The 72,089-nt window shown below is 38.8% G+C and overlaps 1 protein-coding gene across 3 annotated transcripts; it reads right to left on the minus strand.

The window, feature by feature from the left end:
• Positions 1-4,881: 4,881 nt before the first annotated feature.
• Positions 4,882-55,662, minus strand: LOC306849574 (guanine nucleotide-binding protein G(I)/G(S)/G(T) subunit beta-1). Of its 3 annotated transcripts, none has more exons than XM_079384710.1 (11): positions 54,579-55,662; positions 22,549-22,661; positions 20,551-20,589; positions 20,332-20,438; positions 14,790-14,853; positions 14,014-14,176; positions 13,867-13,933; positions 11,765-11,966; positions 10,378-10,594; positions 8,958-9,073; positions 4,882-6,712 (listed from the first exon to the last, which is right to left on the minus strand). In XM_079384710.1, exons 2-10 carry the CDS (start codon positions 22,603-22,605, stop codon positions 8,967-8,969), a joined length of 1,023 nt encoding a protein of 340 aa, XP_079240836.1. In that variant the 5' UTR covers positions 22,606-22,661; positions 54,579-55,662; the 3' UTR covers positions 4,882-6,712; positions 8,958-8,966. The 3 variants fall into 3 exon arrangements, with proteins under 3 accessions (XP_079240836.1, XP_079240837.1, XP_079240838.1); XM_079384711.1 differs by lacking the exon at positions 54,579-55,662 and adding an exon at positions 27,184-27,605; XM_079384712.1 differs by lacking the exon at positions 54,579-55,662 and adding an exon at positions 26,634-26,786.
• Positions 55,663-72,089: the final 16,427 nt, after the last annotated feature.

Genomic DNA, 72,089 nt, shown 5'->3' on the forward strand with positions numbered 1-72,089 from the left:
GAAACTGCTGATGATCTGGACAAGCTCACAGAGATTGTAACATCATATATCAGTTTCTGTGAGGATATGTGCAGTCCTACCAGGACTCATCTAACTTATAACAACGACAAACCGTGGTTCACTGCAAAACTCAGACAGCTCCGTCAGGCCAAAGAAGATGCTCACAGGAATGGGGACAGAGTCTTGTATAAACAGGCCAAATACACACTGGAAAAGGAGATCAGGGTGAAAGAGGAATTATACCGATAAATTAAGGATCCAATTCTCTTCCAGTGACACGGCTTCAGTGTGGAAAGGTCTGAAAGACATCACCAATTACAAGACACCATCCCCCAGCACTGTGGAGAATCAACAACTGGCAGACGATCTTAATGAGTTCTATTGTAGGTTTGAAAAAACACCATTCACACCTCCTGCAACCCCCCTCTCCCCCACACCTGCACTGCAGATAAGAGAAACTTATCAGGTCTTCAAAAAGAACAAGAGAAGGAAGGCAGGCACCAGGCCCAGATGGTGTGACACCAGTCTGTCTGAAATCCTGTGCTGACCAGCTGGCCCCGTTCTTCACACAGATCTTCAACAGATCACTGGAGCTGTGTGAAGTCCCCTCATGCTTCAAATGCTCCACCATAATCCCCATCCCAAAGAAACCCAAGATTACAGGATTTAACGACTACAGACCTGTGGCTCTAACGTCTGTGGTCATGAAGTAATTTGAAAGACTGGTTTTGGCTTATCTGAAGGACATCACTGGACCCTTACTGGACCCCCTGCAGTTTGCCTACAGAGCAAACAGGTCTGTGGATGATGCAGTCAACATGGGACTGCACTTCATCCTGCAGCATCTGGACAGACCAGGGACTTATGTGAGGATCCTGTTTGTGGACTTCAGCTTGGCCTTTAACACTATCATTCCAGACCTCCTCCTGCCCAAACTAATTCAGCTCTTCGTGCCCACCTCCATCTGTCAGTGGATCAACAGCTTCCTGACCGACAGGCAGCAGCTAGTGAGGCTGGGAAAATACACATCCAGCACCCGCACCATCAGCACTGGAGCTCCTCAGGGCTGCGTTCTCTCCCCACTGCTCTTCTCCCTCTACACCAACGACTGCACATCTAAAGACCCCTCTGTCAAGCTCCTGAAGTTTGCAGATGACACCACACTGATTGGCCTCATTCAGGACGGTGACGAGTCTGCTTACAGACAGGAGGTTAAGGAGCTGGCTGTCTAGTTCAGTCTTAATAACCTCGAGCTCAACACGCTCAAAACAGTGGAGATGATCGTGGACTTCAGGAGAAACCCCCCTGCTCTCCCCCCACTCACCATCATGAATAGCACCGTGACTGCAGTGGAGTCATTCAGATTCCTGGGCACCACCATCTCTCAGGACCTGAAGTGGGACATTCACATTGACTCCATTGTAAAAAGGCCCAGCAGAGGTTATACTTTCTTCGCCAGCTGAGGAAGTTCAACCTGCCACAGGAGCTGCTGAAACAGTTCTACTCTGCCATCATTGAATCCATCCTCTGCACCTCAATAACTGTCTGGTTCAGCTCAGCTACCAAATCTGACCTCAGAAGACTACGGAGGATAGTCCGGACTGCTGAGCGAATTATTGGTACAACCCTCCACACTCTCCAAGAACTGTACTTATCCAGAGTGAGCAAAAGGGCTGGTAAAATCACTCTGGACCCCTCACACCCAGCACACTCCCTCTTTGAACTGTTACCGTCTGGTCGACCAGAACGACCAGACATAGGAACAGTTTCTTCCCTCAGGCAATCCATCTCATGAACATTTGAACTCTTAACAATAAACATGAAACACACAACACTATCATACTTTTTATTTTATTTTACACACATACTTATTACTTTTCAAATTTGTATCTAACATACCTGTACATACCGAATTGTCTATTTTGTATATTGTGTTTGTGCTATTTGGCACATTGTCCATTTTGTATATTTATAAATTATTTTATTTTTATTTTTTATTATCTGTGTCCTGTCCTGTTGCTGTAATTCTGTCGCACTGTGGAGCTACTGTCACTACAACAAATTCCTCGTATGTGCAAACATACCTGGCAATAAAGCTCATTCTGATTCTGATTATATTTATACATTCCCATATACAGTGGTGTGAAAATTGTTGGCCCCCTTCCTGATTTTTTATTTTTTTGCATGTTTGTCACACTTTAATGTTTCAGATCATCAAACAAATTTAAATATTAATAAAAGATAACACAAGTAAACACAACATGCAGTTTTTAAAATGAAGGGTTTTTTTTATGAAGGGAAAACAAAATCCAAACCCACATGGCCCTGTGTGAAAAAGTGTTTCTCAGTTAAGGTCAGTGTTCATGACTCCACCATAAGAAAGAGACGGGGCAAAAATGGGCTGCATGGCAGAGCTCCAAGACGAAAACCGCTGCTGAGCAAAAAGAACAAAGGCTCGTCTCAGTTTTGCCAGAAAACATCTTGATGATCCCCAAAACGTTTGGGAAAATACTCTGTGGACTGACGAGACAAAAGTTGAACTTTTTGGACGGTGTGTGTCCCATTACATCTGGCGTAAAAGTAACGCAGCATTTCAGAAAAAGAACATCATACCAACAGTAAAATATGGTGGTGGTAGTGTGATGGTCTGGGGCTGTTTTGCTGCTTCAGGACCTGGAAGACTTGCTGTGATAAATGAACCGTGAATTCAGCTGTCTACCAAAACATCCTGAAGGACAATGTCCGGCCATCTATTCGTGACCTCAAGCTGAAGCGAACTTGGGTTCTGCAGCAGGACAATGATCCAAAACACACCAGCAAATCCAAATCTGAATGGCTGAAGAAAAACAAAATGAAGACTTTGGAGTGGCCTAGTCAAAGTCCTGACCTGAATCCTATTGAGATGCTGTGGCATGACCTTAAAAAGGCGGTTCATGCTCAAACCCTCCAATGTGGCTGAATTAAAACAATTCTGCCAAGATGAGTGGGACAAAACTCCTCCACAGCGCTGTAACTGACTCATTGCAAGTTATCACAAACGCTTGATTGCAGTTGTTGCTGCTAAAGGTGGCCCAACCAGTTATTAGGTTTAGGGGGCAAGCACTTTTTCACACAGGGCCATGTGGGTTTGGATTTTGTTTTCCCTTCATAATAAAAAACTTCATTTAAAAACTGCATGTTGTGTTTACTTGTGGTATCTTTGATTCATATTTAAATTTGTTTGATGATCTGAAACATTAAAGTGTGATAAACATGCAAAAAAAAAAAAAAAAAAAAAAAAAAAATCAGGAAGGGGGCCAACACTTTTTCACACCACTGTATATATATATATATATAAATAAATAAATAAATGCAATAATAATATTTTTTTTTGTCTCTTAGAAATGCACATTTGACAATGAGTTGACAGTAATAGTTTGAGTTAGGATGCAGATGTAAATTTATGTTCATTATCAAAATCAGTAACATCTGTAAAAATTGCAACAACCTTTTTTATATGGTGAAATTTTATTTTTCTGACTGTTTGAGTTTTATTAAAATTAACCATTGTTCTTCCTAGTAGCATACATTTACATCATGATAACCAGAGTTAAAACCACACATATAGCACCTCAATACTGTGGTAAAAATACAACTATACGGTTTTACATATAAATAGGCTACCTAGAAACCGTAGTCTAAATTTATTATAAATGCACAAACGCTAGCCCCACATTTCTGCCACAGTAGCATGGTGTAGTGAGTGTTACTACAGTAAATCCATGGTAAAAGATGGTGATTTGTAGATTGAAAAGCCTTCTGACTGTATCGTTGCACACAGTGTTCTGCTGTTTTATCTGGATTTAAACTAGTTTATATCAGTTGAACCGAGAGGATGTGGTCCGTGTGTTTTGTTCCACTTTTCCAACATTGAATATTTATCGAAATTGTTTTTTGAGGAAAATTATATCACTATATAATTATAGTTATCGTTTTATCGCCCAGCCCTACCTCAAAGTATATCTGCTCCCGTGCCCCCGCTGTGAACTCTGGCGCCCCCTTTAGGGGGGAACCACCGCTCTATACTGTACCACAATGGTAACCCCCAAAAACACTAACATACCAGAACTCTTTTAAATACAAACATAAGAGCATTAAACATTAGGAAGTCTCCCAATTTAATCATCTTAATAAAAAAATGCCTAAAATAATATTTTATTTGAAGATTTTCTCTCCTTATCCAGCCTTGTGCAAAGCATGATGGGAAGGGGAAATCCAGTTCCTAGTTACACAAGTAAAATAATTGATGTACTCTCAACTCAAATTAATTAAGTGGTTGTAAATAATTGTGTTGGATTAACTAAGTAAATTGAACAAGCATCAAATGTTACTTTTGGCCAACTTAATTGAAACATTTTCTTTCAACAAAAAAAAAAAATTGAGTTGAAACGCAACTGTTTCAAGTCAGTTTAACACAATGCAATTGTTTAAATGGGAAACCTAACAATGGTGTTAAATAAATTATATATTTTTTTTTAAATAAATTGAACAGTGTTGGAGAATCTTTTTTTTGAGTATTTGTACAGTCACAGAAACATTTACAAGCTGTATTTCTTCTCAGTTTGGGGGGAAATAAAAAACACAGTGGCTGAATGTGTCAGAGTATTACTTACTGTTATACAACCTAAAAATACTGTGGTATGTTACTCTGTAAATGAGCAGGAGACCTACTCTTAAAGTTTGGTTATAGCACCACCTATAGACAAAAGTTGTTTTGTGCATAACTTTTTAAATTTGGCATAAAAATAAATGTTGCTTTCCTTCATGCTTAAAGTATACCATCTCTTTTCAGGCATGCTGAATATTCCAGTAGATCATTAAAAAAGAGAGAAACAACAAAATCGTCTCAAACTGCTTTTATTACATCTTAAATAACAGTACATTTTATATAGTTTCTATCTTGCATCCAGCTTTCTGTTGTACACGGACTTTAAAATTAAATACAAAAGATGGAGAAGGGTACAGTGGGAATGCAGAGCTGTAAGTTATTCGTATGGAGAGGGAGAAAGAAAAGCTCATTTAGTTCATTTTTAGTTTTTTTTTTTTTTTCTTGCCAACTCCAGGCCTAACGCACAACGACAGCACTTTTTTGTTTTGTTTTGTTTTTTGTACAGAATGTTGCAGAGAAATAACAGAATGGAAGAAATGCCACTACAGCTAAGGAAAGAGCGCTTTTCTTGATACAGGTCGAGAGGAAACAACAGAAAAGTTCTGCCACTCAAATGCTGCGTCTTTTTTTCCTTTTTTTTTTATTAAAGAACAAAAAACCTGTTTGTTACAAAATGTCTCTAGCACTGTCTTTGTATCTGAAATTTTTCTTTTGCTACAGAGAGAGATTTCTTTGTTCTAGTTATTTGAGTGTGTGTGTGTTTGTACAGGGTCAGTGTGTGTGTGTGTGTGTGTGTGTGTGGGATTCACAAACTCTCCAGGGACAGAACATCTCACCATTCGCCGTTGTGATCAACATGTTTGCTTCTCTTTAGTGCATAGCTTTGAAAGGTAAACTAAATTGTGTATGCACAGAGTAGCAAAAGAAAAAAAATAAATACTGTGATGATCTATTTAACAGGTTATTAAAAAAGAAAGAAAGAAAAAAGAAAAACATCAAGGACTTAGTTCCATATGCACCTCTTTTAAGCAATTCTACAGCATGCGGTTCTACGAGTTTCCCACCCATGGCAGACAACCAAAAGAAGATTTTTTTTTTTTTAGATTTTTTTTAACTTAAAAAGTTTTCAATATCATTATTTTCAAACATTGATTTATACAACATGTCATTCACAGAGCAGTAACTGTTTTCCAAGCACAAAACGGGCACCTCTGTTGAAACCAAAAAAATGAAGAACTGCCCACCCCTCCTTCAACATCCTCCACATTGAAGATAAGAAAAATATAAAATAAAATTATTAAAATGATTGGTTAATCTTCATTGAATTACTCTATATTTTTCAAAAAGCATGAGAAGTATGGTTAAAATTGACATGGTTTCGTCTTCGACAATCAAGCATTCGTCATCATGAACAGCACGTGCTTGGTTAGTTAACGTATTTGCAAAACTGTATAACTTGTGCAAACAAAAAAAAAGAAAGAACAACATTAATAATCAAATTTCCTGGGACTAAATATACCGGCCTGATAGCAGCTAGTGGACCCCTGACCGTTTACTGATGTGAAGAAGCTCTGTGACAGCTTGGAGAACGGCACGCTTGTTTTAATTCCTAACTATAAATTTGATCCTGAAACATTTAAAAAGTAGGAGACAAAAGCACGCCTGCGATCCTGACTGGGGGAGAGGTCCAAAAACGGCCCATAAAGCTATCGAGCTAGTTCTTTAGAAAAACCGCCTGTTTTGATGTTAAAGATAGATGACGTTAGCATAATGACAATAGCAGTGGAATGAGTGTCTTGTGTTCTCTCAATACAGTATCAGAAAATGGTCCCAGAAGGATGCACAATTATCAACTTTTATCCACTTACCAACTACAATCTAGCTGAGTGTAACAATTGTGCTCTTTTTTTTTTTTTTTCTTTCCCAAAGAAGAAATTTTTGCTCTTTTGTCGTTTATAGATGTTGGGGTCAGTTCTGTTGTGTTTGAGAAGAAGAGTGGGGAATAAAATCGAACATTTTCATTTTGGAATGGTCTTCCAGTCAACCTTAGAGTCTGGATGCGATCTGGAAAGAAAGGGAAAAAGAAAAGGTGAAGATGTTTCCGTGACCCAAGAAAGCCTATCCATGAGCAGCTGTGACCCAAAGCAACAGCAGGTGGCAGTAGAGATGCACTCCTCTGATGGAGACCGAGCAGCAGCTCATTACAGCGGGTTCTTTGCCAATCTGACATTGCTGGAAGCTTGGCATCAGAAAGCTGCTGAGGATGCAACTTAAACTATGATACGATCAAACAGACAATGTTTCTGATGCATTCGCTCTCATGCAGTCACAAGGTGCATCCCAAATCTCATACTGAAGGACTTTTCTATGATGTGTTGCAGTATAAATGGTGCGAGTAACAGTGTGTTCACACTGAACATGCCAAAAAGAAAAAGAGCCCTTTAAATACCCCGATGATGCACTTAACTCTTTCCCCGCCAGCATTTTTGAAACACATGCACATGGTCTGAGCAAGTAAACTAGCATTCTTTTGTTTTTAGACATTATAGCCAACATGAAGTACATTTTTTAAAGCCATTTTAATGCTATTCCTTGATAAACGTTCCTATTTTTTTTTACTTTTGTTTTTATATGTTGGCTAACTATGAAAATGAAGAATTCTGTCAGATATTGATTGATTTTCCATTTCGGCATTGCTCCAGCCGATCTGAATAAATAAGCTATGCACCGGTTTATGTTGAGTGTATGCTCTTTCTTTTTTTCTGTTTAACGACCGCCTAATATTAAATGATGATAACGCGAGGCAAGCATAATCATGACCTATTTTTAGCAGAATTCATTGAGGGATTTGACAGTGTGATTCAAAGTATTTCAAGTGTAGGCTGTTATATAGACACACACACACTTTTTTTTTCTTTTGCCATTTTTTGGGGGTTTCTAGCTTTTAGACTAGTCGGATACAAAACTTCCGTATAAACGACAGTCAAATTAGTCGTAGCGCACATCCCTAATGCCCACGCCATGACACCACCTCCACCATGCTTTACAGATGAGGCTGTATGCTTGGGATCATATTGCAGTTCCCTTTTTCTCCACATTAGTGCTTTTCCATTGTCTCATCGGTCCATAAACACAGTTCCAAAACTCTTCTGGCTCACCTTTGTGCTTTTTTGCAAACTCTAATCTTGCCTTTCTATGTTTGGAGCTGGTCAGAGGTCATCTTGCTGTGTAGCATCTGTAATTCTGTGTCAAAGTCTCCTGAGGACAGTAGATTGTCAGAGCATCACCCCAGCTTTCTGGAAGTTGTTGCTGATTTTACAGACAGTCTTTTAGGGTTCATTTTCACAGCTTTTATGGTTTGTCTGTCATCAACTACTGTTGTTTTCTCAGCCGATCAGGTTGTTGTTGGTTGCTGGTGGTTTCTAAACTCTTGATTTCTCCATGCCCTTTGTTTTTGCTAGAGCTCTAACTGACTTCCTCCTTTCTTTTAGCATCCAAATTGCTTGCTTTTCTCTCAAAGTCAGCTCCCTCGTCTTCATCCTGGTTTGTGTGTGTCATCATCGAATGCAGAAGTAATGGATATAACTGATACGACACATTCCCTGCTTTTAATATCTGAAGAATTAATGCAACAGGACACAGCTGATCACTTAGAAAGACCTGTGAGGAAACTGTCCCAATACTTATGCTCACATCAGATAGAGGGATGAACTCTAAAAGTGCTGAACTTCTTAGCTGCTAAAATCACCCAATAATAAAATGTGACATTCTGTAGTTTTGTCTCATATTCATCTTTTAATCATATTTGTAAATGTCTTGACTCCACAGCCAACAGAGCAATTTTGTCTTTACTGGTCCAATACTTTTGGAGGGCACTGTATGTGGTTAGTGTTGATCACATTATTTTTAATATGCACGTTTTCATATGAAATCACTTGTTTCTGCGTCTTCCTGGTCTGTGTTTTTGATCGAGTGATTCTAGACTCATTCAGGAGGTGTAATAGCGCCCCCTAGCGTATAACAGTGAAAACACGGAAAATTCTGTGTTTGGCAGGGAAAGAGTTAAATAATCGAACAAACAAAGTGTGGATGTTGGACACTTCATGCACTCAACTGTCGCAGCTTTAATGAATAATCTTATATAATTCATACACTAGTACATAGTGCATATTGTGCACAGTGTATAGTGCATCGTTTGGGATGCAGCTACAGTCTTAAGTCTTGAATATCAGCTGATGTCAGAATTGGTGTGACAAATCAATGCACTGCTGTCACCTGTTAAATGAGTAGCTAAAAATGAGCAGTTTACCTTACGGCTTTAATTCCAGATCTTAAGGAAACTATCCCAGGAGCCTGTAGCCACAGCCATCCCGTCGTCAGTGACACCCAAGCAGCTGACACGGTTATCGTGACCCGCTAAAACTCCTGCAAGCACACGACATGCACACGTCACTTTAAATTGAACCTCTTACAGTGACACACATCCCATGTTTCATCCCATCTGTTGATATTCGTTTGCAATAAAATTCATTTCATTCTTTTGAAATAAAAGGATGTTCATAGAATGCATACATATCATTTGCAAAAACAGAGCAAACGGGACATACAACAGACACACAATAAGGATGTGTGTGTGTGTGTGTGTGTGTGTGGTGATGGACTATTTTCTGTGAATGTGACATACTTCCTACATTAGTTACTATAGGTAAACAACTACAAGAATCGAAATGTTATCCCAGATCTTTAAATTACATTATCTGAAGTTTTCAAAATTCATATTAAACCTCTGGCTGTTACAGCTTTATTTGGTTGCCTTTCTCTATCGCCTAACATACCCAAATATAAGACGTGTGTTGAAGCTTTCGTAACACTACAGGTGAGACGTTTAATTTGACTTAATTGGAAATCTCCTGCAACCCTACTCATTCTTTATGGATTAAAGATTTTTTTTGTTAACGAGAGAATCAGACACACAATGAAAGGAACTTCTGGTAATTTCTATAAAACTTGGCTATATTGTTTAGGAAAGTGAAATGTTCTTAAATGTCTGAGTATATTTAAGACATTTGTTAGTCGCTTTGGTTAAAAGCATCTGCTACATGACTAAATGTATATTGCTCCTCCGGCAGTAACCCTTTCCCTCCCCCAAGGTATAGATTACTACATCATTTTCTTAAACCTGTGATGTTAATGTGCATGTTTATTTGGATGGCCAAGCTTTTTATGGCCTTCTATTTATTTATTTAACAGTGTATTTTAATATCATTATGTTGGTATATTGTTATTCACTACCCTTTTGTGTGCTTTTGTTTTTTTTGGATTCAGAGTTGCTGCTTATTTGTGCAGAATAAGTACATATACCGTATTGACCCGAATATAAGACGATGTTTCTTTCTTGGAAATGCATCTGAAAAACTTGGTCATCTTATATTCAGGGTCTAGACTTTGACATGTCAATAATACACCCACAACAATAGGTGGCGTCAAATACACGTAAAACGAGTGTGCCATGTTACAACAAAATGTTCTGCTTAAATGACTGGAAGTGGGCGACACCAGGAGCCTCGTCGCTCTTATGTTAAAGGACTATGGACTAAATGTAGACGTAGATTCATTTGTTCAGGTGTTTGATCACACCAAAGCGCCAGCTTGGTCAGTAAGTTGGGGTTTGTGAAATAAGTCACCCATTCATCAACATGACTGCAGAAGATCTCCTCTTTCACACTGACCTGCGCGGTCGGCTTTAAGAGCATCCCACACGTTGCAGTTGAAATCGTCGTAGCCGGCCAGCAGCAGGCGTCCGCTTTTGGAAAAGGCCACGGAGGTGATCCCACAGATGATGTTGTCGTGAGAATAAACCATCAGCTCCTGATCGGCACGCAGGTCAAACAGCCTGCAGGTGGCGTCGTCCGAGCCCGTGGCAAACGCATTTCCATTGGGGAAGAACTGAGACGAGACAGCCAGGTTACCATGTTATACATGCGATGCACACCTGTCATGTAGGGCTGCAAAATTAATCGAATGTGATCGTCATGTGCATCTCGTCAGTAAAGCCGGTTCTGTGATTAGTAGTAAATCTCCATCACCTGTTTTTAGATGGAGCAGCATTTACTACACAGAGCCGTAGATCACTGTCAAACAGCGCAAAAAAACAATCGCGCGATAATGAAATCAAAGAAATCGTTCTGCGATTATGAAAGCTGTTTGTGTAGCTTCCCAGTGAACTACGGCTCTGTGTAGAAAATGCTGCTTCATCTGAAAGCACGTAAAAAATACCACATTTAATAACATGTCTTTACTCCAAACTCACTTCATAACGTCAGTCGAGTGTTTGAAATAAATCCTTCTGTGAGATGATGTGGCTTCTTACTAGTGCTGTCAAACTATTAATCCCAAATAAAAGTCTTTGGTTACATAGTATATGTGTGCTCCAAAGATCCCAAATATATATATATATATATATATATATATATATATATATATATATATATATATATATATATATATAGAAATAAACACATTCAGTATATAAGAAAAACATGTTACGTTTATATATATATATATATATATATATATATATATATATATATATATATATACACACATGTAAATATTTTCAAAATATATACTGTATGTGCATGTCTTATAAATATAATGTACACGGTGCACACACGTATATTATGTAAACAAAAACTTTTATTTTGGATGCGATTAATAGTTTGACAGCACTACTTCTTACACAGAATAAGGCACGCAACATATTTCAAAGTATTCTAAGCAGTGATAAAGGCATTGCATTATTATATACCTTATTATAATGAAAATAATAATAATGAGAACTCAGATAAATTATATATTGTCATAGTCGTGTGTATTAGTCACGCTGGATCAATGAAAGCAGTTAAATCTGTTTATTCAGCTAGCTCTATAGGGATCTCTTGGTGTATTTGGAGTTTCTCTGGCCTTCAGTTGGAGATTTACTACTGATCACAGAACCCTGCTTCACTGACAAGATGCGCATCACAATCACAGCTTCTGCCTAATCACGATTGTGATTTCATTTTGATCTATCGTACAGCCCAAGTGTATGTCGGTGAGTGCGTGCGAGACGCTTACACAGATGGCGTTGATGTCGGACTCGTGGCCGGTGAAAGTTTGCCTGCACATGCCTTCTCTGACGTCCCACAGCTTGGCAGAGGCGTCACAGGCGCCCGATACGAACAGACGCGTATCCGGGGCCAGAGACAGTGACATTACATCACCGGTGTGACCTGCAAATGTGGTCGTCTGCTGCCCTGTCTCGATATCCCACAGAGCACTGTAACACAAACACACACTCAAAGTTACACTGTTCAAGTTATTATTACGGTGAACAAAAATGTTGTCAATTTTGTGAATTTAGATGGAAAAGAAGCATGTAATGTGAACGAGGCACTCTGAAAACACAGTATTATAAGCTGAGCCTGTGTAAGTGAACACAGTGCTGCTCTTCACTCTGATAAACAGCACAGCAGACTTTACATTTGATTATCACACTAAACCATATCGCATTCTCAGGTATTGTTACAATTAATATAAAGTTACTTAGAGTAACACCGTTTCTCAAAGTTTGGAGCTTTTCACACTGGCTGCATCTTAAGTCATAGATAAACCTCTGCAAAAATCTTTTTTTTAAGAAAATCAAAAGGTAGTAAAGACTAGGGATGCATAATATTATATGTCATAATATTCTGTGTTATTGTTGAGCCCTACGAAAGGCACAAAAACATTATAAAGCACCATAAAGTTTTCGTGCACTATATTTCAAGTGTTCTGAAGCTGTTCCATAGTTTAATCTGAGGTACAGATGAATATTTAAGTCTTTAAATTCAAGTTCAGGTAAACTCTTCTCTCCGCCGCGGCTGTCTGTCATCCATTCAGCGCTCAAACCGCGTCGCGTTCGGTTACTACAGTCAAACTCTCTTCAAGAGCGCAGTTACTGAGGCTTAAAACTGCTAAAAGAAAAGGCTTGATAAACTTACGCACAGATTTAATACACTACACATCAATATCTCTTCCCTTTGTACTTTGAACGTTTCTATGTGGACTCAGAGGGCTGCGCGCTGTGACTCCGTGCCGCTTCAAGCGCATCATTCTGCGCACGGGATTTCTGCTGCTCTATATTAGAGCCTTTTGCACAATGAAAGATTATTAACAGTCTTATCTATCATATGTTGTTAATAACCTATCATATATATGTTAATAATCATATTATTATCTGTCCTATCTATCATATGTTGCTGCCTTCATTACTGTGCTATAGATTTAAAAGAAATGCATTTTAATTTTATAGTAGCCTATATATTTATATATAAATGTATTTGCTTGTTTTTTCATGAATATGTATTATTTCACCAGATTTAGTCCTACACTTATTCACTTTTATTTGTAAATAAAAATGTTTCACTAGGTTTTATAAAATTATTGTGCACCCGTGATTTTTCTAGAGTATCTTTTGCTGTATTATAAACCAAGTTTATAATAGTATTTTTGTCATAGATTATGATTATATATTTTTTCATTTGTTATTTTTCATTCAAATGAAGTTATCGATATGTAGTAGATTGTGTTTAACACACAGACACACAGAAGTATAGAAATTCTACATAGATTAAAAAAAAAAAAAAACTGCGCTGCTATCGGATTGGATCGGTATCGGCAGAGACTCAGAATTTTCAGGATCGGATCGGATCAAATGGTATCGCTGCACCCTAGTAAAGACAGCTGACATTCTTTGTAATATCTCTCACAATTGGAACATTTACATTTCTGCATTTAGCGTACAAATCAGCTTAAAACATAGAAGAAAAAAAAACTGTCAGAGCCAACAATATTCTTAAGTGATACAGGTAGATTTTTTTTTACTACAATTGATATACCAGTAAAAATGTTCCTGTTTAGAGGTATAAATATAACAACCTGTATAAAAATTATCCTCTTCAAATATTCATTTCCATTTATTGTTACTTGGCCTGTTAACAGACCTGATCCAGTGCTCAAGGAAATGACTAAATGATACAACATTAAAAACAGCAGAGTTGTGCTCATTTAAAAACAAAGCCAAGTTCAAAAGTGAAATTTCACACAAAAAGAGTTTGAACCTATAGGCTAAGTGTGTGTTATCAGTGAGAACGTCATGGGAACGGAGTGGTTGGTTCTGAGGCAGTACCCAAACTCACCAGGTGGTGTCGCCGGAGCTAGTGATGATCTGGTTATCATCCACGAAGCGGCAGCAGGACAGATAGCCTGTGTGAAGACAGCAGTTAAACAGCAGCGTAACTCACTCCCACTCCCAAGAGAAAACATGGTTTTGTGAAAACCGTCACCTGTGTGTCCAGCCAGCTCACGGCTGACGCGCACGTTCCCCTCGCGGGTCTTCAGGTTGTAGATGGAGCAAATGTTATCCAAGCCTCCACAGGCCACATAGTTTCCAGACGGCGCATAGGCGCAAGTCATCACCCACGAGGAACGCAGAGGAATAGCATGCACCTACACATCAACACATCAAATGCATTTTAGTGTTCGTATGACGCATTCGCTACTGATGCTGAATCTCTATTAACGTGAAGCTTATACAGGTGACAGAATATAAAAACAGGTTTGCTGGCTCTACTTGTATCATTACACAGTTAATAATGAGATCAGATTTCAGACATACAGATATGTCTAATTCAATCAGAAGTCAAGTTAATGATTCTTTGAATGTGTTTCACAGGTGACGATGCAACAATTGGCCTTAACTATATACTGAAAACAAATCAATGTGGTAACATATTTCATCCATGCACTGTTATGAAACAAAGCTGATTACAATACTTAGATGCATCTTCCAACCATAATGATCATAATATGATCAAAACAAAAAAAAATAACTGTAAAAAAACTTTTTGCAGGAGTGCAGCGCTCAGTGAGCTTGCTCTGAACTGAAGTGATTGATGCTTTAGTGATTAGAAAGGGGGTGCTCTTTGCCCGCTATCAGTATGCAACTCATTCATAATTTGAATAAGATTTAATGCTACACACTGCAGAGCACCATAGGACATACCTCATTAAATTAATTGAGAGAATCCAGACAAATATGTTATTTAACATTCGCATTTACCTTGTTTGTAGTATAGCTGTCCCAGATAATTAGTTTTCCATCCTGGGAAGCACTAACGAGAAGCCTGCAAACACAGAGAGAGAGGGGGAAATAAAGAAACAGAACAATCAGGGCAATTTCAACTCTTTCTGAACATCTATGCGTTAAGAAAACAGTCTGAGAGAAGTCTGACGATTATAAAATCATATAAAACACGCCGTTTGAAGATGTAAGGCATGCTTGGCATAAAAACAAACTTTTGAGATTAAAGTAGTAAAATAATCAGAAAACAGTGTTCACATGATATCCATAAACGCTAGTTTGATAAGCATTACATTTTAAAACAATAAGGTACGGGAGATTGGCTAATGGTTGTTAGCTATGATGTACAGGTGCAGAAATATTTCAACCTCAAGAGACACGTTACTCTTACACAGAGGCGGACCGTAGGGAAGTATTTTTACTGTACTCTAGTCCATTTTAAAAGTATCTGTAGTTTATCAGCGTTTCTCTTTGGAAAACTTTACTTCACTACAATCCTAATGTCATACTTTCTACTGCACTACATTTGATAAATACATGTTGTTTGTTTTACCTTTAATACTTAGGAAACATTAAAAATGAAGTACTTTCTTGTACTCAAGTAAATCTTTGAATTACTTGTATTTGTGTAAAAAAAAGAAAGTAATACATTTCTAATGTAATTAAGTATTAAATGATATTTAATATGAATTAGTAAAAAGTACAATATTATGCTTTGGGATGTTGTGAAGTAATGTTTTCTAAAGAAAAACACTGATGTCACTGACGTCACTACTGTCCACCTCTGCTTTTACAACAGAGTTATTAAATATTAAATGATTGATGTCACCCTAGTGGTGACCCGTAAACTAAGCCATTAGTTGGTCTGTATGGGTGCTGCTAAGGTACAGATAAATTCATGATTACGGAGCACATTTTGCCAATATAATAGGGGATTTTAAATGATAATAGAAATGGCATGAAATGAGCATTAAAAGTGTCTGGGTGACCTGCACTGCGAGCAGCTAAGCCGCGTGTGAAGACTGAACTCTTCTGTTCTGGAGTGTCCTGATGATATGTGTTGAGCACGAGCATCTCTCTCAAGGACAAGCGTGTACAGTGAATGCACAGCGCTCCTGTTTCAACGCAACTGAACATGTGTGTAATTATAAATGCTCTTGGTAGTTACAGCTTCACACAAAGTTAAGTGAGACAGAAATAGCAGCAGCAGCTCATCTGTGGAGACAGAATGAAGATCACAGGCACTAAAATACAGTTTCCTTTGAGCCAAACAAAGACACTCGGGTTTAATCAGACCTCCTTGAAAAATGCACAGTATAATAATTAATTATAATATTCAATTTTACTAATATATTACACTATACATTTTCTTCAGAGCGATTTAACGGTGCAATTGAAGTAAAAATAACACGTTAAAACGATTAACATTTTATATTTTGTCTTATATTTAAATCATATAATATAGTTTAGCAATATCACGAGCAAGACCGGTCTTTTTTCCTTGAATCTCTGCGCAATTACAAATGTGGTATTGATTTTATACAACATTTCAAAAAGAAAGTTAATATTGTTACATTTTAGACAATGTCATTGTCTATCAGTTTTTGCTCAATTTGAGTTCCAATCAAAGCCCAGAAGAACTACCGTGCCTTTCTGAGCAACACACATCGCAGTTTCGTTCCTGAATAAATCCACGTTTTGAACGAATCAAGTGAGACAAATGATTCAGACCCATTCACTGAGACAGCGACTTGCTTTGATTCTGCTGTTCGAATGAATGACTGATTGAATTAATTACCCATTAAGACAGTGACTTGCTGCCACCCACTGGTGGTTTTAGTATCATATTTGGAGTATAAGTCTTATTAATGCATTAATGCGTTCATGGCACCTATATACAGTCTGTTATAGAGATATAACGATGTACCCGAGCCAGTTGAAAACTGATGAAATGTGTGTCGATTCAAGCAGGTTGGGATGTTAAACGAATCATGATACAGTTGGGGGTGGGGTTTATATGAATGCATCTCTTCAGATGACACTCTTCATCTTGTATATTGTGCACTTTTTTTGGAATGAGAGTGTAAATAATTTTCATTTTGGACTGTTGAACAAATGACAAAAAAGGGATTCGCATTGTATTCGTGGAGTAGTATCAGTGCTACTTTGTTTTCAGCGGTAACCAAAGAAGAGCATTAATTTGCATTCTCATTCAGTCTGCTGATTTGATTTACGCAGTTTAGTTTCACAAAGCTAAAGTCAGACCATTCTGTTGTTGCTTCAAATTTCAAAATTATACAATTTGAATCAAAAACTGCTCATGCATGTATGCAGCATCTTTGTTTGTATCATGGTTAAAATGCTCATTTTGAATGAAAAGAGCACAGGAAATCCTTATTTTGTTTATATGAAGAGATTTCTTTTGGGTTGGTTTTAAAATTAGTTATTTACGGTGGCCGAGAAGTGCAAAACAAATCAAAATTCTGAAAACAAAATAACAAATCTGTGTTTTTTAGATTTGCATTTGCGTTTGTAATTTGTTCATTTGTTTTCTGAATTGTTGTTGTGTTTTTTAGATTTGCGTTTGTAATTTGTTAATTTGTTTTCTGATTTGTTGTTGTGTTTTCAGAATCGTGATTTGTTTTGCACTTCTCGGCCACCGTAGTTATTTGATATTTTAATTTCACAAAGAAATGTGCAGCATTTTTTTCTGAGAAATGATAAAAGGACACCTTTTCATTTATAATTCTGAAGTCACACTTAAAAAAAAAAATGTGAGAAAATTGTGTCGTGAAATCAGTTGAGTGAATCGTAACATCCCTAGTTTATATGTAATACATTCTCTGGTAAATCTAAACATTTCTAAAGCTACTTTTCTGTAATGTTTATTCAATGCTACTTTTCATCATCATAATGACTTCAAATGATCTTTTGGGGGGTAATTTTGCATTGATGTATGATCAATTTGATTAATCTGCAAATCATGTGGTTCATTTGATTAAAACATGTAAACTGCATGCCCTAATTATATTATATTCAGGTTTTAAAATTAACACTCACCAACGGTGGGTAAAAACCCACCATGTCAAGACAACAACAACTAAATAGCCAATTTGGTGAGATATAATTCTTCAATGAATGTCTTCCAAACAAAAGCCTCTGACATTAGCAAAACAAAATGTGAAGAGGTTCGCACACTGGACAGGAAACTCTACATCTTTAAAATTCAAATGCATTGTTTTGTATGAGTGTACGCAAACCAGCAACACCACTCCACATCTGTTAGTGGCGCTCAACCACGACTGCCACGCCACTCATATAGATGTCTATTATATTAACAATGATTTGTGACAGTTTTATACATACTGGATCTGACTTCACTAGGTTGTAAGATAGGTTGTGCATTTTTCAGTAATAAGTTGCCTGTATACCAGTGATTAGATTTACTGTTTTGGATTGCTGCCTTTCTTGAACTTGAGACGGTGAGTACAGAACCGTCCCGTGTGTGATGCCTGCTTCACCAGTGTGCACCATAAGACCAGGCTAGTTTGTGTCTTTTTTATGGATGTCAAGGAGGAGTAGCTACACTGACTCTTGTGAGGAAAGAGCTGATCACTTTGTGAACTGTCAGCCTGTCAGCTAATCTTAACATGTTTGCAAACATTCATTTTGGAGTTATATTTAAAAATAATAGTTGGAAAAATGACTGAAGCTTCCGTTTTTCGAACACAACGTATGATAAAGGCCTATTATATTTTGCTTAAAGAAAATGATGGGTATTTTTATTACTTTCAAGACAATTAAGCACATTTACCTCCAATTTCCATTAGGGCTGTCAAATTGGCTGAAAAACTACATTTGAATTTTGTCCTAAAATATTATCAATATTCCAATTATATTCAAATTTAAAAGGCATAAGGGGGGACAAAAAGCTTTTGGCTTCTCTCCTGAAGCCACAAGAGGGCGCATCGAGCAAAATATTACTAATGCATGTTTCTTCAATGCAATAAAAAACAAGACTATCTTTGAAAAAATTGCATAATGTTTAAATTAATGTTTATAAACCATATACAATTAATTACATTGCTTAAACAATTAGAAACAACAAGCATCATGTAAGTATGTATAGTTTAATACAAAGGACTGAAAACCAATCACAAAGAGTAGCCGACTTTTTTCATTTGAAAACATGATGGAGTGGGATGCATAAAAAACCGCCATAAATTCTCGAGACATGTTTTTAAAAAGTTGAACTTACATTAATTTCACATGGATTTCTAAAAATGCAGCTCTTGTGCGAGACGTGAGTGCAGCGGTGATAAGATGTCCCTCTAGAAAATGCAATAAAATGCGTTCTGTGTGAACGGCTTGGTTTTGAGGTAAACAGCAACATCTCTCCGCATTGATGTTTTATTTTGCGCAAGGTTTTGAATGAGCAGCACCGCATCAAGTGGGTTCAGCTGGATTGTCAAAAAAAAAAAAGCATTAAAATGCAACGACACCTCCACATCGTCATCGCATCTTGTGTGCCACATTTAAGGCTGCCCGACACACATCTAAAATTCAAATGCAGCGTTTTTGCATTCGAATGTGGATTTTTATTTTAAATTCGACGAATATTTGAAATTCTAAATTTTTTTGACAGCCCTAATTTCCATTGCTGTATAGGGTGACCATAAGTCTTCTTTTTCTTGAACATGTCCTGGCCGGGGTTTCTAAATTACCCAACATGTCCAGGTTTTGGCTTGGTTTCTTATTGTTTTCATACTTGTTGAAGGTAATGACTGAAAAGTAGCTTAGTACTAGTAGCAGGCATTGTACATTATCAACCAATCATGGTTAAAAGCTGGACATTTCAGGCAATTTAGAAATCCCAGCCAGGGCATGTCCAGGGAAAAACAAAAACAACTCACATTACTGTGGTACAATAACCAAAATAAATACAGCTCTTAAAGCACAAATAATAAATCATGGTAACATATTTCCTATTGAAAACAGAAAAAAGTCAGCACACCAAGGCTCCAAAAATACACGTGACAGTCTATTATTAAAAGTTTTGTATTTTTGGAGCCGAGGTGTGTCACCTTTTTTCTGTTTTCATTATTAATATATTTTGTGGAACACCCTGTTTGATGTGTGTGCTTTTGTTTTGATTTTGATTTAGCATACTTCCTATTCCTATGAAAGTGACTTTAGGAGGAAAATGTATTTAACTGTCATGAACAAATGTCACAATGTCTTTAGACAAATAAATTTTTATTTTATGGGAAACGTTTTCTTTTGATTTTGCAGTAAGTGTGATCCAGACATGATTTTTTGTGATCGTCTCAGCAGACTCAGAGGCAAAGCAGTTGTGTAGCCCATAAAGTGGTCTCTGCTGAGCCAATCACATACTGCTTGTATGTAGCCGAAAATCATATTTGACCTGTTCATCAGCCTGCTGAAGTTCACAAAACTCCTCATCGGCACTATTAACACGGTGAACTGACACAGCGCTACTAGTTTACAGCACAGGGCTCACCTGGAGTCAGTGCCCCAGTGCATGGCGTAGATCTTCGCCAAGTGTCCCCTCAGCGTCCGTCTAGTGCGCATCTGAATCCGCCCCACAGGCTCAATATTGGCTGTGATCTGCCAGAAACACATGAGAAAAAATCTAGTTCAAAAGAGACCCAACTGAAACTCCATCCGAATACAACGACATGATTTGAGTGACAGAGGTTTGATGTTTAACGAGTCCTACCTGAGAGAGGGTGGCATCCGCACATGCTTTCCGTGCATCCTTGAGAAGAAAAACACAGATAAGACCACAAATACACACAGAATCGGTCTCACAGGACAGAAATGCAACAGAAGTGTCATAACCAGGCACCACATGACTGAAATAGTTCAGAGTGACTAGCAAAACGTCTTGTCCTTTGTCACAGTTAAGATAAAAACTAGCTCATCGGGCCTGGTTACGACACTGCACGTCATTTAGAGTAAAAACAGATCTGTGAGGGAGTATTCAATTCAATTCAATTCAAGTTTATTTGTATAGCGCTTTTTACCATACAAATCGTTGCAAAGCAGCTCTACAGGAATTTAAGTTTCCACAATATATTTATATATTGCAGAAACTTAATACGTTTAACTTATGGCAAAATTTGGTAATTCTGTATTTTGTCTGAGCATTGGCATCTTCTGAAGTCCTCTGAGGGGTTGGCATTATCTCTTCTCAGGTGTTCGGTCATCTCAGATCTCAGAGTATAATGAGTGAAGGTGCAGGGCTGTGCCGGTTCAATCAGATATGGCAATTCTTTTGTTGATATTATCGTATGAACACTTCAGAAAGTGGGTCTCAACTCGTAGGTTGCAGGTCTGTTCTGACAGCAGGGGAAAAACCTAATCGAATCCAACAAACCATGAAATCGAGCATGGTCAGGATAAAAAACAAAAGCCTTGTAAACTTTTCAAAAGGAGGAGAAAACACTTGTTAACATCACGGTCCAATCAACCTCAACAAATTGAGCCAAAACATGAGCTCAAATGGCGATAAAAACGCCAAGGCAATGCGTTCAATTAATGAACAGGTGAACTGCTTACAACGCAGGTTGCATTGAATGAAAGCGCTTGAATATAATTGGTCACTTTTCCTAGTTTTGTATACTGTTGGACTGATGCGGATGCACTGAGGGCAAAGAGAGCGCCACTATGTCCTTCTCATTCTGAATGACAGAGACCTTAAACTGGGAACTCAGTGTGCATGGCGAACCCTTCCCGAAGGGCCCTTAGAGACCACAAACCTGGAATAAGTATCTCGCAAACACTTCCATGGGCTTCCAGTGCCAGTTATCAAATTGTAGGGCCCTATGAAATCAGTTTTATTTTCTTCCAAATTCCGTTCTTTTGGGGGGGTTTTTAAAGCGTTTTTTGAACTTTTTTTAAATTGTTATAATGGTTACATTTTTATTAATCATAAAACATATCTAATTAATTGAAATTATGAAATTGAACAGCAATTTATTAAAAGTTTAACAAACATTAAATTAAGGCCCTATTAAATGAGTTTAATTTTTTCTTATATTCAGTTTTATTAATTTACCAAATTCTGTGTTTACATTACTTTTGTGGATTACATTTAAATGATTTAATTAAACTGTGATAATTAAAAGCATCTCTAATTAAAAGATTTTATAAAAAAAAAATATTTTAAAAATAATTTAATTAATAAATATTCTGGTAAATATTCCTTAATTTTGTTTTAATAATCATTATTAGTAGAAATACTATCATTACATTAAATTCATTCACACAGAGACACACAGAACATGCAGGATTCATATTTAAATAGTAATTTTGTGGCTTAATATTTCACAGACACTAGACCATATCGCGTTTTGATTTAACTGTTCTGACCTACTTTTGATTTCCCGTCCAAAATTTGGCAAATTCCATGACACGGTGTTATACTGTAAATTACGTTTTTATGACTGGATTCCATGTTTTCTGCACTGTGGAAATCACAGGGCCCTAAAATTGTGACGTGTGGCAGCATCTGCTGTGGTAATGTGTATCGAGTGTTTGTGTGTGTGTGTGTGTGTGTGGTGTGTGTGTGTGTGGTGTGTGTGTGGTGTGGGTGTGTGTGTGTGTGTGTGTGGTGTGTGTGTGTGTGGTGTGTGTGTGTGTGGTAATGTGTATCGAGTGTTTGTGTGTGTGTGTGTGTGTGTGTGTGTGTGGTGTGGTGTGTGCAACAACTGACTCTGATCTGGTTTTTCAGCTGTTCAGCCTCCTGACGTAACTGGTCGAGTTCGCTCATTTTCTTCTGCTAGGCGATGGGCTTCACTCCGTCCGCTCGCTGGCGCTCGCACTGATCTGAAAAACACAAATATCAACAAATAAAAACACTATTGGTTGCATATTATTAAATTGTACATTGTGTGGCATTTAAACAGGACACATTTAAAGATGCATCCTCCTGGAGTTGATGTCAATTTGCTGTACTGTCATCAAAACATATTAACAACACATTTCAAGACTTCTGTTGAACTGCTGGACAAACATCTGCTTTGAGCAGCATTGCCTTCATTGAAACAGCACCCACAACTCTGTATTTTGGGCAGAGTTTTGCGTTGGCCCAGAAAACACGATCGCCCCATTACAAACCTGTCTGATCAGAGTGTGGTGGACACAAAGTAAGCCTCATTATACAGCGCTTCTGACTGCTCGCTCAACCCACATCACTGTTGTGTGTGTATGCATGCACAAACACAGCTGACATCAGACAGAGCTATAGTTAGCGCGCCGTTACCACTGGACAACGAGAAAAGACATTTCCAACACTAATGAAGGGATTCGAGCACGTCTCTCTCTCCGCCTGTGTCCTTGCCAACCCGTGAAGCCGTCGCTTAGCAACAGTGTTGTGCAGCGAGCCTGTGCTAAACCTCACCATTACCGCAGCACAGCGCAACACATCACACGGCTACACAAACGCTTCACGCAACAGCCGAGAGCAGCTAATCACATCACAATAACAGAGTATACCACGCTTAATTAGATCTTAGTTTGATCGAATCTACTTCCAACTACAAATCAGCAATGACACGCTGAGTATTCGTGAGGACTCTGATGCTGATCTAAAACAAAGCAACATCAGGGGTTTCTATTTTCAGACACTAAAGTGTTGTTTGCGTTAAGCAATGTACTCTTTACCTCTGCATACGTGCAATTTGGTGGTGCTCTCACACACATCCACACTTGTTTAGCACGATAAACATTTGAAGATCTCTCGTCTTGTCCTTGTCTAACACTTAAGAGAGTCTCTCTGCACTATTCTACAAAACCGAAATTATGGATCTGATCAACTGGTCTCTTAACGCAATTGACACCATCTTCTCGAAGACATCTACCTATTCGGAACCATGATAACTGGGTTTCTGCTGATTGGATTAGGCTTTGTCCTGTTATCGGAGAATTCAGGAGACGGGAACAGCTGTCCAAAACCTCACAAGGCTGCCCGTCATGATTGAAGCAGTGGGCAGAGCGTTCGGCTCTGAGACAGAGACTATTAACCGCAATATGGATTCGATCACGGCTAAGCTCTCGGCTTTGGAAAGGAAAATTGATGGACAAGGAGACCAGAATGGACAATGAGAATAGCTGTGAAATTTGAAGGCAGCTGTTCGCCCAAAGACCAAACAATCTTATCTCTTTTCGGCTTCCCAAAACAACAGACAGCTTGGCAAGGTTGCTCTGGAATCTAACTCCCCGGATGAATGCTGCAGGGAGACGCTCTGTTTTCTTATTTTTTTCTCCTTTCTTTCCTCATGTTGTGCTGTATTCTTCTTCTCTGTTGCATTTCGTTGCCTTGTACCTACATGTGCAATGACAATAAATTGAATCCAATCCAATCCAATTTTAATGACCTGTTGCTAATCTGTTTACTCCATGATGATTTTTCTGCAATTTTTTTTGCAGAAAGGTGATTAGGGGTGGGCGATATACTGGTAGACACGAATAACCAGTAGACTTTCGTCTTTATCATGGTTATGCACTCACAGTTGTGCACTGCTGTATGCATGTTATTACCATTGGTGTGAACTAGGGATGTGCAAGACTAGTTGACTCAATGACACTGCTGCTGCTAGTTGACTTGGAAATACCAGCCATTTATTAATTTACTGTATTTAATCAATCTATAATTTGTTTTGCTTTATATTGTTACAAAGGCTCCATTTAAATTTTACATTTTAAAATTAATTTCAATCTACCTCAGCACTTGCATGTGCTGGTTTTCTTTGTCACTCATAGCATGCTAAGAGAAATATTGTCCACTCAAATGATGAGCAAGGTGAAGGAGTATTTTGACTATCGTATAAGAAAACGGGAACGTTTTGTATAGGCTCTAGGTCTATGTCAAACTGGCATTTAACAATTCTGTTTAACGCCTGTTATACTATGAGGAAAAATACCAGTTAAAAAAACTGATATCGGATTAAAGGGGAAATGTTATGAATAAACCTTACTTGACAACAACAGTTGCTATATCAATACCCAATAACAAATGAACAATTCCTTTTTCTTACGATTCTGCTGCCCGTCATGTGTACCGGTAGACTACATTTCACACAAGAAGTGTGTTCAAACGTGACGCACAAGCGGTGGCCATGGAAAAGAACAATATTTTGACATGCAGGCTTATCCTGGCAAACTTTTACTAGAGGAATTCTGTTTATAATAGGCTATTGAGTTTGTAATAGGGATGCACAGACACCACTTTTTCCAGAACGTGTCCGATAGCAATACTTTAATTTTTGGTACAGATAACTGTATTTTCGTGACATTTGTCATTTTTTTTAAATATTGGGTACAGAAACCAAAAGAAAGTCACATTAGTTAGCTTCATTTAGCAAATAGATCTTTCCTTCAGTTATTTTCACATTTAATATGCCCATTAAAATGCACTGTAAAAGCTTTTGTTACTTTCACGGTTCATTTTATTGCTCTGGTACTTCATCTTTAATTCAATAGCACAGGGAACCATTCGTTATACATAAATCTTTTATCTTTTTTAAACAGCGATGAATATATTTTCTGAAAAAAGTCATGTTTTTTTTAACATCTAAAATGTGCTGCAACTTAGAATTTCATATAATGCAATTAACATCAAGCAAGCAAAACCCTAGTTTGTACTTATTGGTCCTGCACTGCCTATTTAACCATTTTCCCCGTGGGCAAGTCTTGGCCTAATGGTTAGAGAGTCGGACTCGTAATCCAAAGGTTGCGGGTTCGAGTCCCCGGCCGGCAGGGATTGTAGGTGGGGGGAGTAAATGTCCAGCGCTCTCTCCACCCTCAATACCACGACTGAGGTGCCCTTGAGCAAGACACTGAACCCCCAACTGCTCCCCGGGCGCCGCAGCATGGCTGCCCACTGCTCCGGGTGTGTGTTCACGGTGTGTGTGTATATTCACTGCTGTGTGTGTGTTCACTGCTGTGTGTGTGTTCACTGCTGTGTGTGTGTTCACGGTGTGTGTGTGTGTGTTCACTGCTGTGTGTGTGCACTATGGATGGGTTAAATGCAGAGCACAAATTCCGAGTATGAGTCACCATACTTGGCAGTATGTCACTTCACTTTCACTTTACTTTAATAAATATGTCTGTATAGGCTAGCATCGATTAGGTGTACTGTACAATGATCATAATGTAAGACAAGCACATTGCATGGTTAAAGGACTCATTTTTAGCAACACTCAATATGGGATTTGACTGTTTGAATTAGAGATGAAGTAGGCCATTTCAAATGGATTACATATAAAGACTTTCCCTAGTGTGAACTGACAAATAGCATGCAAAAACCGCTTAACATTTGAGTTGGTGTGAACAGGCCTTATAAACAACTGCGCTCTGACAGAAACCCACATGGAAAACCACTTTCTGTTAATCGCTTAAACGGTGAAAGTAAAACGGTGTTCACGTCCAGTTTTGAAAAAAATGCTTTTTGAAAAACAAAACACTGGAATAAGTTGCATTCACATACAGGGTCAATGTGAACATCACGACAAATTGAATGTGATATGTATTTGTCCATTACGGGCATTAATGGAAGTTTAAGACTGGTTTCATGATCTTTTCTCATCGCTGACTTGTCAGTATGAGTGTTTTACTAGTGTCTCATTTAAACAACAAACAACATCAGAGTTAGTAGGCTATGTGAATCAGTTCTAACTCTGCTCCAAAAACTAAACATATTCAACCTAATTGGCATATATTTTTTCTCTTCATATAGGGACAATGCCCTGCCCTACCCATTTAAACAATTAAAAAAGCCGTAACAAAAACATACCATACCCCTTCTGTACTTCACCAAAATAAATAAATCCAGAGGTAAAAGCTTGAATTACATGGGTCAAGAGTTGGTTCGGTGATCAGAGAGAGCAGAGGAAAGTACGAATGGACACAGACATGGACCTCGTCCCATTCTCAATGTCACTCCTGTAATCCAGGGACACAGTTGATTCAGCGCGTCCGCACAAATCCGGTTAACACCAAATCTGCTGATGAACTCTCCTGCTGACCCAAATCCATTGCTGACACTTTCACTCACATTGCACGCCAAAATGAACAAGAACATGAAATCTGACCAACTTTAGAAACTAGTGTGAATCTTTGAGTGATCCTGCTGCATGGACACACTCCAACAAACACTACAGTAGTAATATCTTGTCTAATTCAGCACAACTAGTCCTACTCACACACAACGTCCACCTGAAGACAAAAAGCCATCAAAATCCTATGCTGCCAAAAAAGTACACTATTAAAGTCACAGTTCCTTTCTGGACCTCAAATTACCATTCCCTCAGGTGTGCCGTCTTATTTCTAGAGGAAAGTAAAGCCTTACCTGGATTCTGTATTCCCAGACACAGCTCCTGTGCCTCCAATGGCCAAAGACCTTCTGAATGGATCTACACTGGATAAACACCTCACCAGAACGACAGCTGCTGATTGGCTGGCTCCATGTTTAGACACAGAGGTTTAAGCCGCACATAATCCAGCTGATAAAGTGTCATGTTAATATTGCTAATACAGGGTCAGCGGCCGCATCAATATACGGCTTTACCTTCACCTCAACAACACTGCTCACTCTAAAACTACACGCATTCTAGGGCTACCCTCTAGGGGCCGACCGATTATCGGCGCCGATATTAAGCATTTTTATGATTATCAGTATTTTCAAAGCCGATGTGCCTATAAAATTATTTAATTTTGAAACGCGCAATTTGGCTCTGATGCAGCCTGTCGGAACCCACCACTCTGTGGCCTAGAGCAGTCTCCGCCCACCGCGCATCTGATTTGTTGGGAGTCATGAGTCCGACCAATCAACGTGGAAGACTAAAGGCACTCTCACACCGAAAGCTTGCTAACTGGTGCTGCTTCATCACACATCAATTGTCTCTCAAAGGGAGCAGCAGATGTTGCTCAAGTTGCAATAAATCACAATCCACTACACTGAAGTTGCAAAACACCTCAATATTATCCATTTATGGTTTCCACGATGGGGAAAATGGGGACGGAATCGCGGAATCCAGTCATATAAATGGAATTTACGGTCTAACGCGGAGTGACGGAATTTGTCAAAGTTTGGATGAATTAATCAAAAGTTGGTCAGTACACTTAATCGACTCGCGATATGGACTATCTGTAAACATTAAGCAGCAAAAAGATGTGCGGTTTTGATTACCACACAAACACACACTGAAGTGTGCAACGCTCGCAGTGCTTTCCGCATCTGCCGTCTCACTAAATGAGGACATAAATACATGAACAACATCCCCAGAACTGCTCTGAGAGTTACTTCATGAGCATTTGATCTTTTCATTTGAGGAAAACGATCGTCATATCATACAAAGGCTACAGAAACTTAAGAGGTCCTCATGGCAACCCGTCAAAATAAAACTTCGGCTTATCTAATAATATTACAACAATTATTACAACTTTTGTTTAAAATAATAAAATCACACAATAAGCTATTTCTTCCATGTTTTAATTTGAATAGTAAACCCATTTGTTTGCCAAATGTAGAATTTAACTCTCAATTGATTAAAAGATAAATTAAATTAATGTTTTATGCCTTCATTTGCACTGCACTGTAAATTAAAACTAATTGAAATTACTGTCACATAGGCCACAAATCCACAGTCAGACCGATTGTGTACAAATGGAGGAAATTCAAGACCACGGTTCCCTCCCAAAGAAGTGGTCGACCAACAAAGATCACTCCAAAGCAGAACGTGTAATAGTCTGTAAGGTTGCAAAAGTTCCCAGTGTAACTTCTAAGCAACTGAAGGCCTTTCTCACATTGGCTAATGTTAATGTTCATGAGCCCACCACCAGGAGAACACTGAGCAACCATGGTGTGCATGGCAGAGTTGCAAGAAGAAAGCCACTGTTCTCTAAAAAGAAAATTGCTTGCTAAAGATCATGTGGACAAGCCAGAGGACTATTGGAGAAAGGTTTAATGGATGGACGAAACCAAAATAGAAACTTATTGGTTTAAATGAGAATCTATTTTGTTCGGAGAAAAGAACACACTGTATTCCAGCTTAAGAATCTTATCCCATCTGTGAAACATGGTGGTGGAAGTATCATGGCTTGGGCCTGTTTTGCTGCATCTTGGCCAGGACAGCCTGCCATCATTGATGGAACAATGAATTCTGAATTATAAATTCTAAAAGGAAAACGTTAGGACATCTGTTTAAGAACAGAGTCTCAAGAGAACGTGGGTCATACAGTAAGACAACAACCCCAAGCACAAAGAATGGTAATTTTTTTGGAATGGCTAAGTCAAAGTCCAGACCTTAATCCAATTAAAATGTTGTGGAAGGACCTAAGCAAGCAGTTCATTGGAGGAAACCCACCAACATCACAGAGTTTACGTGGAATGGGCTAAAACTCCTACATGTTATTGTGCAGGACTGATCAGCATTTACAAGACATTTTACCTTCAGTTACTGCAGCATACTGAAAGCAAAGATTCACATACTTTTGCAACGCACAGATATGCAACACTGGATCATTTTTCAGATATGCAACACTGGATCATTTTTCAGATATGTAACACTGGATCATTTTTCAGATATGTAACACTGGACCATTTTTTCAGACATGTAACACTGGATCATTTTTCAGATATGTAACACTGGACCATTTTTCAGACATGTAACACTGGACCATTTTTCAGACATGTAACACTGGATCATTTTTCAGATATGTAACACTGGATCATTTTTCAGACATGTAACACTGGACCATTTTTCAGACATGTAACACTGGATCATTTTTCAGATATGTAACACTGGATCATTTTTCAGACATGTAACACTGGATAATTTTTCAGATATGTAACACTGGATCATTTTTCAGACATGTAACACTGGATCATTTTTCAGACATGTAACACTGGATCATTTTTCAGACATGTAACACTGGATCATTTTTCAGATATGTAACACTGGATCATTTTTCTCAATAAATAAATGAAAACGAAAATATTTTTCACTTGTTTGATTCGGTTCTCTATCTACTTTCAGGACTTGTATGAAAATCTGATGATGTTTTGGGTCATATTTATGCAGAACTATAGTTTAATTTAATTTGTTACACTTTTAGTAAATGTCTGTTTAATATTGTAAGTTTCATTATTTAAATTAATTAGACATGCTTTTTGATTAATAACATTTAATTCAACCATTAAAACGGAGTGTAGAAAAATTTAACAACTTAAAAACGGGGAAAAAAAATTAATCTGGAAAAAAAAAATGGATTTCATAGGGCCTTACTGATGAATGATGATGTGGCTGTATATTTAGCTAATTTGCTTATTAAAGTCAATTCACATTTAAAAAAGTGAGATGAACAGGTGTTAGATAAAAGTACTTTTGTGTGAAATCACAGAATAAAGCCTAAAACACCGAGGACTGTACAGTGTTTTTCTCTGGACACTGAAGGGTGGACTTAGGTAGAGGACAGGAAGGAAATCCGACTGGAAGAGATTCCTGTAGAGATGGCTAATGCACGGAAACATTAAGCAGGACCTCATCATTTTACAGCATATTAGCCTGAAGACCACATGAAATGAATTGACAAGCAGAGTCTTCTTTCCTATGCTGACGTATTTCCTGTTGATAAAGGTAGTTTGTGTAGATTTTATGGAAGGATTTTTTTTTTTTTATAATCAATAGGCTTTGTTTTAGAGATTCAGGACCCCAGACTGCTCACAATACACACAGTTTCAAAGCAGCTTTAAAAGAAATTCATACGGTTAAAGTCCATATGCGTACACATATTAATGCCTTATACCCACACTTATCAGTTTAAAGGGGTCATCGGATGCAAAATTCACTTTTCAAGTAGCTTGAACATAAATGTGTGTTGGAAGTGTGTACACACATCCATCCTATAATGATAAAAATCCACCCAGTTTTTTTTTTTTAATTCCCATTTTAAAATCCCCTCTCTCAAATCAGGCTGTTCTGAGATTCCTGTCAGAATGACATAGTTCTGTGCAGACCGCTCCCACGAGAGTTGATTGACAAGACCGTCTTACCTTAGATCCGTCCTGAGTGAGCTGAGAGCTGTCCGCCATTGCGTCAACTCCGGTGCAGGGGAAGACCAGATGTCTCCGATTAAGCGATTGAAGTGTTTAGCTTTAAAGTGAATACGCCAATCTCCGATCTACCTAAATGCGTCTATGTTTGCACGAATCATTCGTGATCAGTTTCATCTACAGAAGAAGTGAGTATAAAGTTTATGAATCTTTGCAAATCACCTTTCCTAATAATATACTAGTAAGCCAGTTTCGTGGCTGAAGTTTAGTATGCTCCATATATATATATATATACACATATGTGCTGCGATTTTGGAACAGTCTGTGAATCTTTGAGTGCGTTGACTGTGCGCGTCTACAAGAGCAAGTTATACGCTCGTATATCTTTGAACACTCATTGATTATTACGGTGAATGCGAGATGGCTGACGCGTCAATGTATCTGGAGCGGTCGAATAGGGAATCTACACATATCTATGGTCTGCTCGTCACTCCATGGAAGAGAGGGGTGGAGTCAGCAGAGCTCACGAGCATTTAAAGAAACATGGACTAGATGCGTGCTGAAGACAGAGTTGATTTTGACAGGTTTAAAAAGGTGTTTTTTACACTACCATTGAGAATTTTTAACCAAAGTATGTAATAGCTTTTTATTAAGACCCTAAAGAATCATATCAACTTGAGTAAAATGGGCATCCAATGACCCCTTTAAGAAAGAAAAAGAACAAAATGTCTCCGTAAAACTTGATAAAGCGGAGTCATCCTGGAAATGATGCTAGCGTGTCCGCATAGGCCACAGCTAAATCGGTGCAGTACAGGAGGTGAGCAGGGCACTGCTCTGCGTCTATTACATGCTGCCCTGTTTCTGCTGGGGTTTAATCATTTAGGACCCCCTCCCTTCAGACTAGCTGCCCCACAGCCACAAGCACGAGCTGCAGGCCGTTAACTCCTTCCTGCCTGAACCGGAGCGCTCTACACTGCAGCAGATAAAATCTGTTCGTCTCAATCTCTGACAGCAGTCATGCATCACATCATAACTGAACCTGATCACGGTCTCTGTGGATGTGTGCTTGGCTCCGATCAGCAAAGATTAGTGCTCAGGCCTGAAAGTGGTGTTGAATTGATGTGAATGACGGCGTAAGTTAAAAGCAGTGTGGTCAGACCAGACTGTTCATGCTGTGACATTTCTGAATGGAAATGTTGATTCGGGACACTGTAAACTTCTAAACTGAACATGAGCTTCAACTTAGAGGCTTCACAAATGCACATCATATACAAATCAGAATTGGGTATCAAGACCTGCAGTGTAAACGAGGCCTATGTGCGATAGATTCTATTTACACTATGTAAAAATAGCAGTATTTTCTGCTATTTATACTAATTATTGCAAATAGTGGCACATATCTGCACCTCAGTATTGTAGTACATTATAAAACAGTATGCAATAATAATGTATTGAGTGTAAATTATAATTATTATCAGAATTATTAAATGGATGCTGCCTTCCCGATACTTTATTTAAACTTTGATTATTTCCTTAATTTTTATTGAAAATAAATGCCTTTTCTGATGTGATAAGCGATGTGAAAAGTAGGGTTATTCTGATTCCAATACTAGTATCGGAAATTCCACCGATACCACAAAACATTCTGGCATCAGTATCGGCGAGTACTTGAACCCATATACCGATCCGATACCATTTTCTTAAACAAGACCTAGTTATGCCCGCTAGCTGTGCTTAACGCTCCAAATCGGAAATCAATTCTTCGCTGCTCAGAATGCAAACACAGGAAGTTGACTAAATGATGTCTAATATCAGCCACTGGCTAATGAATGCTCAGATTTTAAATCGCCAGTGTGTGAGTTGGAGGCTATGTATAAGTTTAGCACAGATGTATTTTCACTCGCTGAACACTCTGAGCGCTTCAGAGTTTCACTCTCCGTCAAGCAATCTGTGCTATTTTTCAGATCATCTGAATCGATGTGCAGCGCACCTGTATTTGTCGTACCGTAAGCTCTAGTGTGAAGCGCACGACTCGCTGTTGCTTTGCTTTTTTCTCACACGCAAAGAGAGAGAGAGTCTTACATGTAATGTAGCACGTCAATTCTGCATGGTATGTAAATGATATTCTTTGTTGTATTTTCTGTCAAAATAACGGAGTTGCTTTGGAAATCTTCAGCTTTTAAGAACTGCCGGGTTCTCCGGTAGTGGGCGGGACTAATGCGCAAACGACAATCTCATTGGCTGGCTCTCACTTATTATCGTCCCCGTTTTGATTTCAGCAAATCAGTTCGAGCCATTGCAGACAACGTGATAGCGGCTGAGAGGATTACGTTTGGTTCTGAAGGGAACGCGCCCTCGATCTACCTAAATGCGTCTATGTTTGCGCGAATCATTCGTGATCCAGCTTCACCTCCAGAAGAAGTGAGTACAAGGTTTTTTAAATGAATCTTTGCAAATCGCCTTTCCTAATAATGTGCTAATTAGCAAGTTTCACATGAATGCGGCTAAAGTAAACAGTCCCTCAGAGAGTGGCTCGGAAGAGAGGGGCGGAGTCAGCAGAGCTCATTAACATTTAAAGGAGAATGACACAATACCGCTTGCTCTGACAAGAGCTGTTTTTGACAGGGTAAAAAGGGTGTTTTTTTACAATACCAATGAAAAATTAACCAAACTATGTTACAGACTTTTCATTAAGACCCTAAAGAATAATATCAACTTGTGGAAAATAGGCATTATGTGACTCCTTTAAAATAAATCGCGATCAGGCAGAAGCTGCTATTGTCATGCGTATCTTTCTGTGAAGCACGGTTCTGTGATCAGCAGTATATCTCCATCCGAAGGCCAGAGGGCGCTCTCGCACGGAAACCCCAAATATGCCCCACAGAAGAAATCCAGGAGATGATCACTGCAGCTGAATAAACAAAAGATTTCACTGCTTTCATTGATTCAAACTGACTAATAAACACACGACTACGACAATATATGGTTTATCTGAGTTAGTCTTATTATAAATTTTATTATAATAAAGTATTTAATAATGCAATGCTAATTGACACAGCCTTTATCACTGCTTAGAATACTATGAAATATTCATTGAATGCCCATTTTCCACAAGTTGATGATTATTTAGGGTCTTAATGAAAAGTCTATACCAGGGCTCCTCAAATCTTACCCTGGAGGGCCAATCCACTGCAGAGTTTAGCTCCAACCCTGATCAAACTCATCTGTCTGTGATTTTCTAATGATCCTGAAGACACTGATTAGCATACTCAGGTGTGTTTGATTAGGGTTACAGCTAAACTCTGCAGGAACGTGGATCTCGTGGGCCAGATTTGAGGATCCCTGGCTTATACCATACTTTGGTTAAAATATATCAATGGTAGTGTAAAAACACCTTTTTTTACCATGTCAAAATCAGCTTTCAGCAAGCTATTCTAGTCCATGTCACTTTAAATGCTAATGAGCTCTGCTGACCCCACCCCTCTCTTCTGTGGTGTGACGAGCAGATCGTTTACTTTAACCGTGAAACTGGCTAACAAGCACATTTTTAGGAAAGGCGATTTGCAATGATTTGTAAAAAAACCCTTATACTCACTTCTTCTGTAGATGAATGATTTGCGCGAACAAACGCATTTAGGCAGATCGGGGATTGGCGCGTTCCCTTCAAAATGAAAGTAACGTTAATCCTCTACGTCTTCAGCGGCTCAGGTGTCAGGAGTAAATGACAACTGCTATATTCATTACTACATCCAACAACATCCGTCATCTCACAGAAGGATTTATTTCAAACACTCGCCAGACGTTATGCAGTCAGTTTGGAGTAAAAACATTGCATTAAATGTCATTTTCACCTGCTTTCAGATGGAGCAGCATTTACTACACAGAGCTGTAGTTCAATGACAAACAGCTTTCATAAATCAGACAATAATATGAACGTGATTTTGTGTAGTTTGTCAGTGATCTACGGCTCTGTGTAGTTAATGCTGCTCCATCTGAAAGCAGGTGATGGAGATTTACTACTAATCACAGAACCAGCTTTACTGACGAGATGCGCATGACTGTTGCATTCAATTAATCGTGCAGCCCTATTTAACAGCATAATTTAATTTTTCCCCGATCATTGAATATTTCTGCATTGAAATTGTTATATTTAATACATTAAATCTCATATAATTTTTAATGCAACTGTAACTGCAATATAAATGCCTTGATGTCACTTGCGAGTTGCATTAAACAGTGAGTAAATACATCTAAAAGCCACTTCAGCTGCAGTTTCTGTGCCACCTTGATTGGAAACAACCCAATATGTATTATTCTAAATTATTATAATGTTTAAATAAATTTAACATTTATACATTTAAAATGAAGAATTTCACAAAGAAGAATAAGAAAACATTGCCCTCATCAGGGTAAAATGCACCACAGAAAATCAAATTAAGGGGGCAAGTATCGGTTGTAATGGGACAGTTAACGTCTGTGGTTGATCTAAAGGCGCTCCTAGATGTTTCTCAAGCGTTCCTCAATGCGTCCCGGAAGATTGTGCCGCTGTCTGTGCTGCTAGTGATCACGGCCGCCCTAGTGAAGGGAGCTGTGTGCACGGCAGGAGAAAGCGCGTCGACTAACATGCGTCTGCACAGAGCGAGCGCCGTGACGCAACGCCACAAAAATAGATATGTGCTCCAATTATCAACAGAGCTGTCTACTCTCAAAGCGTTTATAATGTGACCGCATCGCTCGCACTGCAGAACGGGTTTACAACTTTCACTGCCGGAGAAATCAGATTCATTCACTAAATATTTGGCAGTTCAAGTCATTTCAGCAATTCAAAAGATTTATGTTTTTAATCGAAGTCGTACTGCGTCGACACTGAAAAGTAGAGCACTTGCAGTAAATCCACTTCAAACTGTGTGCGCTCCATGCAGATCTGGGTCTGTTTTCACATCAAATGACAGTGAAAACTAACAACTGTGCACAAACGTCACCGATTCCTAAACCACTGCATCCAAAGAAAGCTTTTTAAAGTTTGAAATGTTGTAATAGGGTAGATATGTAATATCATTTTGTTCAGAAGAGTGAATGCATGTTCCTCCTACCTTGCACCAGACAAAGTTTGGCCTGTACTTTTATTTTTCTTTATTATCCTTTTTATTGAGCGATTTTAAACTCTGCTTTAAACCGTGGAAAATAAGTTGTTTTGTTGTTGTTTTTTTAGAATAAAGTGTTTATATATTGTTACCCCTTTTTGTCCCACATCATAGACTACACAGATACACTCACTATATTTGTTTTCATAGCTTTGCATTTACACTTTTTATCCGATTAATGAGAGAAAAGCATTCACTGCAGATGGATATTTGTAGGCCGGTGCATCGATAGGCAGACAGATATGGCACGGCAGTGGCGTCACATGACTCAGAGTCAGCTGAGAGCATGTGTTACAAACAGGAAATGGAGGGTGGGGTGAGCTGCAAAACTAGAACAAAAGACACTCACACAGACATGCAAACACTCACTGCTGCTCACACACATATTCAGACGCCCAAAGACACGGCTGATTACGGTTATATGCTCACCTCCGAGTGTTTTATTCACTTGGGTAACACACTGAATTAAAAACCCTCCTCAAGGGATTTGTGCGATATAATTTGCTAACTTCGATTAAATGTTTTTTTTTTCAACATCAATCTACACTCCTTAAAGTCACAATATTTTAAGTGTCTTTAACAACTATATAGTAACATGTAAATTAATAATTTGACCGAGATGGTAAGGGGTAAAAACGTGAGAACATTGCGCGGATCAGACACGGAATATCTTTTAAATATAAAAAGGTAATAATAATAATAATAATAATAAGGTATTTTTCGCAAAAAAATAAAATAAATCAAGATTGAATATATTTAGTAAAAACCCCATGTTATAAAAGATGAAGTGCTATGTAGATTGGCTGATCAGGGGACAATGCTGACCTAAAATGCTAAATGTTTGCCCTCTCTCTCTTTACCGTTCCCACATCTCAAATATGACCCTTTTTAGACAGTTTTAGAATGAAAGAATAAAGAAAATACAATGCAAAACTTATTGAAATAACCAGTTCTTATTTACCCTTGAAAAACAGAAAAACACTTTCTCACTGGATCGAAGCAAATCTCATACTTTCTCAAAAACGTAAGTTGTCACTGAAAGGTGAGGAGTTTGCATCTATGAATTGAGCATGTGTTCATGCATATTGTTTTTAGACCACCAAACTAACATTACCAGAGTCCCATCTCAATGGCAGCAAAAGTTTAGCAATTTTTATTCAAAATGTATGACTCGTATACATTTCATAGCAGCTATGTTGTACATGTGTTATTCTATTGTAATTTAAGTTCAACTCTGTGATAGTATTTATTGGCCATCTGCAAAACAAAGAGCGCATCTTGAGATATTACTAATTGGTCAATGAGGCAAAAATCGGATCCAGTGTTGATGGAAATGACGACAGTTATTGATTAACAATGGTTGAATACTTTTTTCTTTTTTTTAACCTTTAAAATACTAATGTACCAAACATGAGCATTCTTATATAGTTTACAGTATTAGTTCGGCCATAATTAAATAAATAAATAATACAAGTGCATTCCCAATTATAATTTGTACTAGCTATTCTTGGGCAGAATTTATGTTGGGCATTTGTATCACTGATAAATGGCTTTTAATCCTTGTCATTTACTTTTCACAAATAAAAAAAGCATATTTTAAAAGTATTTTTATGAGAAAATCTTTGAAAATGGATGGAAGAAGTTAAGGTCATTATGTATTGGCAAGCAGCCCAAGCCACAACACCACAAAACACAGCTTGTGTACATCACTGTAAGGGCCAAAGTTGTGCTCGTTTCAGAGCAACATCCAAAAGTAAAACAGGCATCTGATGACAAAGGTTCAAATGAGATGATTTCACCTCAGCTCTCTGAACGCACGTCCACTGGACACTACACGAGCCAAACACACACACACACAGGTCTTTGTGTCCGTCTGAAGTGATGAAGTGTATGAAGCATTGAGAGTGTCCAGCAAATAAATGCACACAATGAACAGGCCTGAGTGCTTTGTGTGAGTTTTTTGACAGCATGTGCCTGCAGCCATTCGCTGAGCACAAAGCATGCAATATTTAACAGCACTCTACCCCCCCACAGACACACTCCAGCAGCAGCAGCACATGCAGCGAACAGACGGACAATGCAGGAGGAAGAGGACAGAAATGAAGGATCTAGAAGATGTCTTAAAAGCCTGATTCTTTGACTCCATTCTGCGCTTTCAGACAAACATAAGCGTCATCACTTAGCCTCAATCCTCAAGTTAAAGCTACACACAAGTTACCAACTACACAACCACATAAACCACAGCAAGCTAATAACTGAAGGCTGTGAATGAGGGTTTATTTAGAAGGGAAGGATGGACATCAGAGGCCGGACGACACACAGTTTTCCTGCGCCATCTATTTATAAGCTGGCGTTTTAGAGGATGTGCAGTGCTGAGCTGGTACATAAAAAGGGCCCAATGCAATGCACCAAAATACTTATTTTTTGCCAATACTGAGTGCACACTAATAAACTGACACAAATGCTGATGTGTGACTAGCTTTGGCTTGCTAGATTTGATTGATGAGTATATCTTAATGTATTGATTTCCTATAGATCATGTCAGTAGGTCAGGTGTGTGCCTTCTCCGTCAAAACAACTGAAAACACTGACCGTCTTCCATTGAATTGTTTTCATCATGAAGTCACCATATGGGATTTTTTTTTTAATTTACATTGATATTGTTCCTTATTGTAAGATATTTGTGCATATAAAAACATAAGATCATTTAAAAAATAAAGATTGCATTTTAATATTGCATTTAAACAAGTCTTTAAATATTGCCAGCTTTGATGAGTTCAGCTGTTAGATGCACGGTTTAGGGCATTAAGTATGAATCTGCTTATTTTGCACATTTTATTAGGTTGAAAATATTTTTCAAATTGATTCCTTTTCAGATTTTCAATTTCTAATTATAGTAAAATGAACTAATTTCATTGCAGAAAATGTATTGTGTTATTTTCTGTATTTAATTCTACATATCGGTCACTTGGCTTTCTAAGATATCAACATCAGCTATCAAAAAAATCTGTTTATGTCATCCACAAATATTGAATTATATTTTAATGCAGAGCCAAAACAGAAATATCAAAATGTGAAATCACTCAGATGGAAAACATGCATATTACTCAGTACTGGTTTGTACACTTTTTCTTGTGTTTTTTTTGAGCAGAGGAGAGGGTCAACAGTGAACTCAAGACGGTTTGATCGCACAGCATCCGTTTCCTCTTTTAGTTCAAGGCTAAATCTTTTGCCCACTGAACATGGGCAGCACTATTGTAGCTTTAACACAATCCCCAATCAGAACAGCAGAGATCTAGTCATAATATGCATTCATTCAGAGATGAAGCCTTCAATCACAAAGTTGTCAAAAGGCTCTGACAGTTAGCGTAGTGCTTGGACATTTGTGATGCATGTTTGAGCTGGATCTGAAGGGAAGTGCACTTGTATAAGTATGTAGGTCACATGATGTACCGAAAGAGATTCTGGTGAATTCACTTGTGGTTGAGCAGAATGACATGGGAAGAATCGTTGAGCCAGCATGTCCATTAACGGGCCATTAAAGACTACTAACACAAGTCTGGTCTATTTTAAGCCATCACAGTGACCACAGTAACATAAGAAAACACATAAAATGCTATGATGAAAACGGCATGACAGAGCAGTGGCAGATTTTTCTTTACAAAGCTTCTTGCTGCTGGTACAGTATGGTTCAGATCTGTACACTTGACACGCAAATATTTTCACTGATTTCACAATTAAACAATAAAACTATAAGCTTTATCTTTAGCAACAAACTTGTTTTAGAACATACACATGCATAATATTTCTTTATGAAACAAATCATTGATGTCTTCTTTTTCGATAAAAGTTAGAAACTAAAAGCTTAAAGGGGACCTAACACACAGTTTCACCCAAACTCATGTTAGTCTTGAGTATCTATAGAGTAGTACTGCATCCTTCATATCTCCAAAAACTCTTTAGTTTTATCATATTAATAAAAGAAAGATACAGCTTTACGATTCTCTCCAGAAAAAGCCGAGCTCCTGGAGGCGTGCCGTGTGGGCGGAGCTAAAGAGTGACGAGCACTTGCGCCGATCGCTTCGCTTACCGTCTGCAGTTCTGAATCAGTTTTATAGCTGGGACTGCTCCATCTTTCAGTATCAAACGATGTGCAAATCCAGCGTCGAACTGGGCCTGGTTTATAAAACGTTCGTCAACAAAACACTTGAGAAATTCTGCTGCTGCCCAGAAAAAACAAACTGTATCCACTGTTCATGTAACGCTGGGTTCTTTTGGGAAGCTGAACAAGGTTATCTTTCCCTCACAACCAAAAACACACTTCTTTAGAGACATTCTTCCCAAGCGAGTTCCGTGCAGTGCTGCTGAATGAAACGCGTTGAGCGCGCTCTCGTTCCGCTCTGGTCGATGCATGCACACGTTCTTCCGGGAGAAATGCCCATATAAGGAGTTCCACCGTCATTTACATCAGCAAGAACCACGATCGAAAAAAACTCTCCGAAACTTGTCCGAACCCGGAAGTGAGAGTTTTGGCACAGAAATACTCTGTTATACGTCCAAATAGTTTTTTGAAACTTTGTCCATGCTTAGCATGAGAATCCAAGTCTTTAACCGTATAAACAACTCAATGTGTGAAACAGCACTGTACCCCCCTTTAAGGCTTTGGCAACTATTAAAATTCATAAACATTTCTGCTGGAAAATGATGAGAAAGGGTTTCAAACATTATTTTACAATGCTCAGCATTATGCTTCCAAGAGTTGATTACCTTTATAGTTTATATAATTTTACAAAACATATAATCACATGTATATGATTTTTGTCATTTTTTCCTTTCGATTACTCAAGGCTCAGTAAAACACTTCATCGATTAACTGAGGAGCTGGGGCTATGCACATTGCCGTGAAATGACAATGGAACTTGCTAGCATGTCAATTACCTCATCCAAATGCATCCTATGAGATTAATCAGATAAATACACAACATAAACGTAATATTATGAATTATATCCATCTACTCAAAATGACACAAATGCACAAGTAAACTAAGTTCACCCAAAAATGAAAATTGTCATTAATTACTCACCCTCATGACCTTCGTTCATCTTCAGAACACAAATTAAGATATTTTTGATGAAATCCGAGAGCTTTCTGACCCTCCACAGACAGCAAGGGAACTTCCACGATCAAGACCCAGAAACGCAACAAGGACATTGTTAAAATAGTCCATGTGACATCAGTGGTTCAACCGTAATTTTATGAAGCTACGAGAATACTTTTTGTGCGCAAAGAAAATAGAAATAACAACTTTATTCCACAATTTCTTCTCTTCCAGGTCAGCCTCTGCCGCCATTCAAGTACCATGACACATGAGTAATTAATGACAGAATACACATTTTTGGGTGAACTTTCCTTTTAACCAAACACATTCTTTTATAAGATTAATCCGTTACATACAACATAAACCTAAAACTACAACTTATATCTGCACAGTTTTGTTTTATTTAACTGGTTTGCACTCTATCTATTCTGCCATGTGCCTTATGCCACTTTATCTATCTCTTTCTTTATTTTTCTACAATGTCCTCATTTGTATATCTGTATAGTTGTATGTACATATGTTTAAACTGTATTATCTGTATTTGAACGTCTACTGTCAGTGTTTAATGTTAACTGTATGCACCAGGGGTCTGAGAGTAACGCAATTTCAGTTCTCTGTATGTATGTGCCGTACATGTGGAAGAATTGACAATAAAGCTGACTTGACGACTAAATGCAAACATTAACTAAACCATGCTAGTCAGAATGTATCATTCCGGTGTGGATGCGCACGACACACATACACAAGGAATTTATAATATACTCTCTAATACAACATTGTTTTTTTACAATTATTCTAATTCTATTAATTTAATTATCAAGTGATTTCAGTCATCACTGAGTGCTTTCAAAGCCATACTTTCACTTTGGTTCTTCTGGTCTGGACGGCATGCTGTCCCATCGCCAACTAATCAGACCAAATGATCATCGCTTTCATGTTCGAGTACTCAAGTGAGTGAGTGTCTGTGCCCATCCCTAGTATAATGGCGCTTTTCCACTGCATGGTACAGCACGGTACGCGGAATTAAATCGTTTTTCAGGAGTCACGACGCAACTGCTGTCACATGGATTATTTTAACGATGTCCTTGCTACATTTCTGAGCCTTGATCGTGTGAGGATCCTTGCTGTCTATGGAGGGGCAGAGAGCTCTCAGATTTCATCAAAAATATCCTAATTTGTGTTCTGAAGATGAACGGAGGTCTCACGGGTTTGAAACGACATGAGGGTGAAAAATTAATGACAGAATTTTCATTTTGGGGTGAACTATCCCTTTAAAGCAGGGATACTCAAGTTCAGAGGCCAAACTGGCCACATTTAAACTACATACGATGTGAAGGGCCACAAATTACAATTTACACAATTACAAGTTACAGACTAAGACAATATTTGCAGATTTACTGATTTAGAAATACAGTTTATTACTTATCTAAGTCTTGCTTGTCCTTGTCCATATTTAAAATAACACTGAGCATGAAAAAATTATATATATATATATATATATATATATATATATATATATAGATAGATAGAGATAGAGATAGAGCTAGAGCTAGAGCTAGAGAGAGAGAGAGAGAGAGAGAGAGAGAGAGAGAGAGAGAGAGAGAGAGAGAGAGAGAAAATCTGGAACAAAAAATTGGATTAAAAGTTTGTTTTGCTATATTGAACAAACTCAAAATGGTAAAACTGAAAACATTCTTGAGCAAACAGTTCACAAAGTACTTTAGAAATAAGTATTATTTTTCTTATTTATATGAACTATATTGTATCAATATTTTATTTTTTAAAATAGATATCACTATTCTCCCACCATGATTCTGAAAAAACAGACAACTAAAAATAACATGTAATTTACTAGAGTTTCTAGAAAAAATTGCTGCAGTCTATATATAGAATACAATATTCAACGAATTGATAAAGTTAAACAAATGATTCATAACTCATAACATGCTCAAAGACTTCACTTGTTTCATTCCTGAATGAATCAGTGTTTTTTGAATGAATCTCATTTTAAGTCACTTGTCTCCACCTGGCAGCATTAGGTTGTAATTGATACAATCTTTATTTGAAGCATCGTCATTTTCAAAAAGGTGATTTATTCCATGTTGATCGCTTCTGTAGACAGCAGTGTTTATATCCGAACTATAAACTTTCATTCCAGTACGAGTCTAGGGCATGCACAAATCTACCCAGAATTCACCTGTGCCTTCAACAATTTACAAAACCGTCAGCCTACACTTCAAAAACCGTTAGTTGTGATGGAGAAATGCGTGGCGGACGCGTCGTGGAGCGGGTTTGCTGCGTGTTGATTTTCCTTTCGGCGCCGGCGTTAACAGATTAGAGCAGCCACACGCCTGCGGAATACGCATGTATCAGGTGCGGTCCAACCACACCACAACCACTGCCCCGCAACAGAATAGAAGTGAAGCCGATTTTTTCCACAGCAGTCACGCAACAAACCCGCTCCTGGTCCACCACACAGGCAGTGTGTCCCAGGCGTAAGACTTCGGTTGAAAACGGCAGCTGTTAGGCATGCAGAGGAATTTTACATTTGAGCGAGTGTGGAGCGATTTCACCGGAGCGGGATGAAATTGTAGGTGAGCAAGGACCGGAATTGAGCGGAGTGGTCTGGAGCGGGGGGAGCAAACACCCACGTGAGCGGGGAGCACAAATTCTCACCGCTCACATGCTCTGTTGAGTACCCCTGCTTTAAAGGGCCTCCTCGATACAGAAACTGTTGAAATTCTGAAGACAGATGTCCCGTGAGCTCAGAGTGATTTCAAATGCATTGTTAAAATAAGGTTTAATTGCCGAATTCCAGGTGAAGATCTAAGCACTATACACCAAAGTTGTCATTGTACCATGAAAATACAGATCTGTGCTGTCATATGAAACATTGTCAAATTTAAGTCTAAGTTCGACACATCACTAAACTACTTAATTTGTATCTGAATATTTGGTAACCTACAACAAACATGTTTTCATACTCAATGACTGAACTTTCATGTCATACCGTATGGATTCATTAACAGTGTACAGTGCATCAAATGCAGTTCATAAGCAGGACAAGAATGCGCTCATTAAACCGCAGTTCACTGTCTTGTAAGATTGCCTTTTGTTCAATTTAAAGTTTGTAATGTGAATTATCTGGAGCTAGCTTAGTTTGGTTCAATCATCAAGACTTGAAGACTTCTGAAATCTCAATTGAAACAACAAATGGGAGGAAAAAAAAACAGGTGTTCACTGTCTCTATAGTGAACAATCACATGAGACAAAGCAAATCATGACAGCTGCTCCGCTTTGCATCAGGTTCAGCCACATTTCTCCTATCGTTCCGTTTAACACTAGCAATGTCAACAGAAAGCAAAGCCTTTATTCCAAATGCAAATTATGCGTTTTCACATGCAAAAGTGTATCAGTGTAGCACCGGCGACTTGTACAACGGTATTGTCCTTCTGTGGTTTACTTTGCTTATTCAAAACAGCATATGAACGTCAGATAACTGACCTGTATTCAAACGACCTGCGAGGAAATGAGCATGATGGCACGGGCCGACGCTGGGCTGCATGAGCACAGCTCCTCTGACAGTAAAGATTTCTTCATTTCATGAAGGGAGTTGGATGTTGGTTCAGTCAGCGCTCTGATTCAGTGAGCTCTGACTGATTCAAAACAGCAACTCTTTTAGAAGAATTTCTAAAAGGACAGTGCATTAAAAATATGTGCTTTCATTAGTGGTTGACCGATATATTGCCAAGGCCGATTTTTCAAATATCGGCATCGGCCGATAAGTTTTTCTGTTTGGCTGATGTGTTCGAGGAGGGACTTTTGTTTTGACAGCGCTGAGAACGGCAGCACCTGAGCACAGCTGAGCACTCCTCATTGTTTTCGGTCACAGTTATTTCTAATACAGATAGAAGTCTGTCTAATAATATAATAGAATGTTAAACAAAAGAATTAAAAAGTATTATAATGATTGCTTTTATGTTATAAGTAACAGAAAGGCAAACATAATACTTTCTCGTTTACCATGAGCATTCAGCAAATACGCATTTATATCATTTAAACAGTTTGAAACAATTGAAAGCGGACAGGAGGAGAGTTCAGCTTCACTGGAGACACCCGATTGACAAACTCATGATTTCAAACTATGCTGTTTTGTTCATTTGCCCACTGCCATATTCATGTCATTTTCACTGTGTGCTGTACGTAAAATGAGTGTTACCTTGACAAAAAATTAATTCCCAATGCACACAAACTTCCCAGAATACTGAGTGCCCTGTTAGTTAGTGTTTACTTCCTTTTTATTTATATATTTTAAAATATTTCTTCATTAGTGAAAGATACTGCAATAGTATTACAGAATCAAGTAGTTGCCATCTTAAGTATGTTTATTTTACACATTTTTCATTTTCCAATTATTTCAAATTTCTTAAATATTAATTAGAATATATAAAAATTATATATTTCAGCTTAATATCGGTCACCCTGCTCTCTAAGATACCAATATCGGCAGTGAAAAAAAACAATAATAAACTCTGCACTTTTTGGGTTGCCTGGAAAAGGCGTGTAAAATAAAGTGCTGCAGCTACACTGCACACGACTGGCCCAGGTCTGAGTGAGTGAGTTTCAGGACAGCTATGGGCCACTGCTGGACTGTGCTGATCACACCTTGTTCCATGATTATGTACACTGATCATTGTGTTCACCAAAAGTAAACACCTGGTTTTGTATTGAACACCATTGCTATGAATGGCTGGCTGACAGATGAGGCTGCAGTCTATGAAAAGGCCAAAACCACTTATGATTAGTGTCAGAACGGGTGGAAAATCACCGTGGTGTGCCACTGCATCCAGTGAAATTACAACTGCTTTCATGGAATTACACAGGTGTATAATCTGTTTGATCAATATATTCACACGACTTTCCCAACCAGCTGGATTACTGGATAAAGACTTTTAAAAAATAATTTCACAGGGATTTTTTTTTATATCATAAAGAGTAATCAAGTAGAGGCTATGGTTTGATGCAGACGTATAACCCTCTAACATCACCAGTCTGTAAACAACACAAGTCATGTGCCATTTCAGGGGTCAGTAAAGCATCTGTCCTGCCCTCATCCAGAATTACACAACGAGATCAACAGGTGTGCATGATAACACACACACACACACACACACACACACATCTGTAATCATTTTAGAAAACATTGTTGTTAAACTAAATTAGGTTACATGCCATTTTAAAGGAGCAGCTCATCACAAAAAATATGCAGCTATCAAGTACTCACCCTTACATCATTCATAATCCATTTCATTTTCTTCTTGTCAAAAACAGACTCAAAACTTATGTATCATTAATCTACATTTAAACTGCATTGTACTAAGTTACACTGGATTTGTGAGAGTTTCTCACTGTATCTAAATAATCTTGGAGTTTGAGTTTATTTAGTAAAAGTCTACGTTTTAATATGGTACAGGTGGTAGACATGCTTTTTGATTACAAACATTTTATTTAACCATTAAAACAGAATCCAGAAAATTAAAAACAGGAAAAATCCAATCTAGAAAAATTTAAAAACGTTAGAAAAAAAAGAATTTTGGGGGAAAATAAAATAAATGCTTTCACAGGGCCCTAACTGAAGTAGCAGAGCTATGGAAGCAGAATAATGACAATAGTTTTTGAAACATAAAGCATGCTGAATCCCACAAGTCGAAAAAAAAAAAGATGCATTGCAATTAACAGTGATTGCACTTTAATAACTTGTATTTCCAGGGCTTGCATTTTTAGCTCCTCAAATTTAACAGTTGTTTATTTAAGATGTGAATATTTCAATTCAAAATATTTCACACACATTTTCATCATTAAACATTCAATAATTCATATTCACCTTCCAGAATATTCATACATCGTATTTTTAAACAGACTGAATATTTTGGAAGTGAATTCTGGAAGGTGAATATGAATTATTGAATGTTTAATGATGAAAATGTGTGTGAAATATTTTGAATTGAAATATTCACATCTTAAATAAACAACTGTTAAATTTGAGGACCTAAAAATGCAAGCCCTGGAAATACAAGGCATTAAAGTGCAAGCACTGTTAATTGCAATGCATCTTTTTTTTCGACTTGTGGAATTCAGCATGCTTTATGTTTCAAAAACTATTGTCATTATTCTGCTTCCATACAGAGCTTGGTACATTGCCAAAGCCAAAATTGTGGTATTGGATAGGGATGCAACAATACCATTTTTTCAGAACCGATCCGATACCGAAAATTCTGAGTATCTGCCGATACCGATCCAATCCGATACCAGCCCAGTTTTTTTCTTTACTTCTGTGTTGACCCGATCGTCACTCTTTTGTGTGTTAAACACAACCTACTACATATAGACAACTTCATTTTAATGAAAAATAAATGAAAAAATATATAATCATAATCTATGAAAAAAAAATACTACTATAAACTAGGTTTGTGGATAAATCAGACAGAACAAGAAAGACTATTAATAATCTTTCATTGTGCAAAAGTATAATACGAAAGGCTCCAATACAGAGCGGCACAAAGCGTTTATGCGCATCCCGTGCAGAAAATGATGCGCTTGAAACAACACAGAGTCACAGCGCGCAGAAGCGCAGCCCTCCAAGTCCACATAGAAAAGTTCAAAGTACACAGGCAAGAGATATTGATGCGAAGTATATTAAATCTGTGCGATACTTTGAGCCTTTTCTTTTAAGTTTTAAAACTCAGTTACTGTACACTCTTGAAGAGAGTTTCATCGTTTTGACTGTAGTAATCGAACGCAACACGCAGTTTGAACGCTGAATGGAGGATGACAAACAGCCGCGGACGGAAAGAAGGGTTTATTTTTACTTTACGCAGTTTATCTCACTTCAATTTTATTTGCTGCAGTGCAAAATAGGATTGTCAAGCAGACAAACTGACACACACTCATGAAAACCTGTAATAAATATTGTTGGCATCTGGCAAACTCAATTTGTATTACAGTCTAATCTAATCCACCTTAATTAAAGGTAAACAGGTATGCACTGCTATGCTAATACAGGTATTTTGAACAATGCAACTTGAACTTGTACAAAAAAAGTTGTGAAGAACCTTCAACAATTGGGGCATTTGAAAGTAAATTACGGTTAAATTAAAATAAAGCATAGTCTTACATCTGAATTAAACACGGAAGGGCTTTCCTGATAACTTTTCGTGATGCCGCCATCTTTATTTTACTAACTTACTGCATGCTGAAGAAGACCCAGCTGACCTCAACAGATAAAAAAAACTAATCATCTAGTGGACTGTTAAGAAACTGATTTTATTATTCTATCAAATAGTATAATAAAATACTTGGCGTCAGTGTATCAATACAGTATTGCTGCGGAAAATATCGCGATACTATGCAGTATAACTTTTTCCCACCCTTTTGCGACACTGTTTAAGAGTGGTCCCTTTTCACGGTTGCACTGTGGTGAGCGCACAGCTGTATCAAAGAACTTGCGCGACGGTGAAGATCCTCTACAACGCGAGTAAATCACTCTCATATCGTGTCTGAATCTTTACTCTGGATGTCTAATAAATGATGTCTAATATTAGTTTTAGGGCTGGGTATTGATTCAGATGTCCCGATTCGAGTCAATTCTCCATTTGTTTTATTACATTCAGTGAATATATTTTTAAATACAAAAGCTATTGATATTTCTAAGAAATTAACAGTAAACATCAGTTTACAAATGGTGAATTAATAAAAAGGTATTAAGAACCACAGGCCTGTATTTTAAACCTATTCTTTTTTTGTATAGGGTCCTTTCTTAAACAATAATAGGGCCCTATAAAATGTTCTTAATTTTTCTGGTAATCAGATGAAGGCATAAAACTATTTAATTTATCCTAATCAAAAATTAAAACCTTTTATTTTTTTGGCAAACAAAGTGCTGCACAACAGAAGTTACCGTTACTATTGTTTACTGTTGTTAGCATTGAGTCTTATATTCTGACAGTTTCTTAACGTTAAATTAAACTTATTTTGACGGGTTGCCGTGAGCAACTTGCAGCTGCTGTGTATATGACGGTTGTTTTGTCAAATTAAACAGTAAAATGATAATGAAATGACTCTCAGAGCAGCTGGAGATGATATTCGTGTGTTAATAGCATCATATAGTGAGACGGCAGAAGATGAAAACACAGCGAGCGTCGTCTGCGCTTTAGTATGTGTGTAATAAACAAAACTGTGTCGAGCCATCCGCCATTCATTCATTCATTCATTTATTTATTGCGGAAATCATGGCGCCTTATGCGTGATATCAGATGCTTCCACAGGTTTATAGCATTACTACAGCATTTCAGCTGAGCATTACGAATCCCGCGTATGGCTTTGTTCTTGGTTCTCATCAACAGTATCTCCATGATAAGCACTGAATGAAGCACAGGCTTTCTGCTGTAACATCGCGCACGGTAAATAAGGATGACATCTCGTGGATAAGACTAATCATAAGAATCACATTAATCAGATCTCGTTTTAAATGTGTGCTGAAATACCGGAAAAAATCGATTTGTGGCTTTTGAGAATCGATATCGAATCGACGTCATTTAAAAAAACCATTACCGTATTGACCCGAATATAAGATGACCCTGATTATAAGACTTTTGGAAAAAGGCTTTTTGAAAACCAAATCTTGTTTGTTTGTTTTTCTCTCTGTAAAACACATTTTTTTTCTTAAATTATTTTCATATTGCATATTTTTCCTATTTTAATTTTCGTTTTGAAAGTATGGTAAATTGTGGTAAAATGTACCAATGACATTTAAAAATATACACTCTGATATACCATAAAAATAACAGGTAGCCCATCTGAATTATATAACATTTAGTCCATCCATCTCATAGTAGCCTACCAAAATGTCATTAACAGTAGAAGTGAAAACTTATTGTAGTCTTCAAATCTGGGCACTGTCTTATGTTTTAAAATCACATACAGAGGAAGTTTGGTCCCATCAGGCTAACATGACGGTCACGACTCATGCCTCTGTAAGCATTTTCTTTTTATTTTGTTTTCACTCGCGATCTTTACAACACATTACATATTTCATGGCACACTCGTTTTATGCATTTTTTGGCGCCACCTATTGTTGTGGGTGTATTATTGACATGTCAAAGTCTAGACCCTGAATATAAGACCACTGCGTTTTTTCAGATGTATTTCCAAGAAAAAAACATTGTCTTATATTCGGGTCAATACGGTAATCGAAAAATCTATTTATTATATTAGTTAATATTATAAATATCGAAGTTCCTTTGGAGTTCTTCAGCTTTTAAGCGGGACTAATGCACAAACGACAATCTCATTGGCTGATACTCACCTATTATCGACCATGTTTTGATTTCAGCGAATCAGTTTGAGTGAACGCAGCTGATTAATATTCATGAATCCAGCAGCTCATTAATCCTTAGTGCATTTTAGATTGTTATTAGTAGTAGAATTCGTAGTAGTATAGTTATCTTAGCATTATTTTTATCTTTTTTTTATAGAAACTCTAAAATGACAAACAATATCTTCGGGTAAAATGACAACTTTTTTCTAAGTCAATCTACTGCAGTATTTCCTCAGTCAATAAGTAGAAAATGTGGTTATCACCCGGTCATGCATGAAAAAACATAAAAAAAACATCATATACCATGAAACGGGTATAATTTTTAAAATACCATGATATAAATTTTTGGTCATACCACCCAGCACTACTTTAGTGGCTCAGTAGAATGCGGTATTCGTTTTCTGTGCCTTTCCAAATACAGATTCACTATTCGTCATCGTCCATCACGATGCTTCACTGTAGACATCGCCCGATGCCAGTTTGGTAGACATCGCCCAATCGTATCCTCCTGAACGCTTTAATCAGGTGGCCCAGGTTGTGTTTCATTGGTTTTGGAGCTCAAATCTACAGGAGCAGTGCTGGTTACCCCTGCTTTAGATGAACGTGAGCTGGCTGCTTTGATTTTGCTCCCTTCAGACAGCAAACATGAGCCGATGCGCTTTGACCTCGTCATTCATACAGATTACGTAACGCAACTACAAATACTGACACATCAAACAAAAATATGCCATGAGAGCCACAGTTACAGTACGACAGCATGCAGTGGCACGAACTTTAAGCATTATCAAAGATCAAATATGTTGAGAGGGCATGTCAACTGTGGAGACAGCTGGATAAATCAGACACGAGGCAAATCAGCACTATCACTGACCAAACCCATAATCCTAAAAGCCTCTACAGATGGGAACAATTTAATCCTATTCAGAGCTGCGGCTGAAAACATGAAGTGGGATAAAAAAAATTCAAATAAAGAAAAAAAACGCATTACAATAAAAGCAACAAATATTCACAGGCTTCACGTACTTTCTGCATCTTCACGTGTTTTGTAATAATGCCAATTTGAACATTTTAAAGCTAACACAGAAGTATCAATGAGTATGAAAAGCACACTTGAGCTGATTCAGTTTACTTCTGACTCTAAGAGCAGAAAAGATACTTAGCGCAAGTATTCGAGTGCAGAAACAAGCACACAACCAATGAACTGCATTAACAAGCCAATAGCCACATTCAAATGCTACTGACATTAAAATCGAAGTGCTCTTATTCAGGTAAGGCACTCAGCAAGATTCATTTCAGACTGCCGTTTCATCACGACAGTTGCTGACCCGAAAGAGAAAATTACCATATAAAACAAAAAAAAGACATTTAAGCCAAACCCCTCTGGAAGCCCCTTGCGGCAGTGCTGAGAATGCAGTATGCACCTACACTGGGTTATGAGCTGCACACACTACAGAACCTGAGCTTGCGTAGCATGTTTTGAGCCTTTAAGCACCTCATGCACTTGTTTCTGCTAAACATGGGCGTAAGGCAGCAAGCAGGAGCTTCTCTGCAGTTCCTGCAGTGTCTCAGAAACTTCACGCCACATCTGATACACTTCCTGTGGACCAACGACAGCGATATGAATCAAGATCACAGGGAGAATTTTAGATGGTTTGGGAATTATGAATAAAAAGGTTTTCTGAGACTTTTGTTTGCTGTCTTTCATGAGGTCTGTGTCCTGTGAATGTGTGCAGGGCTTTTTACTTCATCTGACGCTTGGTTACATAAGATTACATGCAACAAAGCGCAGCCCACCTTACAGCAGCCTCACGTGCTCAAATCCAAAATATGACGGGATGTGCAGGTTCACATTAAATCCGCAGACGTCTGACATTTTTCTGGGTTTTTTTTGCACAATTGATGAAAACTGTAAAATATGTTAAACAGAGCTGAGAGTCCTGAACTCTTATTGCTAGCCACAATATTTCACAAGCACTTAAGAAAAGAGTCACGGGTCAAATTTTGTGAATGATGGGCAAATGAAACAGACAAAAGATATTTTAGACATGTAACGGATATTCAAGAGCACACGTAACATTCTGGGGTGCGTTTCCTGTACAAGGATGTAACTTGCTGCTTAACTAGCATATGCATCGTTAAATAAATTAATAAATCGTATGATGCGTCGTTAAATAAATCAAATAGCTAGTCACGACTTTCACAAAATAATACTGTCGCAAATTTGACGTTCAACCACGTTGATTAATGATGCCACAGGTGGTTTTTCTGTTTTTCTGCTTTTATTTCAGATCCAATCATCGGCTCTTTCATGCGTGAATAACTGGCATGAAGATTCTGTGCGTAAAATGCGTAGAAAAATGGCACACGCTAAAAGAACATGCTTTCTGACAGTAGGTGGCACTTACAGAAAAGCACAAATACAGCAGATTTCCTTTCTTACCAACTTTGTTTCGAACCCGCTTGGCACAGAAAAAAGTAGTAAAAAGAAAAAATACATAGTTATGGACTACATGTGAATGCTCGTCTCAGACTGAACAGGCAAAACAACAGCTGTTGATTCGAATTAAAATGTTTATCGGAATGAATATTCGCTTTGGTGTGAACAAGCCTTCATTTTACAACTGATTCAATCAGAAAACTCATGTCTCTTTTGAAAGACTCATTAAAAAGAAGGAGCTGATAGGAGAAAACATTTGTTTGTGAAACAGATTATCCTGTCCAAGATGTAATTTGTGTGTGCACAACCAGCAAAGAGAAGGCATCAGAAACGCATTCATTTCTATGAGGATCCTGCAGAGTTCAGCTCCAATCTGAATGCAGGCAGGCTGGAGGAAGTCTGCAGCACGGCGACCCTCCAGGACCTGACTGTGATTTATAGAAAGGATATTTGAGAGGGAGTGCATAAATGTTTCAGAAGTGATTGAGCTTCACCTGTATAATAACAGATGCAATTTGAGCGCATATGTCATGTTTTCAGCAGTATATGAGAGCATGCGTGATGGGGTGAGTGTGTGAGGCAGGGCTGTGTCTTCCAGTCGCCATCTTGTTGGCTGCAGCAGCTGTAGGCCGTGAACACACACACACTCATTCATTCAGTACGTGAACGCATTGGCGATACACACACACACAAGCGCGCTCCCGCGTACGTTTCAGCACAACATCATGAGCCAAAGACAGCAGAAGCGCTTTAAACACACACCGCGTTACATACAATCACACCAACATGAGTGTATTCTGTGATGAAACACACTGGAGCTGCTCTTCCTCATTCAGATTTCCTCCACGAACGCAGTAAATCACTCATACACAACACAAACGAGTTAAAGAGATCGAGAAAAGCCCATTAACCGGCGTTTAAGGTCGTTAAAAGCACAGGCTCACAGTTCAAACCGATCAAAGGCTTCAGTCTCACTCACACACACACACTCACTCACTCACACACACACACACACACACCCGATCGAATCACATCCGCCACCGAAATAACACCGGAGTCCAGCGCCTCTTCGACGCTTTACTGGGAGACAGATGATAGTTAAAAGCACAAGCTGAGCGACTCCATGATGAAGTGAAGTGGGGGAGGTAGTTTGGCTTTATCCTCCATCTTCACTGTCCATTTCATCATCATCATCATGAGCAGTCATATATGCACCAGTGCAGGCTCAAAAACACGGATTTATATTCGTCAACAAGGCCAAACGTTACTCGGTGTCCAGATGAGCCCGTTTCAGCAGCTTCATGCCAAAGACACGGCTCTCCTTACAGTTTTAGCGTTAGCAGGAATCACCTGACAGCATTAGCATCGATCATCGCGAATATTAACCAGCTAACAGCACAGCTCTGCCACATGACCGTGATTTGAGGAAGTTAACATACTAAACCACTTAAGTGGCCTAGGAATGGTTCAATTTTGATATTTGCTGCACGTATTGTAAAAGCGAGCATAATAAGTGCACGATTATAGACGCTTGTGTGGAGTCCAGCAGAGGCCCCCACCCCACCGGACCCCAGAACAGCCAAATGAAGCCAACCAGGCGAGCATTAAAGAGAAAGCGGCCGATTAACACTGACCTGTGTTCTGTCGGGACAGTTCGTTGTGTATCTATCATTTACTGTAAACAGCGAGGAGAGATCCACAGCTGCCCGACCTGCAGACAGTCCGTCAGTCAGTCAGCGGAGAGCGGCACTCCCCGAACCGCAGCCGCGACAGCGTCAACCGCGCTGATTCTGGCCCAAATAACGCGAGCTTCACGCACGTGCCTCGTGGTAACTGCGGTCAACACAACGCTCGGTCCGAAGTAGCCTTTCTTGTAGGTCCCACGCTCGTCGTTCTCCTGCTCTCGGTCTGTCAGGCGCTCGCTCCGGCATCAGACAGCAGAGATGGGCGCGGTGACCCTGCTCTCCGGGCTGGGAAACCCCACGCTGCGCCTGCGTCACCACGCAACGGATTCGACCGGTTTGGCGCCAAATCTTGTTTAGCTGGGTTTTAGGACTCAGCGTCTATGGTTAGAATAAACTGTATTGCTTGTATATATTCATTCCCGAAAATGTAATGGACAATTTGTAATCTAAATCGTGTTTACAGACATGTTATGCATGAGAATTTCATTTTGAAAACTCTTCGTTAATAACAATGGCTTCCGGTGCAGCACCGGATGTAAATATGCATCCCGAGGAAGAACGCAGGTGTAAACATAACTTGTGATACACTCACACTTTATAATGTGATATTAAACTGTAGTATGATAACGTTACTGCCAGCTGCGCCCAGAATGTAAAAGACATGTCTCGAGATTTTTTTTTTTTGTACTTCTGCTTTAATATCCGTATTATTTATAGGTATCTTTGACGGTTGTGTTACTATATTTTCCTTTAAAGATTAATTTTGGTCTCTCGCGCACTGTCGCTCTCGGTCACACTCAGTCGCTCTCTGCATTCGCTTCTCTTTTGTCCAATCCGGCACCTCATCGTTCTGGGGATAAGTCTGCGATCCAAAACAAGAAGAAGACGGCCATGGTCGCACCAGACTTTGGCTGTGTCCAAATTCAGGGTCTGCATCCTTCGGAGTACTCATTTGAAGGATGTTACGTCACAGCGCCGCGACGAAGGCTGTCCAAATTCGTAGGATCCTTCAAATGCGGGTCACAAATACGTCCTCCTTTTCCCCGAATTGGAAGGATGGGTGTGGTGGATCCTTTCCCGTCCTACCTATCCCATAATTCTTTTCGGCAGAGCGTAATGGCGGACGAAGCGAGCGGTAGCGGAGTGGGAGAGGAGTTTCTTTGATAAAACAAGCTAAAGTTTATGCTTCGGCTCAATGAATTTGTAGGAGAAATTAGTAGAATACTTAAAAACAAATAAAAATAGGCTATAATGGCTTATCTGGATGTGACTGTCTTGTAGTCTGATATAAAAAACTCTCCGACAACGAGCAAAGAAAGTATTTAATTTATTTAATTGCATTATTTCTTCCAAAAGAATTAAAATGAGGAGAATAACTCTTTGTTTGTCCATTTTCCCGCTTCTTGCTTGGCGCTGTCACGGTTGCTAGGCGACAGGATATGAGCAACGGGTAAGGGAGGGAACTGAAAGAAGGGTAGACTGTCCAAATTCACAAACACCGACTTCCGGGTTTTGCGGACGTCGGAGGATCCCTCCTCCTTCAACCGGGTAGGAAGGATCCTAAGGAGGATGCAGACCCTGAATTTGGACACAGCCTTTGAGCGTGTAATTGCCCTGATATGACGTCACACGGTGCAGCATCTTTTTAAAAACTTAAATTCAACACGTAACTAATTATAATGCATCTAAAATGTAAAAGCACACAATCTACGCCACTTACCTGCAGCGCTGCAGTTTTAAATGTATGTTCTTTTAATTCAGATAGGTCACGCTGTGATAATGATCTGCTGTTGGTCACACGGTATCACACGAATTCGTAGGCCAGAGGTCACAAAACTTGAACTTTGCTACGCAGCGGAATATGAAATATCTTTGCACGGGCTTGCGTTTCCGGTCTGACGAATTTGCATGCGTATGAACAGAAGTCAATGGAACGAAAAGTCTAGTGTGACTGTGGCTTTAAAGGTGTAGTCTGAAGTGTTCTCTAGATCTAATTAAGAGCACTTAATTAAAACTGAAAAACTATGGAAAGACCAATTAAGACCAGAAAAAAACCTGCAGAGTATTCTCGTAGCTTCGTAAAATTGCGGTTGAACCCCTGATGTCACATGGACTGTTTTACCAGTGTTCTGTGGCTTAATCATGGTAGTACACTTGCTGTCTATGGAGGGTCAGAGAGCTCTCGGATTTCATCAAAAATATCTTAATTTGTGTTCTGAAGATGAACGAAGGTCTAAAAGCCATTGCAGAACGACATTTTCACACGTTAAAAAATAAATACGACGTCACGTTGTGTCAATCATGTTTACACACTGCCTCCGAAACTTTCGTCCGTCATAAAAAAAAAAAATCGGATCAGGTTCGATTTTCTGCCTTTTCGCATCCGTAGCATGCATTTTGATAGGAAAGGATGACGAAAACGGAAAAACACACGTGAAAATTTCAGACTCCGCGTGGAAGCACCTTTAGGCCCCGATCACACCGAACGCTTGTCTGAAAACGTGAGGCGCACCGCACTGCCTTTTGTTTTTGTTTTTTTGGTGACTTTTAAAAAGAGTAGTGTGCTGTGTAATGTTGCACCAAATCAGCTGTCCTGTCAGTCTAATCAAAGGAGTATAGCGCGAGCGCTCTAAAATCTTTGGTTTTTACTGTTAAGTAAACTGTCATATTAGCAGAAACCTTAAAAAATACAGCTCCGGGTAACCCGTGACAGACACCAAAAGTTTCTTCTCCATCATTGCAGTCTCCGGACTTTCTAAGCAACGGTAAACTTTCGTCACCACAACAGAAGGCCCGCCTCTCCATTCATTCGATTGGACAACGGAAAAAAACCATGAATGATGTCAGGCGCTTTTCCGCTCAGAGTTGCTTTTTTTCCGCTCAGACGCATTCTGTCTGATCGGGGCCTTACAGGTTTGGAACGACATGAAGGTGAGTAATTAATGACAGAATTTTCATTTTTGGGTGAACTATCCCTTTAAGATAAAACAGAACAATATGGAAATTTTTGGAAGAAGGTGCAGCAAATTTTAGTGTGACCAGTCGTCCCTGTTTTCTGGGGACAGTCCCGGTTTTTGGTGTCTTACCCCTGACTAGAGACTACAGCCCACAAATACATTGCAAATTGTGCAACAAAAGCCCAACTAACAGGCTGCTAGTTTTGGGTTACCAGATATCCTAGTTTTCCGGGGACAGTCCCAATTTTTTAGTATCTTGTCCCCGACTGGATTTGTATGCAATACAATGCAAAAAATGCATGCTGGTTAGAAATGTGTCGAAGTGGCATCCTACTTGCTCTGATGTCATGCTGATGTTTTCCAAAAATCTTTTGCAACAGCGGCTGTGCAATCGAGTGCTGAGTGCGCTGACCAAAAGCACGATGGGAATCCACTCGCTGACGACACAGCTTAATGCTAATTGGTTCAACTCTCTTCTAAAATGTTTGTTTTTTATATCTGCTATCATGTGATTTTGTGTTTAAATTATGTGTGAATCTTCCCAAACACTACAACAATGTGATCTCTGTGTGTAATAGTTGTCATAAAAATTAAATAACTGGGTGTGATGTACATAAACTGTATTTTCATATAAAAGCAGCTGATTTTGAGTTGCATTCAATTTATTAGGAACAAATTACTTAAACTACACAATATCCATCTTTGATCTAATAAGTGTCTGATCCCCAATGAGTCAGAATTGTCCATCTTGTCTGCACTTACTTTACTCCTCCGCAGAGTACTGTCATCTACTTCAAAAGTAAGGCGAGATTCATCTAAGGAGCTACAGACCTTATATAGCCCCGCCCCTTTTCAGCGCTGCGCTCATTGTCTTTTGTCTTCTGGTTTGTATTTCCACAGCATGAAGGTAAGGTCGTACGAATTCATGAATGAACCGCTCATTTTAAAATCTTCCCGGTCTACTGACATTTATGATATCTGCTTCGAACAAAGGACATGGTAAGTTTAGTTAAATCTACGATAAGTAAATCCACTTCACTACTTAATTACTCTTCAACAGCAATGCTACATAGTAGGGATGCACGATATTATCAGACTGATATCGGAATCGGCCGATAATGGCTTTAAATGTAAATATCGGCATCGGCCCGATATGAAAAATTTGCCGATATGTCTTGCCGATAAGAGTAATATGTTAACTCCTATGTGCTCAGGGTGTGCTAGTGATTAGATCACATCAGCAGTGTGGCTCATTCTTGAAGCAAAGGTTTGTCTGAATGATGATGAGTTTCACTCTTTTGGATCGCTGCATTTAATCTGAGAAAGCACGTACATGTAATGTTTTGATATATAGAGTGAACAGTAATAGCACGTGCAGCAGCAGTGATAGCCTCCTCTCCTAATGCCTGTTCGGTAAGGACTTTTAATCTACATTTAGACTGTGTTTCTGATTAAATAAAGCAGTAATTGATGTCAAAATAATGAGGATGTTTTGATTTAATGGTCAGAAGCTATAGCTTACATTAAAAAAAATCACAAACATAACACCTGTAAATTAAATAATTTTATATATTCTGATTTATTTATTAATGTGTAATATGTTTTATTTTTTTAAACAAATCATATGCTCTAAAAGATTTTCAGAATTTTTACATCTTTTGCTTTAAAACATATACAAATGTAAAATCTTAAAATGTTAGGGTTAACTGCATCTTTCTGGGGAAAAAAAAAAATGCAGCGATTGAAGCTTTGAAAATAACTATAAATAAACTATATATCAATGTACTGTCAAAAAACCTTAATTATTTTTTATTTAATTCTAACAAATAAGTTCTTGTTAAAAACTAACCAAAATTAAAATGTATTTTGCTTATAATTTCTGCACAGGAGAGACTTGGTGTTGTTTCCAAACAAAAGGAAATATATCAGTATCGGCATTGGATATCGGCAAAAATCCAATATTGTGCATCCCTACTACATAGCTACCGCAAAAACAGAAGTTCAAAGACAAAATTGTAAAGATGGCTGCGCACTTGTTTTTCTGATGCATAAGGTGATTATTTCACCAACAAATTGTCCTTCAACGCAGACATTCCAAGTGTGCCGAACACATCCTGAAAAGTGAAGCCAAAACATTTCGATTGCCCCCTGGTGGCTGGCTACTAGAAATGCCATAAGCTCCACCCTCTATTCTTCAAACTAATTATACTTAAAATAAACGATGGTTTCTGTCTTTTTAGGTAGTTCTTATCATGCTAATGTATATTTGTTTTCTAATAGGTTTTAGTTAATTTTTTGATGCTATAATGTCATGATTGATAGCTGTGATTGACAGTTTCTCTGAGTTCTCTAAAGAAATTTAACTTTTAATTGTCAATAGCTGTTTTCATCACCCCATTTTTATGCACCATTTGAAGTATCACATTAGAAACAAGTAATGGAAAGGGCAAATTTTGAAAAAAAAAATGAATAAATCCCTTATTTAGCAAAAAAGTTTTTACGCTCACTTGGTATTTTTTGGCCTGAAAAAAAAAAGAGTTAGTGCTAATAATGCTAAATGGAAACGCATTTGCCAAATAAATTGAAATGTAGCAGACATTAAACCCACGTGACTAACTGACTCCACCAATCCGAACTGCAGCTGTGGGGAACCAGAAACCATGCAGCACATTGTCAACGAGTGTCAGCGGACGCATTTCAACGGCGGACCCAAGGCTCTTCACCTGGCTGAACAAGATGCTGTTCCGTGGCTGGGCACGCAATGCAAACGCTAAGAAGAAGAAGAAGACGACTAATTGGCTGTTTCCGCTGAGAGTGTCTTTCCATTTTTTTGTTAGTTTTTTTACTGTTAGTTGCTAGGTTATACCACTGTCATCCGCTCAAACAACTTGATGGCAATGCACCTAATTCGCTCTTTTTAGTGTTGTTTCACACCAACAAAATTAGTTGTTCTGCAGTAAACTGTACTAACCAACCTAACAGACATATCTCTGAGAGACCATTATGTTTTGGTTAAAATTATTAAATTTGTTTATGAGCTAATGCAGTAGGTTTGGAGCAAGTGATGCAAGCAAACTTGTTTTTAATGCATACATAACGACATTCCTAGTTTCCAGCACCTCGATCATTTATACATCATTCATACTTACAAATTACTGCATTCAAAAAGACACATTTGGGCCCAACTGAGAATGGAGAACATCATTGGAGGAACAATGATGATCCTGGTCACAACATCTGCAAACCATCATGCAAGAATGATTATTAAACACTGCCTTGTTTGTCAGCAATGATTCACTTAATGGACACCAATACCAGAACCCTGGTTCTCATCTCCTGCTGCCCTCTCTAAGTTGTCCTCCTTTATTCACAGCATTACATTCACTGAATTGATAGGAATTCCTTTTATGGAATTCACTTTTGCAAACCAGGTGTTGTCTGTTCATGGACTACAATGCATTCGTTACTTCTTAAGACTGCTACTGCTAATAGTTAGTTCAGGTCGTCAAATCTGACTGGCTCAGAGGCCAATTTCACCAGCATCAGCACTGGGACTGTTCATCGTTTGTATCACTGAACTTGTCTCTGCGTGTTCTAGACAGGCATACTTTCCCAAATACTACTGTTGTTGTGTCACAGAGTGTCGTTTTAAGAGTTTTTCAGGTGAGAATGTAACTGTTTAAACCTCAAATCTTTGGTCTATTTATAAAGATAACGGCTATTTGAAATTTGCTCCAGTGTTTTTAGAGTTGTGAGATCTAGGCAATCACCGGGCAGTCGGTGCTATTTCTCATTTCTCTTTCTCTCTCATAATACATTACTGAATAATACTCCAATACCCCAATAGCTTCCCTGAAGCAGCCCAAGCCATCATTGCTAGTTCTAAAGTGGCGTTGGTAGATTTGCATCCATGGTGAAAGAACGTATTTCTTAAAACAAGGATTTTTTTTTTAAAGATACTCCACAGTTGTTTCTTATTTATTTACATATTTATTGCCTATTTGTTTAGCATTTTAAAAGTGATTGTTTTTAATAGCAGCTTGCTATTGTGGTAGACAATTCCCATGGGACAGCTGTTTTGATAAAAAAAAAATGACAAATACATTTCAAACTATTTCTTGGCAGTACAAGAGTGAAATTACTATTCAAAATCTTTGGGTGTCATAGATTTACATATGATTTTTTTTAAGTTTGCTAAAAGAAATGACATTGAAATCATCCTCTGCTGCCTCAGCAAGACAAGGGGAATGACACGGGTCTCTCAGCATGTTAGTTGCATCATGCACTTTGTCTCATAAGCAGCTAGCACGACACTTGTTTTCGTTTACTACATGGACTCTCAACAACACTCACTGAGCCCAAATCCCCCTGGCTTAAGTCTAGCAACGCTACATGCGAGGCCTGTAACAAAAAAATAAATAAAAGGGAACAAGTGAAAGGCAAGTAGACAAGGGACCATCAAAACATCTGTGGGAGGGGTTAAGGGAGGCAGCCTCAAGCCCACAGCTAATTATCACCAGCAGCTTGACTGAGATGTTACTCCAATGGAGAGTCAGAGGCACACTGGGTAGTGCTGTTACTTAGAAACTAGGAACACAATATACCCTGATCAATTACCCACCGGGTCTAATGGGCGCTCGCATCCCTAACTCAGACTTTACCAAGGAGACAGAGGCCTCAACAGATCCCTCTTTTCTAGGAGCTCTCCCACAAGTACAACCAACCCATACAAGTCACTAACCCAGCAGGTGCAGAGATTGAAAATGGGGAAAAGCCATATGCTCAGTATATGTCTATATTAGGAATTCAGTTGGTTAAAAAACAACAGGTATTGTTTTTGACAAGGACAGATGGAACCTATATTGCCAACAGGGTATGCAAGTTATGTTAGTAAGTGTATGTCAAATCACATCAACATACTGGATGTTGTAGACATGCTCTTCTGTATGCAATGAGGCTTAGGTGTTCAGAAATGAGGATCAAGATTTTACAAGGACAAGCTGAATGTGGAGTCAGCTCATCATCTTTGTTGAATTAATAACCTGCATCAAATTAGAATAGCCAACTATTTACGTTTGGTGCATAGGCTTTGAAGATGAACCAGGACAATGCTTTACAGAATATGCTCTAAAGTTTAACCAGAAAAAGACGGATAAGCAAAATATAATGCATTTGACCCTATTCATGGAGGGCCATGCAACTTTCTACATAAATTAACACACTAAATTAACTAACTGTTCGGACTTGGAATCAGGTGCTGCAGGTGCAAAATTGCCCACGGTGGATGTCAATCCTTTTGAGAATTTGTTGTCCTGGATACGTTCTCTGCCACATGTGTTTTGCAGCTACATAAAACATCCCGTGAGAGCTGTTGGCAAAGCTGTCGCACTATTACCTGCATTACACTGGTGCTTCACTTTTACCAGCCAGTTCAGTTATTACGATCACCCTGACAAAGATATACACTATCATCATTTTTCCTTTTTTTTGATGAAAAGAACACATAATCATTTTGACTCATTGAATCATTTTTAAAGTTGTGCTTGCTGATGAAACTGTATTTCTATAAAGTGGAGAATTACTGCTACACTTCCTGAGATCAACCCAGTGTTGCATTGCAGGGTCACTTTCTATGTGTTAATTTCTTAAAAACTGGATTCCAGTGATGGATCTCTGATGGATGGATGATGGAGGTTATTTGTCCATAAATACAACATTGTGGGTTCATAGTAGTAAAGACAATTAACTGTAAGTTTAGTACTATTCTTATTAATTACTTTGCAAATTTAAGAAAAGGTGATAAATAATTATATGACTCAGTATCAATAAATTGTGAATGTATTGTTAAAATATTGAAGTAATAGCTGGAATGTGTATTTTTGTTATGTTTGTTTTGAATTATGTATGTACATTTTGGGAAATGTTTATTTAACATTGTTTATCTTGTATTATTTAACTTAGTGAAAAGTGTAGCTTATCAGTTAACTATGTATAAAGGGTAGGCATAATAAGCAAGGCTTCAGCCTATACCTTTTTCAGTAATTGTTTATTGATTGATTTATTTTGTGAAAAGTTGTCTGTGAGGACCCAAATAAATTATTGATTTATTGATTAATACTCAAATATATCATCATTTAATAATCCATATCACACAGAACATTTAGAATAAGATATCATGTCTTTTTTTTTTCAAAGTTATTTAATCTATTCCAAAATAGAGAGGCACAGCAAGTTACTTACATTTTCTAGTACACAATTTTCCATATGGATGTATTTTAGTAGTAGTATCATTTGGCATTTAAGAATGATCAGGATTAGTACTTTAAAATACATGAAAATACTGTATAATGTGATGCATTTCATAAAAGGGAATGGCATTATATGCAGCTAAGCTTTTAATAACCTTGCTTTTTATAGCAGGGTTGGAGATGCAGTAATCAGATTTAGAGTAATCTCCTCAAATCTGGCATAAATGCTGACCGTATGCCTCTATCCAAATGGACTGCTCCTATTGGCTGAGCCACATCATTACTCTTATGTGCTGTGAAATTGGAACATGTCATACTGACATTCAGTATTAAATCAGTCTCATGGCAACATTCCATCTATGTTCCAGAGACCAAGTCTGATATGTCTGTGGTACAGGTTTAAGATGTAAATGGTAGCAGTTTAACTATTTGTTGGAGCATAGTAACATTTTACCCTGCACTTAGTTTGATTGCTTCTGTCTGTCCATGTCTGTCCTGCTGCTGAGAGGTTTGCGATTGTAGTCAAGTCAAGTCAATATTATTTGTATAGCGCTTTTAACAATGCAAATTGTGTAAAAGCAGCTTTACATCGGCTTGATATAAAGCTGGGTGGCTTTATATCAGCTTTACAGTATTTAGACGGGGAAATAGTTTGTCGAAATAGTGTCATTCTCCTCTGGCCAGACAAAATCAGCAGTTTAAATCTAGACTAAAGCAGAATCAGATTGTGTAAAGGACTCGTCTGGTTCATGTGGTCTTGTCCCAATGGCCGTCTTGGAGACAGGGTCTTCTCTGGGGATCAGTCTCTGGGGCTCATCTAGGTGTCCTGGCTGTAGATGTCATCTCTAGGTGCTGATCCACCATCTGATCTGGATACAGTCTGGATCTGGGTGGCTACGGTGACCTCGGAATAAGAAAGAAACAGACTAATATTAGCGTAGATGCCATTCTTCTAACAATGTAACAAGTACATCAGCTGTTTTGGGAAGTATTCCCGGTTCCGGTTGACATAATTAATGCAGCCTAACAATCCTTTAACGGATTTGAATTATAGAAATGCGATAGTGTATTATGTGTAAGTCAGGTTAAAGAAATGTGTCTTTAATCTAGATTTAAACTGACAGAGTGTGTCTGCTTACCGAACAGTGTTAGGTAGATTGTTCCAGAGTTTGGGCGCTAAATAGGAAAACGATCTCCCGGCCGCAGTTGATTTTGATATTCTAGGTATTTTCAAATGGCCAGAGTTTTGAGATCGCAGCGGACGTGAAGGACTATAATGTGATAAGAGCTCACTCAAATACTGAGAAGCCAAACCATTCAGGGCTTTATACGTAATTAGCAAGATCTTAAAATGTATACGATGTTTAGTAGGGAGCCAGTGCAGTGTTGACAGAACCGGGCTAATGTGGTCATACTTCCTGGTTCTAGTAAGAACTCTAGCAGCTGCATTTTGAACCAGCTGGAGTTTGTTTATTAAAAGTGCAGAGCAACCACCCAATAAAGCATTACAATAATCTAGCCTCGAGGTCATGAATGCATCAAGTAATGTTTCTGCATTTGACATTTGACATAGGTCGTAATTTAGACATATTTTTAAGATGGAAAAATGCAGTTTTACAAATGCTAGAAATATGTTTTTCGAAGGAAAGATTGCTATCAAAAAGTACGCCTAGTTTCCAGACTGATGACGAAGAATTTACAGAGCAGCTGTCAAGTATTAGACAGTGATCTAGGTTATTACATGCAAAAGATTTTGGTCCAATAATTAACACCTCTGTTTTTTCAGAATTTAGCAGTAAGAAATTGCTAGTCATCCAGTTTTTGATATCAACGATACATTCTGTTAGTTTCGCAAATTGGTAAGTTTCATCAGGTCGCGAAGAAATATAGAGCTGGGTATCATCAGCATAACAGTGAATGCTAACACCATGTTTCCTAATGATATCTCCCAAGGGTAACATGTAAAGCGTGAAAAGTAAGGGGCCAAGTACTGAGCCTTGAGGTACTCCATACTGCACTTGTGATTGGTATGATACCTCTTCATTTACTGCCACAAATTGATGGCGGTCAGATAAGTACGATTTGAACCATGCCAGTGCACTTCCTCTGATGCCAACATAATTTTCTAGTCTATTTAAAAGAATGTTGTGGTCGATAGTGTCAAACGCGGCACTAAGATCCAGTAGCACTAATAGAGAGATACAACCACGATCAGATGATGAACGCAGGTTGTTTGTAACTCTAATGAGAGCAGTCTCAGTACTATGATATGGTCTAAAACCTGACTAGAAATCCTCACATATATCATTTTTCTCTAAGAAGGAACATAGTTGTGATGATACTACCTTTTCTAATATCTTTGACAGAAAAGGGAGATTCGAGATCGGTCTGTAATTAATTAATTATTTGGGATCAAGTTGTGGTTGTTTAATGAGACGCTTAATAACAGCCAGTTTGAAGGTTTTTGGGACATATCCTAATGACAATGATGAGTTAATAATATTCAGAACAGGATCTATTACTTCTGGAAGCACCTCTTTTAGGAGCTTAGATGGAACAGGGTCTAAAATACAGGTTGTTGGTTTAGATGATTTAACAAGTTTATACAATTCTTAATTTCCAATAGAAGAGAATGAGTGGAATTGTTCCTCAGGGAAATTTTTCTAATAGTTTCGATCTTGGAAGTAAAGTAGTTCATAAAGTCATTACTACTGTGCTGCTGGGTAATGTCTGCACCTGCTGATGTTATATTTTTTGTTAATTTAGCCACTGTATTAAATAAATACTTGGGGTTGTGTTTGTTTTCTTCTAAAAAAGATGTTAAGTAAGCAGATCTAGCAGTTTTTAATGGTTTTCTGTAGGATAGGGTACTTTCCCGCCAAGCAATACGAAATACCTCTAATTTTGTTTTTCTCCAGCTGCGCTCCATTTTCAGGGCTGCTCTCTTTAGGTCCCGAGTGTGCTCATTATACCACGGTGTTGGACTCTTTTCCTTAATCTTCCTTAAGCGTAAAGGAGCAACCATATCTAAAGTGCTAGAAAAGAGAGAGTCAGTAGTTTATGTTACATCATCAAGTTGTTCTGAGCTATTGGATATGCTGAGGAATTGAGATAAGTCAGGAAGATTATTTATAAAGTAGTCTTTTGTGGTAGAAGTGATGGTTCTACCATATTTGTAAAAAGGAGTTGGCTTTACAGCTTTAGCTATATGGAATATACACAAAACTAGATAATGATCTGAGATATCATCACTCTGCTGCAATATTTCAACTCCACTGACATCAATTCCATGTGACAGTATTAAATCTAGAGTATGATTTCGACAATGAGTAGGTCCTGAAACGTGTTGTTTAACACCGATGGAGTTTAGAATGTCTATAAATGCTGATCCCAGCGAATCTCTTTCATTATCAACATGGATATTAAAATCACCAGCAATTAGGACTTTATCTGCAGCCAGCACTACCTCAGATAGAAAATCAGCAAATTATTTAGTAAAGTCTGTATGGTGCCCTGGTGGCCTGTATACAGTAGCCAGTACAAACATCGCAGGGGATTTATCATTAACACTTGTTTCTTTGGATAACGTTATATGAAGCACCATTACTTTGAACGAATTATCCTTGAAACCCGACCTCTGAGAAATACTGAAAATATTGCTATAAATTATGGCAACACCTCCCCCTTTACCTTTTAGATGCGGTTCATGTTTGTAACTGTATAGGGGGTAGACTCGTTTAAAGTAATGTAGTCATCTGGTTTTAGCCAGGTTTCTGTCAAACAAAGCACATCTAGTTTATGGTCAGTGATCATATTTACAAAAAGTGCTTTTGTAGAAAGGGATCTAATAGTCAACAAGCCAAGCTTCATCATTTGTTTATATGTATTATATTTGTTTTTTATTTGTTGAACATCAATTAAATTGTTTCTCTTACTTTGGTTTGGATGTTTTCTGTATTTTCTAGTTCGGGGAACAGACACAGTCTCTATAGTGTGATATCTGGGTGAAAGAGTCTCTATGTGCTGAGAATTAACTGACTTCTGTGACGTGAGGCGGCTAGCAGACGGTCGGTTTAGCCAGTCTGTCTTCTTCCTGACCTGGGCCCCAGTTAGTCAAGTACAAACTCTAAGACTATGTGCCATATTTCTAGAGAGAAGAGCGGAACCACCCCAGGAGGGATGAAGACCATCTCTTTTCAACAGGTCAGGTCTGCCAGAAGACATCACCCCAGACACCTCCCCCCACGCCGCTCATTCCGCTGCCCATTATAGAGGTGCCATTCTATGACGAAGTGGGGGAGAGGATGAGGTTTTGGCCGTGTGTCTTTGCCCTCCAGCACACAGACCTGTGTCCAACAGTGTTTTAACCGTTCATCCTCCCGCAGAGCACGACCAAACGATCCCCCTCCCGTAACCTGTTGGTAGACATCATAGAAGAGGTTAGTGCTATGGAAAGGGGACTCACCATCTCTCCCACTGTCGGTGGCCAGGAGAACGGGGCGGCGGCTGGTCCTCGTCGATGGGCGCTGACCACGGCGACCCCCTCTAGGACTGGCAGGCTGTGTGGTGGCGGTTAATAGGGCTTCGAACCCTGGCCAGTCTCGGCCCAATAACACGGGCACCGGCAGACCTTTAACAAGCCCCACCTCTACGGGCCAGGACCCGGGGCTGCAGTGATGAGGACGCATCGAGCGGGTACCTGTCATGTGTCACCGTGCACACAGGTGATTGGAAGTAATTTTTTGTATTCACTGCGGGGAGGCAGGATCTCCGCCTGGATGAGGCTCACTGAGCTCCCTGAGTCAAGCACTGCCTTAAACGGCCGGCCGTTAACTTTAATCTTGGCTTCCGGTGCTTCCCTCGGCAGCTCCTGGTGAATCACACAACCTGCCATCCAAGCCCGAGCCTTGGGAGAAGAGGGCGCTGTTGGCATGGACTCATCCTGGGGCTCGGGGACCGCCGTCCTGTCTATAGGCCACGAGGTGCCCTCCGGCGCACGCTGCTCTAGAGCCACCCTCCGGGGAAAAGCCGGTACTCGCTCCCCAGCCTCCCGTCGGTAGGCCGTCTCGGCCAGCTCGATCGCCTCAACTAGTTCCAACGTGGTGGTGGGATTACGCATGCCGACTGGATGTCTCCAGTCCTGCCCCGCGAGTGCGAGTTCTCTCTCCCGGCGCAGTGTCGCCTCTCTCGGCGTATGTTCTGAGCAGCGAGCGGCAGAGAAGCAGCACTTATCAATAAATCATCAATAAATCATTTACAAAACAGCGCTTTTTTTTGGACTTTTAAATATGAACATAATTTGTCTGTTAATATGCGCAGTTTATTACTCAGACGCAAAACAGTGCTTCGCTCGTTTGCAAGCCATGATGTCTCTCGAGTAAAAAAAAAAATTGCGCTCTCCTCACACGGTCGTAGCTCATTTTCTCATGGGCGAGCAAAGCAGAGAAAGGGGAGGTAACCTTTCCCCGTATGACGACCTAAAGGGAAGATTCCAGATTGGGCCATCTGAGCTTTCATTTTCTCAAAGGAGAAGCAGGATACCCAGGGCTCGGTTTAAACCTATCGCCATTTCTAGCCACTGGGGGACCATAGTCAGGCTAGGGGAACTCATATTAATGTTAAAAAACCTCATAAAGTGAAATTTTCATGCCATGGGACCTCTAACACGAAACCCTTGTGATCAGGACAGGTATCAGAAGTTACTGTATATAATATAAAAAGTATTTGACATGAAACACCTGCAATCAGGACAGGTATCTCAAGGTACTGTATATGAATATGAAAGCTATTTGACATGAAAACCCTGTGATCAGGACAGGTATCTGAAGTTACTGTATATGAATATAAACGGTATTTGACACGAAACACCTGCAATCAGGAAAGGTATCTGAAGGTACTGTATATAATATAAAAGGCATTTAACATTAAACCCCTGCAATCAGGACAGGTATCTGAAGTAAATTACTTTTCCCCAACTGTGCATGATCGGTGACCTATGCAGATTCTTAAATAGGCCACGCCTGTCTGATGACACAGTTTCGATTACGCTGTTCTGAAACCCCTGGAAAAAAGTGCATCCCCTTCTTACATGCTTGAGTTAGATGTTTCCAATCTTTAAATCCATCCTGTGTAAATTTTTCTTCACTTTGCTCAAGGAAGTGCATGCAGGATTTACAGAAAACTTCATCGCTGGCTATGGTGTTTTACAACCAACCAAATCTCTCATACGTCACGAAGAAAAACATTTTGGTTCACCTAATATTGTAATAATTGGAAATTGTTGCATTTTTTGGCTGCATGGATGGCTTGTCCAGATCAGACAGGTCTGGTGGTGGAGTTCCAGAATCATTTTACCGACACTTTTGGTGCATTAGCAGATGCCCCGTATTTAAATGAAGACCCCGCCACTTAGACAGCCATCGGGAAAAGACCACCGGAACCAGTTGAGCCCTTACAATCTGACTTTGCTGCAGTTGGAACAAACTGCTGGTTCGTTTGGACAGAGGAGAACTGGCCCCCCGACTGAGCCTGGTTTCTCCCAAGGTTTTTTTCTCCATTCTGTCACCAATGTAGTTTTGGCACCTTGCCGCTATCGCCTCTGGCTTGCTTAGTTGGGGACACTTCATTTCCAGCGATATTGTCGACCTGATTGCAAAGACACTATGACCATGTACACACTGCAGCTAAATTTGGTTGTCAGTTCACCTTTTACTCCTTAATCGCGTTCTGTACACACACAATTCACTAAAATACAGTTAGTGACAACCGCATTTACAGAAATTCTACGCAGTGTTTACAGAACCGAACTGGACAACTAATTGTTAATGACGTATCTGAACAATATGGGACTGCATTACATCCTGCAACACCTCGACAAACCTGGGAATTATGCAAGGATCTTATTTGTGGACTTCAGCTCGGCCTTCAATACCATCATACCTGACCTTCTCTCAGACAAACTGAGACAACTCTCGGTGCCCTCCTCCATCTGTCAGTGGATCACCAGCTTCCTGACAGACAGGCAGCAGCTAGTGAGGCTGGGCAAACTCACATCCAGGACTCTCACCATCAGCACTGGCGCCCCTCAGGGTTGCGTTCTCTCCCCACTGCTCTTCTCCCTCTACACGAATGACTGCACATCAAAGGACCCCTCTGTCAAGCTCCTGAAGTTTGCGGACGACACTACAGTCATAGGCCTCATCAAGGACGGTGACGAGTCTGCTTACAGACAGGAAGTTGAGCAGCTGGCTGTCTGGTGCAGTCTTAACAACCTGGAGCTGAACACGCTCAAAACTGTGGAGATGATAGTGGACTTCAGGAGAAACCCCCCTGCTCTCCCCCCACTCACCATCATGAACAGCACTGTGACTTCAGTAGAGTCATTCAGATTCCTGGGCACCACCATCTCCCAGGACCTGAAGTGGGACAATCACATTGACTCTATTGCGAAAAAGGCCCAGCAGAGGCTGTATTTCCTCCGCCAGCTAAGGAAGTTCAACCTGCCTCAGGAGCTGCTGAAACAGTTCTACTCTGCAATCATCGAGTCTGTCCTATGTTCTTCTATAACTGTTTGGTTTGGTTCAGCTACCAAAATAGACATCAGAAGACTACAACGGACAGTTAGGACTGCTGAGAGAATTATCGGTGCCCCTCTGCCCAGCCTCCAAGAACTTTACACCTCCAGAGTGAGGAAAAGGGCTAAGAAAGTCACTCTGGACCCCTCACACCCAGCTCACTCTCTCTTTGTACTGTTGCCCTCTGGCCGGCGCTACAGATCACTGAGCACCAAAACAGCCAGACACAAGAACAGTTTTTTCCCCCAGGCCGTATCCCACCTGAACAACACATAACACACCCCGGTACTGTACATCTGTAAATAACTCATCAAACCTTCATCTGTACATAGGACACATGCACATTCACAGTTCTGTCTATGGTCATGTCTCTTTTCTGTATATTTTTATTTTTATTACTATTGTTATTCTTAATTATTGTATATTCTCTTCATTAGTGTTCTTTATCACCTTAATTATATGTTGTCTGCACTATGTTTGTACTTTCTGTACTGGAAGCTCATAACACCAAGACAAATTCCTTGTGTGTGCAAACACACTTGGCAATAAAGCTCTTTCTGATTCTGATTCTGATTCTGAACGTTAATCGGTGTCGTCCTCCATATGTGAGATGCAAGAAAATAACATTGAAAGAAGTCTTAACTTAGCACGGGGCTCGCAGCGCTCATGAGCCCTGCGGTA

This window comes from Barbus barbus, assembly GCF_936440315.1.
Source record: "Barbus barbus genome assembly, chromosome: 29".
Lineage (NCBI taxonomy): Eukaryota > Metazoa > Chordata > Actinopteri > Cypriniformes > Cyprinidae > Barbus > Barbus barbus.

Coding starts and splice junctions, on each gene's coding strand:
- LOC306849574 (XM_079384710.1), bottom strand. CDS start 22,605: ATGAGCGAACTCGACCAGTTACGTCAGGAGGCTGAACAGCTGAAAAAC. Junction 20,590..22,548: donor AGCTGAAAAACCAGATCAGA/GTCAGTTGTTGC, acceptor TTTCTTCTCAAG/GATGCACGGAAAGCATGTGC. Junction 11,967..13,866: donor AGCTCCGGCGACACCACCTG/GTGAGTTTGGGT, acceptor TTTGTGTTACAG/TGCTCTGTGGGATATCGAGA.